Source organism: Oncorhynchus tshawytscha, linkage group LG09 (assembly GCF_018296145.1).
Source record: "Oncorhynchus tshawytscha isolate Ot180627B linkage group LG09, Otsh_v2.0, whole genome shotgun sequence".
NCBI classification, from domain to species: domain Eukaryota; kingdom Metazoa; phylum Chordata; class Actinopteri; order Salmoniformes; family Salmonidae; genus Oncorhynchus; species Oncorhynchus tshawytscha.
Genome location: NC_056437.1, coordinates 70,556,516 through 70,628,604, shown reverse-complemented (window position 1 = coordinate 70,628,604; position 72,089 = coordinate 70,556,516). Strand labels below are relative to the sequence as shown.

General features: G+C 41.7%; 2 protein-coding genes across 3 annotated transcripts; both read right to left on the bottom strand.

The window, feature by feature from the left end:
- Positions 1–12,246: 12,246 nt before the first annotated feature.
- LOC112258554 (ubiquitin-conjugating enzyme E2 Z) lies at positions 12,247–31,025 on the bottom strand. Its single transcript, XM_024432992.2, has 7 exons — positions 30,234–31,025; positions 28,464–28,536; positions 27,715–27,902; positions 23,374–23,485; positions 22,900–23,012; positions 21,122–21,212; positions 12,247–15,934 (listed from the first exon to the last, which is right to left on the bottom strand). Exons 1-7 carry the CDS (start codon positions 30,665–30,667, stop codon positions 15,758–15,760), a joined length of 1,188 nt encoding a protein of 395 aa, XP_024288760.1. The 5' UTR covers positions 30,668–31,025; the 3' UTR covers positions 12,247–15,757.
- Positions 31,026–35,745: 4,720 nt separating this feature from the next.
- On the bottom strand, positions 35,746–42,098 carry LOC112258553 (ATP synthase F(0) complex subunit C3, mitochondrial). 2 transcript variants are annotated; one of them, XM_042327330.1, is made up of 5 exons: positions 41,947–42,098; positions 40,405–40,452; positions 37,402–37,482; positions 36,308–36,486; positions 35,746–36,092 (listed from the first exon to the last, which is right to left on the bottom strand). In XM_042327330.1, exons 2-5 carry the CDS (start codon positions 40,441–40,443, stop codon positions 36,053–36,055), a joined length of 339 nt encoding a protein of 112 aa, XP_042183264.1. In that variant the 5' UTR covers positions 40,444–40,452; positions 41,947–42,098; the 3' UTR covers positions 35,746–36,052. The 2 variants fall into 2 exon arrangements, with proteins under 2 accessions (XP_042183264.1, XP_024288759.1); XM_024432991.2 differs by having other exon boundaries at positions 35,746–36,066; positions 41,947–42,096.
- Positions 42,099–72,089: the final 29,991 nt, after the last annotated feature.

The following is a 72,089-nucleotide window of genomic DNA, read 5'->3' as shown; positions in this document are numbered from 1 at the left end:
GGGTCCGTCATGGTCTGGGGCGGTGTGTCACAGCATCATCGGACTGAGCTTGATGTCATTGCAGGCAATCTCAATGCTGTATGTTACAGGGAAGACATCCTCCTCCCTCATGTGGTACCCTTCCTGCAGGCTCATCCTGACATGACCCTCCAGCATGACAAATCCACCAGCCATACTGCTCGTTCTGTGCGTGATTTCCTGCAAGACAGGAATGTCAGTGTTCTGCCATGGCCAGCGAAGAGCCCGGATCTCAATCCCATTGAGCACGTCTGGGACTTGGATTGGAGGGTGAGGGCTAGGGCCATTCCCACCAGAATCGTCCGGGAACTTGCAGGTGCCTTGGTGGAAGAGTGGGGTAACATCTCACAGCAAGAACTGGCAAATCTGGTGCAGTCCATGAGGAGATGCACTGCAGTACTTAATGCAGCTGGTGGCCACACCAGATACTGACTGTTACTTTTGATTTTGACCCCCCACCTTTGTTCAGGGACACATTATTCCATTTCTGTTAGTCACATGTCTGTGGAACTTGTTCAGTTTCTGTCTCAGTTGTTGAATCTTGTCATGTTCATACAAATATTTAATGTTAAGTTTGCTGAAAATAAATGCAGTTGACTGTGAGGGGACGTGTCTTTTTTTTGCTGAATTAACTTAATGTTAACGGGTTATTCAGTCTGGTATAATGTGGAAGTCTTAGTCACTAGGGAATTGAAGTTGTAACCCAGGAGGTTGCTACATTAGGTCAAATCACAAGATACTTAATATAAATTGCAGAAAAAACCCAGAGGACAACAAAATAAATAACTCAAACTACTTTTAATGGTCTAAATGGAAAGGTTGCAAAGTCATGTTTTTTTGCTTATGTCTTATGCACTCACTAAAACAATAAATGCAGGTATTATGGAGACCCACACACAACTGTGCATGATAGGGAACTGGTATATACAGATGTGGGATATTAATTTGATCAATCTGTTGCAGGAAAATGTTCCTGCAATGCAGGCAATTTAAAATGTGTCGTGTATTTGAGGTTAAAAACGGCTTCTGAAGTCTAATTTCCTCTGAAATTTCAGACTTGATTTTCCCTTAAGAAAAATGTATTAACCTCTATAAAAATGTCCATTGATTATAATCAACATAATAATTCACATTTCCTGTTGCTGCAGTATCATTTTTCTGATGGCTCTAATTAAGATGTATGGGATCACTGGTATGTAAAACACACACTGGTAATGGAATTACATTGAAACCAGCTAAAAAGTTTGATAACTTAATGAAACAAATGAGGTTCTGATAACTTCATCATCAAATCATATTTTATTTTTCACGTGTGCCAACATTACAGTGAAATGCTTACTTACGAGCGCTTTCCCAATGACGCAGAGTTAAAAAGTAATAAAAAAAAGAAAAGTTGCAAACAATAAAATAACAATAACGAGACTATATACAAGGAGTACCGAGTCAATTTGCAAGGGTAGGAGGTAGTTGAGGTAATTGAGGTCATATGTAGGGTAAACATGGGATAACTATCCCCCCCAGGGGGAGATGCCCCCAGCCCTATAATTCTCACAGAAACCACTTTGTTGTCTATTTTTCACTTTCCCTACTGTTGCTTAACTAAAAATATTATCTGTTTCATCCCAAAAATGTAAGCCATTCTAACAAAACGATTCTGAGGAAAATGATGATAATAATTTTTGTTGGGTCTGTTGGAAGTTCGGAGGTAATTTGATCTAATATTCGTCATTTAGAAAAAAAGTTATATCTAAATTATGAATATTATATATACATATCTATACACATCATCTAATCTATACACTTATATATATATATATATATATACATATAACCATATATATATATACATACAATTAGGGAAGCTTAAATATAAATAATCCACTTGTTTTGAGATAAAAATTGTAATTAGCTTTTAATAAACCAGTAATATTTAAGGCAAGTGTGTTGGGGCTAACATTGGATTGCCCCCCCCCCCTTACATAAAAACCTTGTCATAGTGAGGATATTAATAGTGAGATGTGCAATGGCATTTTGTTTCAATGTTTTGATTTCAGACTTTAGCTTTTAAGAGTTAATTACTAAAAATGTCAAAATAAAAAAATAGAGTTAAACACACTAATCTTTGGGGGGGGCAATACCTGTTAATTAAATGGAAAACGTTTAATTAAATAACTACAACATTGTAGCCACTTAATTCCCTCCATAACTTGCTTGCCTTACCATGACCATCATTCACATACCTCATTTTTACCAAACATTGCTTTTTTTTGGGATGCCAAGCAGTTGCCATACCAGGCGGTGATGCAGCCATTCAAGACCCTCTGGATGGTGCAGCCAACATATTGCAAATCAAGATAATTTTATTGGGTGGCGAGGTTAAAGCAGAGGGTCAGCCATAGTACAACACCCCTGGAGTAGTTAAGGGAGTAAGTGCCTTGCTCAAGTGCACAACGGCAGGAGACGGCATCTAGGATACAGGAGTACCAGTGCTTTTGCTGTACAGAATCCCCTCTGTGCTTTTCAACCATCTCTCTGCTGCTATATGAGTGAGGGGGACACTGATGATAACTTTGTTATAGAGGTAACAACAGAGAATGCTGTTTAATCAGTGGTATGCACGGTCAATTACTAACTCTGGCACCCCAATGAAAAGTTTTTCTACATACAAAAACAGTTATGTCAGTTGATGCCTGATGGCACATCATAAGGGCATCCATTGATGGGTGTTCCAAAGCCTCATTCCTCTTCGCTGCTATTTCACTGGTCTACCAGCAACATGACTGTCTGTGTAACAGCAGCAGGTAGCCTAGCAGTTAGAAGGTTGAGCCAGTAACCGAAAGGTAGCTGGTTCGAATACCCAAGCTGCACCTATGTAACAATGAAGCATAAATATTTTGTATATATATATATATATATGGGGTTTAAAGGGTGTTGTGTGGGTTGCTGTTTACATTGTGGGTTAAAAGCTATGCAGATGGGAGAGTTATGGACGTGCTGTGGCAAAACAAAAAACACCCACTTCCTACTTTGACTTTCACCAAATCAGCTCAACTCCCCTTCTTCACTGGTAGTGGTGGTTGTGTGTATGTATGTTTTGGGGGGAGGTGCAAAGAAGGAGGTCAAAAGGTTAGGATAAGCAGAGGTTAAATTGGACGGGAATGCAGAACTAGAAGAATGGTGTCTCACCACTTTTTGCATGATGGGAAAAACCTAGTAAACACTGGTGATGTAATACCAAACTGCATTTATAAATTGAGCCATTAGTTAGGTTGGCTGCTATACCGTCAAAATAACATGGAATGATTAGGTGTACTATCCTAAAAATACCATGGAATGATTAGGTGTACTATCCTAAAAATACCATGGAATGATTAGGTGTACTATCCTAAAAATACCATGGAATGATTAGGTGTACTATCCTAAAAATACTGTGGAATACCCTCAAAATACCATGGAATGATTAGGTGTACTATCCTAAAAATACCATGGAATGATTAGGTGAAATACCCTCAAAATACCATGGAAATCCCTGTGACACAAACTTAATATTGTTGATTTAAAAAAAGGACGAGACTCCCATTTCCAAGTTACACTGCCTAACACACAACATATTTGTAAGGAGTCCTTTGTGGGTGGAAAGAACAGCTTGCAAAACATTGATGGACCAAAGGCGATGAAAGAAAGTTCAACTGTATAGATCTAACATGGTAGCTAGTTTCTTTTGAGTTTGAACTAACTGTATCCTTGTCACTCCACCTGTCTTGCAAAGCGATGTCCTCTCAACCACTTTCTATGGACCCTTTTCTGATTTCTCTGTATTCTCCATTTTATATCTGAGATATACAGACATCTAAGCAGGAAACTAAAACCTAAGCTGCATGAAACATACGCAGTGGGTCAGCAACGAGGAAGGTTGTAATGGAGTTCAGCAATCGTACAAGGTCTTACCAAGTTCCCACTCTTACACTGGTATAATGGCTGCATGGTACATGAGTAAGAATGTTTCTATTCAATTATGTTTCTATTCAATGATTCAATGATGTTGGTGATACTATATTTACCAAGATGTCCTCTCTTTTTCTTGTTACATTTAATGAACATGTAGCTTCATAAGCTACAGCATAAACCTTTGGGCTCACATAACATAACCTCAGTGGTGTAAAGTACTTAAGTAAAAATACTTTAAAGTACTACTTAAGTAGTTTTTTTGGGTATCTGTACTTTACTATTTATATTTTACTTGTACTCGACTACATTCCTGAAGAAAATATGTACTTTATACTCCCATACATATTCCCTGACACCCTAAAGTACTCATTACATTACAAATGCTCTGGCAGGACAGCAATATGGTCCAATTGACACACCTATCAATATAACATGTCATTCCTACTGCCTCTGATCTGGCGGACTTACTAGACATGTCTGAGTGTTGGAATATGTGTCCCTGGCTGTCCGTTAATAGAAAAAAAACAAGAACATTTTACAATCTGGTTGGCTTAACATAAGCATTTACTTTTTACACCTTCTCAAGTATGACTATTGAGTACTTTTTCCACCACTGTACTTAAGTACATTTAAAACCAGATTGTTTATACTTTTACTCAAGTAGGACAATTGAGTACTTTTCCCACCACAGCATAGCCTCTGCATAAAACGGTTCAAAGTAGAGGCATCAAAACACGAGGTGATCTTGGTAGTTAATGAAAATAAATGGAAAGAAGATGTGATGAAGATAGAATAGTTTAGTTAGAAGCAATTCCAGTAAAGTAATAGTAGTAATAATAATATCTGTCATGTATTTCCACAAAAAACAGCTGCAGTTGATGAACCGTCTACGGATCATTGATCAAATTAGTTGAGAAAAAAAACACAGCTCAAGAGAATTTAAATGCAATTTTCTCAAAGAAGATGAGACTGCATGCCAACAAGGACACGAGGCTACACTGCTGCTGCTCTACCTAAGAGGCAGTACCGGACGGCCGCCCAAAACGGTTTGTCAGTTTGTCTTTAGAGTGTGTTCTACACTACACTTGTTTTCGTGGCATAATCGTAACAAGAGATTGATACCTAGAAGAAGAGACATGTCGTAAACACAGTGAAGCGTTATTGTAAATAGCCAAGAGGGACACCATGTTGACATGCAAGACACAATCAAGAGCCGGAAGGGAAGTGACATACTGCAATCATGGTATTACATTTTAGAATGTAAAGTATTGTGTGCGATTTAGGCGGAACACCTGAGGGGAGAACATATTGGTTCAGCATCTATCCAATATTGTCACAGAACACATCATCTTGTATTTATCGTTTCCACCTTTGGAGAAGATACATGAAACATCCAATGAGAATGTGCCATATGTACCATCACAGTGATGGCTCTTTATGATCCCAGTAGAGGTTGACTGACTGGAGATGGTGCTAGCATAGCCTACACAGCCAAAATATCCTAAGATATAAAGAAAACTTAATTCATACCGTCTTACTGGCATTGTGACCCTGGATATTCATATACGCTGTCATCTACAACAGATACATACTACTATAGTATGTAAGGATTCCAAAGGTAGTTTAGACAATGCTTGACTATACACATCAGGTTTATGTCTGTGAATTGGTTCAATCTGCGTAAGGTAATGATGATGTTTATCATTCTCAGTGGGCGTCAGTCTTTGGTTATGTCCCAAATATTCCCACATAATGCACTATTTTTGTCCAGAGCCATATGGGTCCTGGCCAAAAGTAGTGCACTATAAAGGGAATAAGGTGCCATTTGGGATGCATCTGCAGCTATATTACATCATCTGTTTGATTGAGGAACCCCATCCTATTCCAGATTGACTTATCTCAGGGGACAGTAGGACTCGTTAAGAGTCCTAAAGTGTGCTACCTTTTCAGAGGCTTGTATAGGATATCAATGGGTCAGGGTGCTGTTTGTTAAGTGTTGTTTCTTGTTTGTGTTTTCCCTCTGGTTGTCAGTCACTCTTACCTCTGAGGTTGTGTGGTATTACACACTTCCTAATGTGAAGGTTGGCTACATGAATGTAATAAGAATACATGGTAGTTTGCTTTCGGGCAACATTTTTTTGTGCAGTTTAAATTTCCATGGTGACTTACGTTTCTACCCATTTAGAGAATTACAGTGTTAAGTGAGAATGTGGCCAGATTTAGTACATGGCATTTTTTTTTCCCCAAATTGAATGTCAAATCAAACTGGAAGTGAGGATGCTTGTCTAAAAAGTATTAAAACATCAGCTTTAAAGTCTGGAACCAAACTTGTTATGTTACAGAGTAGTTATGGCTAAAAGGGTATTACATTCCTGTTCTTCAATAAGCCTTAAACAGGCGTGGGTGTATAAACATCCTTATTCAAAAGTGTGTCTTACTTTATACAGCATTTGTGGAACTAAAACATAAAAATATATATATTTTGCATGGCACATATTTAGGAAAATAAGTCCAAGAAGTTCACAGTAAATTCAGACAGAAGTTGAACAACAGTAACAACAACAACATTATGAAGGTTATAAAGTTTCATGCTTTAAAAGATTTACAACTAAATATTTGTGAAAACGTTTAATTCAACCTCAATTTCATGACAGGAAAAACAGTTAAAACTCTATAACCATTTCAGTCAATTTGATCCATGTTTATAACAACGATACAGAAAAACAAAGACTTATTTATGATACTTCATAATTCTGTTCATTACAGAAACAAAGACAACTTTGGCAGATGAACAGTTACTAAACACGTTTTTAGTAACATTAAGGGATGTATTTTGTAATTTAATTATACTCAAAAGAATCATGTTAGAGACTTATTACTAATCACCAATTATATTCTTACACAATTTATATATATATATCAAAACATAATTTGAGGTTATTGTATTCCCTATGAGAGATATTAGTCAGTGATCAAAACATTGTTATTTGATATTTTAGGTAGAAGGACAAGGTAGAAATTACTAGGTTTGTTCATATTAAGTCAAAGGCTACGAAACCGAAGTAAATAAAAACGTTAAAAAATGTACTTATTTAAAATCTTAGTAATTCTTACCATTGACTTGTTCGGGACTGTCTCATGTGTTGTTCTCTGATAGTTTCTGTTGTTTCAGTCAATGCTCAAAATGGAGCGAGAGAGAGAGAGAAAGAGGGAGAGCGAGGGAAAGAGAGAGAGAGAGAGAAAGAGGGAGAGCGAGGGAAAGAGAGAGAGAGAGAGAAAGAGGGAGCGCGAGGGAAAGAGAGAGAGAGAGAGAAAGAGGGAGAGCGAGGGAAAGAGAGAGAGAGAGAAAGAGGGAGAGCGAGGGAAAGAGAGAGAGAGAGAGAAAGAGGGAGAGCGAGGGAAAGAGAGAGAGAGAAAAAGAGGGAGAGCGACGGAAAGAGAAAGAGAAAGAGGGAGAGCGAGGGAAAGAGAGAGAGAGAGAGAAAGAGGGAGAGCGAGGGAAAGAGAGAGAGAGAGAGAAAGAGGGAGAGCGACGGAAAGAGAGAGAGAGAGAGAAAGAGGGAGAGCGAGGGAAAGAGAGAGAGAGAGAAAAGAGGGAGAGCGACGGAAAGAGAGAGAGAGAGAAAGAGGGAGAGCGAGGGAAAGAGAGAGAGCGAGGGAAAGAGGGAGAGCGAGGGAAAGAGAGAGAGATAGAAAGAGAGAGAGAAGAGGGCAAAGTTATTTCCGACGAGAAAAGCGCCAACAGGAACAAAAAAAAACACTGAAGAGGATACTGCGTTATTCCCTGAACGAATGTGAAAATAAATAAACGGTGTTCAGTTATTTTTTTTCAATATCCCCAAGTTCGGTAGCCTAATTGCAATAGCCACTTTCAATCAATTATGAACTTGCCTTGCTCAAAACACGAATGGCTTAAATATTTCTTTGAAAATCACAAATAGTTTTGATTTGGAATTTTAGTGCATGTGATTTTGTTTGCTACTTCATTAACCCATAATCTATCGCTTGTTTGTCATATTATCTAGCAATATCAGCAAACCTGCCCGATATTCCAATCATTAATCAATTGCTACAGAAGATTTTTAAGAACATAAACAGTTCTGTGTTCAGAAGAATGATCGATCAAGAGGTGGTCCTAGACGTGTCACCCACCAAGATTGTTCTGCTCGTAGCTACTACCCCCACCAAGTGGACACGCTGAGATAACGCATTGCATGTGCACATAAATGAGCTAAAATGGTTCGAATGTATAATGTTTTTCCTCAACTCAAATCATAACCCACCATGAACATTATTTTTATGTTGTATTATCCTTCATTAAACAGTAATCCGTTAACAGGCCTGTAGGGGAAATTATCAAATCATCATAGAATACTGAACTTTATTTTCAAACGAAGATGTTTTTTTTTTAATACTGAATGCAGGCTACTGCAGCGAAGTAAACATTTTAAATACAATAGCCTAGCAAACAATATCAAATCAAACATATATAATACATGCACATATAGGCTACATTGTTACATATGCTGGCTAAAGCCAAACTATGATTTCTTCAGCATATCGAAGTAGCCTATCTCTTATCAAACATGACAAGAGGCATGCCTGCTGACTGCAATGATGTTAACTTACTTTCACGGGAACATTTCACAACAAATTTAAGAATTAACTGTTGTGAACTATCTGGTTAAATCCCTTTGTATTTGAAATGTATTCAATTTATTAGAAGCTATCACAGAAAATATTTTTTGAGTCATCGTTAATTATTGTGTTATAAAATTGTTAACTTGTGTTTTGGAACGATAGAACAATTCTTCAAATTTCTCATCAACAGTTCTTATTGAAAGCACAAACGAAAAGCTATCGAAAAGGCATATAATTACAAATCAACGCTCACCTTAAAACGAATCAGACCATCACAAGGGAAAACATGACATGAAATAGCTTTCCAGGTGTAAGTGTGAACATGTCATTGAATACACCTTTGTTTTCTTTGATTTTCTATTGTATAAATTGTGTAGTAATTATAATGATAATATAAATAATAGGATACAAATAATATACTACAATAGACATCTGAAATGGTGTCAAGACTGCCTACTAACTTAATTCATGTTTGCAGAGTATATTCCGTTTGAAATTCAACACACGTCATATGAATAATTACAAAACAAAACTCAAGAGACTTGATCAGTTACTACATCGAAAAAACAAGAAACAGTATGGCGCGACCTCGAAGTTCTGCTTTGGAAGCCCATTCGAATCATATTGAATCTTGTACAATTTCGAAATGACAAAAACATACTGGATCCCTGTATCAAAATTGACTCAATTCTTTCAATATACTGTATTTCATACCAATTGTCTGTTGTTGTCGGTTGGGATGCAGCTACCTGTTGAGTTGAAAGAAAGCGCCTCTCGCCCATCTCAATAATAGGCAGTGTGTGAGGGAGGGTCGTTAGAATGAAGGTACTTGGTCCGTCAGATAGAAGGAGCGTTTACTAATCCAACATTATCACGATTGAAGATGAATACTGTATAAAACGTATGTCAAAAAGTCGTTTTAAAAATGTATAAATTAAATAGGCCTATAGAACAATAGCAACATGTTATTCGTGGAGGAGACAACTGGAGAGAATGACTGTCTCACATTAAGCTGTCATCAACTAATGTACTAGTCTATCAATCACAAATGTTTCATCATGAAGTTGTGGCTTTCTATATGGTTTCATCAATAGTCTTTTTTGGGGGTCTGAATTCAATGTTTTAATCCTCCTTTAAACTGTTAATTATAACTACAATGAGAAAAGAAAAACATAATTAGAAATAATCAATAAATTCAATCAATAAAATCTGTGAAACTCTAACAGATGAAAGCCTTACTGCCTGTGCCTGACAAGCACACAACATTGCCCAAAGTCTAAGAAAGAAAAGAATGCATTCATAAAACGTTATTTTACGTAGTCCAAAGCAGGCTACCCTCAGAATAGCCAACATTTCAACATTTCTCCAGTAGTCCCTTATCTCACATGATGGAATGCTCTCATTTTAGTCAAGTCTCACATGTAGCATAGATTAATGTAATTCCTGTGTATTGATATACAGAGTGAAGTTAAAGAGAGGCACAATTTTGGATTTAGAAGTTATTTTACCCAGTCTGATAAACACTCCAAACAGCATACCCGACCGCTTGGAGGTATCTGCATGGTCCTAAAGCACAACGGAGCTCGTTTTGTATCTCATTCCAATCATAAAACTGGGGGAGACAAAATTATTGGCACCCTTAATAAATATTAACAATAAAAGACTGCATAAAATAAATTATACAAATACTGAGCTACTGTATTTTGTATGCCCAAATTTTTCTTTTATACTAATACAATTGCTCAGATAAAGAGATTGTTTAACAAGTAATACTTTTTTCTCTCAAAAAGATAGGATCAAAATGATTGTCACCCATGTTTTCAGTACCTTTCAATACCTCACCTTGCAAGGATAATGGCACCGAACCTTTAAAAAAAATGGATAACACATTGGGACCATTCTTCCATACAGAATCGTTCCAGGTCATTGATATCCGCTTATAGTCCATGTTCAGTTAAAACCACAAGTTTTCAATGGTGTTCAAGTCCGGAGACTAAGATGGCCATTGCACAATTAAGATTTTGTGATCAATTAACAATTTCTTTGTGGATTTTGTTGTGTCCTTGGGGTTATTGTGTTGCTGGAAGATCAAGTGTCAGCCTCCTGGCTGAGGCAACCAGGTTTTTAGCTAAAATGTCCTGGTACTGGGTAAAGTTCATGATGCCGTTGACCAAACAAGGGCCCCAGGACCAGTGGAGAGAAAATAGCCTCAAAACATCAAAGATCCACCACCATATTTTACAGCAGGTATGGGGTTCTTTTCTGCTTATGCATCCTTATTGACGCCAAGCTCACCACTGGTGTGCTGGCAGAGTGTGAACTATACCGTGACATTCAGGGGGGTCTCAATTTTCTTCAAAGTACCTCCTACATTTGCAGGATACCTAGTCAGTTGCACAACTAAATGCATTCAACCGAAATGTGTCTTCCACATTTAACCCAATCCCTCTGAATCAGAGAGATGTGGGAGGGATTCCTTAATTGACATCCACGTCATCGGCGCCTGGGGAGAAATTATTTTTGGGGGTTAACTGCCTTGTCAAGGGCAGAACGGCAGATTCTTCCACCTTGCTGGCACGGGGATTTGAACCAGCACCTTTTAATTTGGAGTGAACACAACCAATCTTACTGTCAAACAAAAAGTGTAATGACATTCAGCAATTGTCATTGGGTCTTCACTCTTGCACCCTGAATTAATTGATTTGTCTTGCTGACAGAAGGACCTTTTTTGTAAAAAGAAAAGTTGGGACACCTGAAGAGGGGCTGAGATACGGGACTGTCCCGGTGCAGCCACATGGGGAAAAAATGGTTTAAACCATGACACAGAGGTGGGTGTGTTCATTTAATTTGGAATAAGCATTTATTTATTATTTACCACTGTCGCAGTACAAGTTACATTTTAATAAATAGGATAATGGTTCAATTAGCATTCATTTATTTAGAGACCTCCCCAAAGTTTGACTTTGTTGCATTTAGGGGGACTCATGTCTCATTCAGGGGGTCGGAGTTAGCTAAATAGCATTGGCACTTGGATTGGAACCGGTCAGATGACAGGAAAAAGAAGCTCTTTGACCACCAACACCAGTGGTGAGTTTGGTGACGAAATGCATAAGCAGAAAATAACCACATACCTACTGTAAAATATGGTGGTGGATCTTTGATGTTATGGGGCTATTTTGCTTTCACTGGTCCTGGGGCCCTTATGGTCAACTGCATCGTGAACCTTACCCAGTACCAGGACATTGTAGCCAAAAACCTGGTTGCCTCTTGACTGACGACTCAAAGTGAATTCTTCCGCTGCTCTATGATCGCGAAACGTTTGTAGGCGTGGCTAGGTGTTTGCCCAGAGCAATGTGGTTGGGTAGCCAGGCAAGGTTGCTGAAACTTGGCCTCAAGTGGATCTTCCAGCAAAGACAATAACCCCAAGCACACAAAATCCACAAAGAAATTGTTAATTGACCACAAAAAGCAACATAATTTCAGAACTGACTACATATGGGGCTTACGGGACTTGTAGTCCTCCTTGGCATTACCAACGCAACAGTGGCTGGGCTGAAGCCCTCAACTGAATGCCTATAAAATTGTCACTATTAATAATATAAACACTTGCACTGAAACAGAATGCCACAGATCAAAATATCCATTTGTATATTTTATTAGTTTTTTTTTTTTTACATATACAATATAATGAAAACAGAAATTAAATCAGATGAAAATAGTCTTGCATAAACGTGGCAGTCAAAGTTTTGGGACTAATGCCTTGGCCTGGAACGTTGAGTCAAGGCCTAAAATGGGTCCCACATCTTGTCAACTCAAAAATGTAAACCATTCACTGAGACAGAATGAATGGCCATTAGAGTGTTGAACGCCCCTGTGGGAATGTACTGTAGAGCAGGATTTCCCAGACTCCGTCCTGGGGGCCACCCCCTGGGTGCACGTTTATTTTTTTGCCATAGCAATACACAGCTGATTCAAATAATCAAAGCTTGATGAGTTGGTTATTTGAATCAGCTGTGTAGTGCTGGGGCAAAAACCAAAATGTGCACCACAAGGGGGTGGGGGGGGGAAACAGAGTTCGGGGAAACCCTGTCGTAGAGCAGCAGCTCTGTGGCAGCTAGGTTTAGCAGCCCTGTACATTGCTGGTAGCCATCTAAGAAGCAATGTGGTCTACTCTACACCATCCCAAGTCCTAAATTCAATCTTGGGGAAAAGGTGCAGTATATTATAGTGTCACACTCATCTCATAAGAAATTCCATAGATTGAAGGTCGGACATACTATGAGACATTAACGCAATGGGACTCAATACAAACGTTACTTATCTCATTGAGATGGCTGACAGATAAGGTATCCCCATTTGTAATTATTATATACTTTTACTATGTCATGGCCAACATTTATTCTAGAAGTTTCTATGCTTTACATAAGTCACTTCCTGAAAACATCTACATGGAAATCCATATCATTATGGATTGAAGATGCCTTAATAAAAGCGATTCAGTTTGAATCTCTGGGTTGGGGGCACAAACCCAAAATAAACCATCAGACAAGGGACACACTAGACGGGTCACATCAGAATGCTACAGGAATATACACACCAAACCATAACAAGGCTTCAAACAGACTGGTCGCTACATTGAGCATCTCACACCTAATCCTTTGCAGTGGAGCTGGCCAGTAGTATCTTTGCTTTAATATTTTCATTTGCAGTAGAGTCATACATTTTAGACATTTTTTCCCCAAACTTTGTAAACAAAGTTAGCAGTACTCTCATACAGTAGATCTATTAAATCCAACATTTTTTCCTGTGAGAGGAAGTCCCAGTCCCTGTCAACTGAGAGAAGTAAGCAGAAATGCACCCAGATGGGAGGGAATAGAAAAACATGTCCATGAGAAGGAAAAGGGTGTGGTCCAGTCCTGTTTGGGTGCCACTCTGCATTGGAGCTGGCCTCCTTAATTAGACAGTAGATTGTGGTCCAGACAGGCAATTACAAAGCAAGAGGTTTTGTTGTATCCTGAGTGGGTATTTCCAAAATGCAATAAAGACTGAAGACAGTATAATTATTTGTTGCATCTTGCTAGACAGGACTACAAACCAAGTGACACGGTAGAGGTGTTTAGCCCCCTATCCGCTGTACAGCCGCTGAGGCCTCACTAGAGGTTATTGGTGAGCTGCCCAGGCTGATATGCAATGTTTTGTGACACTTTGAAGGGGGACAATTCAGAGACTGAAAACAATTGTGGCTCGGGAAGAAGTCTCGATAAGGCTTAACGTCTTTCAAAGCGAGAATAAGAACTTCACATCAATATGAAAGAATAAGATTGACCATTTACAGCAGACAAGACCACTGTTTAGAACAGGTCATACGGTTTCTCATACTTAAAAAAAAAATCCTCGACCACTTGAAGTCCATTTAAAGTTTGTGTTGTCAGTGTTACTGCCAGGTTTATATTGAACTTGTATCTTAAGACTGTTTTAACCTGTGGAACGCACTTCTGACACCATATATGTAAGCCAATGTAGAACATTTACCGCTTAAAAATGGCCAAACCAACATAAAATCATTCTACAAATCAATCTACAGAAACCCATCGCAGGCGAAAACTCTCAATGAATGAAAGTTGTCACGGCATCGAAGCAGGTGTCTGGTATTTATGTTACCATCATAAAACATTTCCCGTGGCTCGTTTGAAAATCCTGGTGGTGGCTTTCAGATGACTGAAAAGGTGACACCGTGGAGATCTAACAAACAGGTCTGTGCCTGTTTGGTACCAGCTGACTCCGCTATATAGAGTTGAAGAGGCACCAGTCCACTGCCTTCAATGAAAAATGCAATGGAAAACGTGGCATTGGTTAAATGGGACAGGTCAAATGACAAATCCATCTTTCTAAACGTTTTGTAGTGACCACAAACCTAATGTATCCATAGACTCCACCATTTAGCTTAAATGGAGATATTAGGATCCCTATTACTCTACCAGCATTTTAGCATCAGAGAAGAAAAACATCTCTTGAAGGTGAAATCCACAACACTACATACAGCTCAATGATAATCATGAACATCAAACATTGAGATTTGTTTTCATGCAGAGAAAATGTTTAAAAAAAATAACTTTCCATGCAGGCTTTAGGGGTCAGTCAATGGAAAATTATTTGAAGAAACTCCCCATAGACCACAATAAACTCTCTCGCTGTGCATATTGGCACCCTCGAACGATTCACTATTTCTTCACAAATAAGTAGAGAAAAAAACTTTACACGTAATTGTATCTGCAAAGGGCCAAGAAATGTTATGAAACTGAAATGGATTTTTTTTAAAGTCAAAATATGGCCTGGACTGCATTATTGAAAATTCAAAACAATTTGGTTAGAGGCAAGTGATTGTGTCATTTATCCTCACTTGTCATAAGTTGCAAGTGCCTACAGGGTAAAAATAGCTATCCAAAGTTTTGAAAATAATAAATATTACAATCTGTTCCACTGTAAAGTGCAAAGGTGCCAATATATGTGGCCGCAAGTGTACATATTTTGTACTAGGCATTACTGGAGGTGTTTTTTATTTTTACTAATGCAATTCATTATGAATTCATAATGTAATTATGACTTGGTTCATAATTTTATTAAGTACTATTCAGATTAAGGAAAGAACATGAGACAATGGGACTTTAGAAGTGGATAGTCTGAGGTGTGTGTACCAATGTATGAATGAATAGAAGTTTGGTGATTTGATTAAGACGACTGATGTGGTTGTACAGACTGACCATTCTCAATATTCACAATCTCAGATTTCACCGCTTCTTCCTAATCCAATCGGGCATGGGAAAACAAAGACAAAAAGGCAGAATCTATGACAAATTGTTTTCAAAGAAACAATGTCCATTTCTACAAGCCAAACTCCCAACACCATCTAAGCGTAGACTGGCATTGTTAACTTACAACAGCTGGGGGAAACAAATTAAAAGGCAGTCATTGGGGGGGAGAAGGAAAAAGAACCAATCAAAACAGACATTAAGCTATCCCCTGCCTTTGTATCACAAGTGCTTCCTGAAATCAGGCCTTTACCCTCAACATCTCACTTGAGCCAAAACCATCTTGCAAAAACAGAAAGGGGGAGACTGAAAAAGAAAGGTAGTGTGGCGCCATCTGGTGACTAAGGCTGGGAGCTGCCCTGGCTATCTGGGTCCGTGCCTGAGGAGCTGGTGTCAGAGTCTGAGTGGTCATCGTTGTCCTCCGGTGGGCACTTCTCCCGAATGCGCCTCTGGGTGGTGCTCAGGCGTGCCAGTAGGCCCTGGTAGTCGAAGCGACCCCTCTTCTCCCCAAAAGGGTCCTGGAGGTGTGTAAGGAGAGAAAGAGTATGTGGGATGTGCATCTCATATTTCAAATCTGAAATGTTCCACTGTTGTGGTGCAGGTTTATAGCACGTGGGAGCAGTGTATACTGTTTTTTATTTATCTAAAAAATAAATGTATACATACATAGAGATAATTTCTTTATACATGTTTGGACAACCTTCTGTAAACGGCGACAAATTATTTTGGCAATGAAGAGTCAGATGAACGTGGACAGTGGCATGTATTCATGGATGCCAAGGGAAGTCAGGCTTCCCAAAACAATCCAAGAAAAAAAATCCAACAGGTGTAGACCTTACAGTTAAATGCTTACTTACAAGCCCTTAACCAACAATGCAGTTAAGAAAAATAGAGTTAAACATATTTACTAACTAAAGTTTAAAAAAACCACTAATGGTACCGAGTCAATGTGTCGAAGTAGTCGAAGTAAATTTGCACATGTAGGTAGGGGTCAAGTGACTACGCAGCAGTGTAGAAACTATTAAGGAGCCTTTTGGATCTAGACTTGGCACTCCGGTACTGCTTGCCGTGCGGTAGCAGAGAGAAGAGTCTATGACTTGGGTGACTGGGGTCTGACAATTTTTTCGGCCTTCCTTTGACACAGCATAGTATATACAGTTGAAGTCGGAAATTTACATACACTTAGGTTGGAGTCATTTAAAAACTTGTTTTTCAACCACTCCAAATTTCTTGTTAACAAACTATAGTTTTGGCAAGTCGGTTAGGTCATCTACTTTGTGCATGACAAAGTCATTTTTCCAACAACTGTTTACAGAGATTATTTCACTATCACAATTCCAGTGGGTCAGAAGTTTACATACACTAGGTTGATTGTGCCTTTAAACAGCTTGGAAAATTCCAGAAAATTAAGTCATGGCTTTAGAAGCTTCCGATAGGCTAATTGACATCATTTGAGTCAATTGGAGGTGTACCTGTGGATGTATTTCAAGGCCTACCTTCAAACTCAGTGCCTCTTTGCTTGACATCATGGGAAAATCAAAAGAAAATCAGCCGAGACCTCAGAAAATAATTTAGACTGCCACAAGTCTGGTTCATCCTTGGGAGCAATTTCAAAACACCTGAAGATAACACGTTCATCTGTACAAACAATAGTACACAAGTATAAACACCATGGGACCACACAGCTGTCATACCGCTCAGGAAGGAGACACGTTCTGTCTCCTAGAGATGAACTTACTTTGGTGCGAAAAGTGCAAATCAATCCCAGAACAACAGCAAAAGATCTTGAAGATGCTGGAGGAAACAGGTACAAAAGTATGTATATCCACAGTAAAACAAGTCCTATATCGACATAACCTGAAAGGCCGCTCAGCAAGGAAGAAGCCACTGCTCCAAAACCGCCATAAAAAAGCCAGACTACGGTTTGCAAATGCACATGGGGACAAAGATTGTACTTTTTGAAGAAATGTCCTCTGGTCTGATGAAACAAAAATAGAACCGTTTGGCCATAATGACCATCGTTATGTTTGGAGGGAAAAGGGGATGCATGCAAGCAGAAGAACACCATCCCAACCGTGAAGCAAGGGGGTGGCAGCATCATGTTGTCGGGGTGCTTTGCTGCAGGAGGGACTGGTGCACTTCAAAATAGATGGCATCATGAGGGTGGAAAATTATGTGGATATATTGAAGCAACATCTCAAGACATCAGTCAGGAAGTTAAAGCTTGGTTGCAAAATGGTCTTCCAAATGGACAATGACCCCAAACATACTTCCGAAGTTGTGGCAAAATGGCTTAAGGACAACAAAGTCAAGGTATTGGAGTGGCCATCACAAACCCCTGACCTCAATCCTATAGAATATTTTTGGGCAGAACTGAAAAAGCTTGTGCGAGCAAGGAGGCCTACAAACCTGACTCAGTTACAACAGCACTGTCAGGAGGAATGGGCCAAAATTCACCCAACTTATTGTGGGAAGCTTGTGGAAGGCTACCTGAAACATTTGACCCAAGTTAAACAATTTGTGGAAGGCAATGCTACCAAATACTACTTGAGTGCATGTAAACTTCTGACCCTCTGGGAATGTGATTAAATAAATACAAGCTGAAATAAACCACTACTATTATTCTGACATTTCACATTCTTAAAATAAAAGTGGTGATCCTAACTAAATTTTTACTAGGATTAAATGTCAGGAATTGTGAAAAAGGGAGTATAAATGTATTTGGCTAAGGTGTATGTAAACTTCCGACTTCAACTGTACCTGGACGTGGATTATAACCTAAATGAGTTGGCAGTTTAAAAAAAATAAAAATGTTGACCTGTAACTTATAGAAGACTGCTTTAGTTTAACTCAGGGTTATAGAACATCCTGGGTGTTCTAGAACATCCTGTAGTTTAAATGTATTTGGCTAAGGTGTATGTACACTTATGACTTCAACTGTAGGTCCTGGATGGCAGGAAGCTTGGCCCCAGTGATGTACTGGGTTGTACACTACCCTCTGTTGCACCTTACGGTCGGAGGCCAAGCAGTTGCCATGCCAGGCAGTGATGCAACAGGTCAGGATGCTCTCGATGGTGCAGCTGAAGAACTTTGAAAATCTGGGGACCGATGCCAAATCTTTTCAGTCTCCTGAGGGTGAAAATGTGTTGTCGTTCCCTCTTCACAACTGTCTTGGTGTGCTTGGACCATGATAGTTTGTTGGTGATGTGGAAAACAAGGAACTTGAAGCTCTCAACTTGCTCCACTACAGCCCCGTTGATGTGAATGGGGTCGTGTTCGGCCCTCCTTATCCTTTAGTCCACGATCATCTCTTTTGTCTTACTCACATTGAGGGAGAGGTTGTTGCCAGGTCTCCGACCTCCTCCCTATAGGCTGTCTCTTCGTTGGTGATCAGGCCTACCCCCGTTATGTTATCAGCAAACTTGGTGTTGGAGTCGTGGGTGAACAGGGAGTACAGGAGGGAACTAAGCGCGCACCCCATCAGGAAGTCTAGGATCCAGTTGCAGAGGGAGGTGTTTAGTCCCAGGGTTCTTAGCTTAATGATGAGCTTCGTGAGCACTATGGTGTTGAATGTGAGCTGTAGCCAACAAATAGCATTCTCACCTAGGTGTTCCTTTTGTCCAGGTAGGAAAGGGCAGTGTGGAGTGCGATTGTGTCATCAAAATTTGCAAGAGACCGAATGTACATCACCGGAGAAAGCATCTGAGATCAAAACATCACCCCTGTCTCCATGTGTAGGTCATCTATCAGATGCCGTCTGATCCAAAATATTATGACATTGTTGCCGCCCATAGCATGGAATGCAAGGGAAGCCAGTGAGCATTTGGCCTCCCTTGATAAAAGAAAGTATAAAATAATAGCCATTCAGCGTTGAGCTAAACTGAGTGCACTCAACTGTGACAGGTCCTGGCACACCAATAATGACAAAAAGTGTCATGGGAAGTTGGCGTCACTTCTATCAAATTGCATGAAAAGCATACATCATAAACAGAAACTTGAATTGTTGCATTTGGTTGTGGTCCTCTGCAGGCTAGCTAAAATTGTGTTTTTCCTAAATTAGTCATGGATGGAGATCTACTTGTGGTTTGACTTCATTCTCCTTACTGGCCAATGATTATGACAGTGATTATGATCCAGCCATACATAGTTTTATTTTACCCATATTTAACTCGGCAAGTCAGTTAAGAACAAATTCTTGTTTTCAATGACGGCCTAGGAACAGCGGGTTAACTGCCTTGTTCAGGGGCAGAACATAATTTGTTGTGCCCCTGGCCTGAGGGTTCAATACCTAGAAGGCTAATGTTAACTAGCTAAAGTTGCTCACAAAAGAAAGTTAGGCTAGCAAGTAAGCATTTTAACCAGGTAGCCTCGGACAAAAAAACACACAAACAACTGTGTACTGTATGACAGAGTTAGACCATTTTCGTCAACATGAATGAGAGGATGGCATTGGCGTTTCTCTACAAGTTGGGTGAGTCAACATGTTTTTTGTCTTTTTTACTTGCACGAACGCTCACACACATACATCAGAACCATGGACAGCCACATTTTTCAACTAATTTGTTTTTGGTAGCTTTTAGTTGTCACTGTATTAGACTAAGCATGGTTGATTTGATGTTGAAATGGTGCTAGAATAGTGGAGGCAGCTCCTGTTTTCTTTGCGACTTCAGTTAACTGTGGTTCTAAATCAGTTGTTTAGCAGTCTGAAAATGGTGGAAACATTAACTTGCATGACCATGCTGTAGGTCATGTAACTGTTTGTTACATGCAATGCCTTGTGGACTCCAGACAGTTTTCTCTCTGGTTTTGTGATGAAACAGACGGCGTGTTTAAATTTATTCTGCCACGGCCTTCTTATTGTCTCAGCCTTAGGCCTATCTATCACTGTCGCAAGGCATATGAACTAACAGGTTATAGAGCAAACAATTATCACAACACATTATAATCTTTCCCCCTCTGGCTTCCCCAGTGATTTTACCCACACAATGCTGCTTGTGGATGTCATTATTATGTTTCTGTGTAAAGTTTGAAGGAAATTGCTAACTAGCGTTAGCACAGTTGCTAACCAGCATTAGCACAATGACTGGGCGTCTATAGTAATAGCTAGCATGCTAGCCGTTACCATAGACATCCAGTCATTGCGAGCTGTTACCACAGACGCCCAGTCATTGAGCCAATGTAGACTACCTCCAACTTCCTTCATAATGAAAGCAGAAACATATAAATGGTATCCACAAGTTCATCTGAGTCCAGGGAAGAAGATACAAGGTTTAACCGCCAAATCCTGAAGTACCCATTTAAACGTTTGGGCATGTACATCCCTCAGTCCTCTAACCCAGGGTTTCACAAGCTCGGTCATCAGGACCCAAATGGGTGCACATTTTGGTTTATGCCCCAACACTACACAGCTGATTAAAATTAAAGCTGGATGAATAGTTGATTATTTGAGTCAGCTGTATAGTGCTAGGGCAAAAACCAAAACGTCTACCCCTTGAGGTCCCGAGAACCCAGTTTAGGAAACCCTGCTAGAACCCCAGGGAAGGTGCAGTGCATTAGTTATCAGGATGTGTGATGCATTATAACCTGTGTGTTCTGCTTCTCCAAGGTGCATAAAGAAACGTATGTGCGCGCGCGCACACACACACACACACACACACACACACACACACAGTGAATGAGAGGGAGAATGAGGTCTCTGGCAATACCTGCATGTTCTGTCCCTGTTGGTGTAGTCTCTCTTTGCAGACCCCCTCGTAGAAGTCATAGTACTCCAGGAATGATTTCTCCATCACACTCCTGCAACACAGGAACAGGTTATTAACTACCCACAAAAACAAATGCTAAACAGCTACAATTGAAATTACTCGCCATTGAGAGATGTGTGTTCGAAATGGATTGTGGGTCAGTGGCTTTGAACATGTCTCTTGCAATCCCTTAAGGTTCAACTATATGCCTCATATACAATAAAGGACATTAGACGTGGCCTGTAGCCTTAATTTGGAGTTCAGGCATATACAGTCCCTTCAGAAAGTATTCACACCCCTTGACCTTTTCCACATTGTGTTGCGTTACAAAAGTGGGGTTAAAATGGATTTACATTTATTTTTGACAATGATCTACACAAAATACTAAATTGTATTATTGATGGAAAATAAAATAATATATTTTGATTAGATAAGTATTCAATCCCCTGAGTCAACACAGTCACATTTGGCAGCAAATACAGCTGTGAGTCTTTCTGGGTAAGTCTAAGAGCTTGGAAAACCTGGATAGTACAATATTTCCCATTATTTGTTTAAATTCTTGAAGCTCTGTCAAGCTGGTTGTTGATCATTGCTAGACAGCCATTTTCAAGTCTTGCCACAGAATTTCAAGACGATTTAAGTCAAAACTGCAACTAGGCCACTCAGGAACATGCAGTATCGTCTTAAGTAACTCCAGTGTACATTTGGCCTGGGATTTTAGGTTATTATAATGCAGAAATTTGCCTCCCAGTGTCTGTTGGAAAGCAGAATTAACCAGGTTTTCCCACTAGGATTTTGCCTGCGTTTAGCTTTAGTCCATTTCTTTTTATCCTAAAAAAAAACTCCAGTCCCTGCAGATGGCAAGCATACCCATAACATGATGCAGTCACCAGCATATGCTTGAAAATATAGTGAGAGGTACTCAATGTGTTGTGTTGGATTTGCCCCAAACATTATAACCTGTGTGTTCTGCTTCTCCAAGGTGCATAAAGAAACGTGTGTGTGTGTACACACACACACACACACACAGTGAATGAGAGGGAGAAGAAATCCTTCGTCAAAGGATTTCTTATAAGCAGAATTTCTTATAAGCGTCCAGGTTAGAGTCCCGCTCCTTGAAAGCAGCAGCTCTACCCTTTAGCTCAGTGAGGATGTTGCCTGTAATCCATGGCTTCTGGTTGGGGTGCATACTTATAGTCACTGTGGGGACGACGACGTCGATGCACTTATTGATGAAGCCAGTGATGTGGTGTACTACTAAATGCCATCGTAAGAATCCCGGAAGAAATTCCAGTCTGTGCTAGCAAAACAGTTCTGTAGCTTAACATCTGCATCATCAATCATGCCAAACAATTATTACACACAGTAAGTCCATTCAACTTATTAAACAAATTACTCCTGAAGTTTAGGCTTGCCATAACAATGGGGTTGAACACTTATTGACTCAAGACATTTCAGCTTTTCATTTGTTTTTAATTTCTAAAAACATAATTCCACTGACATTATGGGGTAGTGTGTGTAGATCAGTGACACAAAATCAAAATGTAATCCATTTTAAACTCAGGCTGTAACAACAAAATGTAGAAAGCTTCAAGGTGTTTGAATACTTTCTGAAGAATTGTAGCTGGACCTAGACAATAGATGCCGTGGGAACATTGACTCATCTCGACATCAGTCCTCTTTTGAGGTTTCAAGTCTCAAACTTTTATTTTGGAGTCAACAATCCAAGATTAACTCACCACAATGCTTCTGGACAGGGCACCTTCCCATCCAGCATGTCACATACAGCCACGCGCATGGTCTCATGGCGGATGCACTCATTGTAGTTCTTGCTGTCCCCCGGGTGTCTCTCCTGGCAAAGGGAGCAGATGTAACGGGGACATTCAAGACACAAAAAGTGACACATCCCACACCGATATGGTCAGTCTGTTGCTTTTCACAAACACGTTTACACAAACGTCTACAAACGGGGAAGAAATAGCAAACAACTAAATAGAAACATAGAACAGCTGAAGTCTTCTGTAAGTCAGACAGTCATATTACATCACAATATCATATGCCAAAAACACAGTAGCTTTGTTGATCAAAATGTCAGCATTTCTTCAGGGAACCAGATTCCCCATAAGGCAGTGGGATTTAACTGCATTCTGGGGATTATGGTTTGGCTTGCCAGCTAAATTAGAGGTCAACTTGCCAGTGTGCTATAGGCTTACCTGTTCAAAGCCTGGCTCATTGTGGTAAGGGTTCTCAGTCATCAGGGACTGGATGGAGATCAGAACGGAGGAGATGCTTTGGGCTGGGCTCCATGCTGGCCCTGTCCAAGTCCTAGACAACAACCCAGAACAAAGAGGTTAAAGCACAAAAAGATTCAGGTCAGGAGCCCGCGCACCAAGCAAAATATAAAGTTTAAGTTGTATATGAGCTACGGCGCTTCACCCAAAAAAGTATTGTAGACTGAATAGTAGATCAACTATGCACTTTCTGTAGGTTCCCGAGACTGACCAACACTACCATAAAGGGAAAGAGAGGAAGTATTTCAAAGCTGTTTCAAGGAGCAATAGGTGCAAAATAGAATTGTCCCTGTTCCCATGAAAGCTAAGGTAACTGAGCTAAACGACTACCGCCCTATAGCACTCACTTCCATCATCATGAAGTGCTTTGAGAGACTAGTCAGGGACAATATCACCTCCACCCTACCCGACACCCTAAACCCACTCAAATTTGCTTACCACCCCAATAGGTCCACAGACGACGCAATCGCAACCACACTGCACACTACCCTAACCCATCTGGACAAGAGGAATACCTATGAGAATGCTGTTTATCGACAACAGCTCAGCATTTAACACCATAGTACCCTCCAAACTCGTCATCAAGCTCGAGTCCCTGGGTCTCGACCCCGACCTGTGCAACTGGGTACTGGACTTCCTGACGGGCCGCCCCCAGGTGGTCAGGGTAGGTGACAACATCCATCTCCACCCCGCTGATCCTCAACACTGGGGCCCCACAAGGGTGAGCCCTCTCCTGTACTCCCTGTTCACCCACGACTGCTTGGCCATGCACGCCTCCAACTCAATCATCAAGACAACACTACAGTGGTAGGCTTGATTACCAACAACGACGAGACGGCCTACATTGAGGTGGTGAGGGCCCTCGGAGTGTGGTGTCAGGAAAATAACCTCACACAACGTCAACAAAACAAAGGAGATGATTGTGGACTTCAGGAAACAGCAGAGGGAGCACCCCCCTATCCACATCGACGGGACAATAGTGGAGAGGGTAGTAAGTTTTAAGTTCCTCGCCGTACACATCACAGACAAACTGAATTGGTCCACCCACACGGACAGTATGGTGAAGAAGGCGCAGCAGCGCCTCTTCAACCTCAGGAGGCTGAAGAAATTCGGCTTGTCACCAAAAGCACTCACAAACTTCTACAGATATACACAATCGAGAGCATCCTGTCGGGCTGTATCACCGCCTGGTACAGCAACTGCTCCGCCCACAACCGTAAGGCTCTCCAGAGAGTAGTGAGGTCTGCACAACCCATCACCGGGGGCAAACTACCTGCCCTCCAGGACACCTACACCACCCGATGTCACAGGAAGGCCATAAAGATCATAAAGGACAACCACACAAGCCACTAACTGTTCACCCCGCTATCATCCAGAAGGCAAGGTCAATACAGGTGCATCAAAAGCAGGGACCGAGAGACTGAAAAACAGCTTCTATCTCAAGGCCATCAGATTGTTAAACAGCCACCACTAACATTGAGTGTCTGCTGCCAAAATACTGACTCAACTCCAGCCACTTTAATAATGGAAATTGATGTAAAAATGTATCACTAGCCATTTTAAACAATGCCACTTAATATAATGTTTACATACCCTACATTACTCATCTCATATGCATACAGTGGGGCAAAAAAGTATTTAGTCAGCCACCAATTGTGCAAGTTCTCCCACTTAAAAAGATGAGGCCTGTAATTTTCATCATAGGTACACTTCAACTATGACAGACAAAATTCGAAAAATATCTAGAAAATCTCGTTGTAGGATTTTTAATGAATTTATTTGCAAATTACGGTTGAAAATAAGTATTTGGTCACCTACAAACAAGCAAGATGTCTGGCTCTCACAGACCTGTAACTTCTTCTTTAAGAGGCTCCTCTGTCCTCCACTCGTTATCTGTATTAATGGCACCTGTTTGAACTTGTTATCAGTATAAAAGACACCTGTCCACAACCTCAAACAGTCACACTCCAAACTCCACTATGGCCAAGACCAAAGAGCTGTCAAAGGACCCCAGAAACAAAATTGTAGACCTGCACCAGGCTGGGAAGACTGAATCTGCAATAGGTAAGCAGCTTGGTTTGAAGAAATCAACTGTGGGAGCAATTATTAGGAAATGGAAGACATACAAGACCACTGATAATCTCCCTCGATCTGGGGTTCCACGCAAGATCTCACCCCGTGGGGTCAAAATGATCACAAGAACGGTGAGCAAAAATCCCAGAACCACACAGGGGGACCGAGTGAATGACCTGCAGAGAGCTGGGACCAAAGTAACAAAGCCTACCATCAGTAACACACTACGCCGCCAGGGACTCAAATCCTGCAGTGCCAGACGTGTCCCCCTGCTTAAGCCAGTACATGTCCAGGCCCTTCTGAAGTTTGCTAGAGAGCATTTGGATGATCCAGAAGAAGATTGGGAGAATGTCATATGGTCAGATGAAACCAAAATATAACTTTTTGGTAAAAACTCAACTTGTCGTGTTTGGAGGACAAAGAATGCTGAGTTGCATCCAAAGAACACCATACCAACTGTGAAGCATGGGGGTGGAAACATGCTTTGGGGCTGTTTTTCTGCAAAGGGAACAGTACGACTGATCCGTGTAAAGGAAAGAATGAATGGGGCCATGTATCATGAGATTGTGAGTGAAAACCTCCTTCCATCAGCAAGGGCATTGAAGATGAAACGTGGCTGGGTCTTTCAGCATGACAATGATCCCAAACACAACGCCCAGGCAACGAAGGAGTGGCTTCGTAAGAAGCATTTCAAGGTCCTGGAGTGGCCTAGCCAGTCTCGAGATGTCAACCCCATAGAAAATCTTTGGAGGGAGTTGAAAGTCCGTGTTGCCCAGCAACAGCCCCAAAACATCACTGCTCTAGAGGAGATCTGCATGGAGGAATGGGCCAAAATACCAGCAACAGCATGTGAAAACCTTGTGAAGACTTACAGAAAACGTTTGACCTCCGTCATTGCCAACAATGGGTATATAACAAAGTATTGAGATAAACTTTTGTTATTGACCAAATACTTATTTTTCCACCATAATTTGCAAATAAATTCATTAATCCTACAATGTGATTTTCTGGATATTTTGTCTGTCATAGTTGAAGTGTACCTATGATAAATTACAGGCATCTCATCTTTTTAAGTGGGAGAACTTGCACAATTGGTGGTTGACTAAATACTTTTTTGCCCCACTGTACTCATTTAAACTGCTGCATCTTGCCATCTTTATGTAATACATGCATCACTAGCCACTTTAAACTATGCCACTTTATGTTTATATACCCTACATTACTCATCTCATATCTACTGCATCTTGCCTATGCCTTTCTGTACCATCACTCATTCATATATCTTTATGTACATGTTCGTTATCCCTTTACACTTGTGTGTATAAGGTAGTAGTTGTGGAATTGTTAGATTACTCGTTAGTTATTACCGCATTGTCGGAACCTGAAGCACAAGCATTTCGCTACACTCGCATCAACATCTGCTAACCACGTGTATGCCACAAATCAAATTGGATTTGAATTACGATACATGGGCACATTATTCCAATATATTTTTTTGTTGTGTACTATTGAAAGCAGGAGAATGATGGCATCGCATCTTCTAGGACAAAGTCACACACATTGACAGTGAGGGGGCGCTCTGGGAGGATGTGCTGAAATGCAAGAAATGATCTGCGTCTCTATATAGAGAACTGCCATAAATAGCGATGTTCTGCCAAAGAATGACCCCTTACAGTTGTGGTCAGACCAGGTAGGCTTGAGTAATACAGAAGCACTTGCAACTATTAGGCAGTACTGTCTGCTGTTTTTCATTCTCTGTGTTTAATTAGGTGGGATCCTGATATTGATTGCAGGTCACATTTTAAATCTATTTAACTAGGCAAGTCAGTTAAGAACAAATTCTTATTTACAATGACAGCCTAGGAACAGTGGGTTAACTGCCTTGTTCAGGGGCAGAAGGACAGATTTTTAACTAGTCAGCTCGGGGATTCAATCTAGCAACCCTTCGATTACTGGCCCAATGCTCTAACCACTAGGCTACCTGCCGCCCCACATCCCACTGTGTCCCATGTATATAGTTTGTAAGAGCTACTATTCTATGTGTCTGGGTTTAAAAGGTCGACTGCTGAATGCCTTTTCCCATTTCGACCCCTAGTCACCCCCTCCCCTAGTTAGAAAGGGAAATGGGCATAGATGTATGGGTTGCTCAGGTGCAGCAGGTTTCCCCTGAGCTGCAGGACCCTGGCTTACCCGAGGATGCTGAGGCATACTTTGCCGTTACGGTAAAAGTTGGGGTTGAAGCGCACAGTGTTTTGGCCGGTGGTGATGAGCTTGACCCGTGGGGGGTGGATGGGGTAGTCCGGGGGGCAGCGGAACAGGAAGAGGAAGAAGCCTCCCTCGTAGGGCGTGTCGAAGGGTCCTGTGATGAGGGCATGGATCTGAGGAGGGAAGACTAGAGTCAGGACTAATATTTAGTGAGGGTGTTGAATTTCTCCATAATCCTCATAATAGTTGTGCAGAACACTAATTCCAAGATGGCTGTTGTTCCTCTTGCCACAGCAAAAGTTTTTCAATGGCTGTATTGTTTGTTTAGTATGTCCAATTTCATGGATATTTTTTGGACTTAGTACAAACATTGAGTCTGTGGGTTATAAAGTAAATTGGGGCCTGACAAAAGAAAATGAACAATTGATTTAAAGAAGGAACCCCCCCACACAACTTGAGCCTGGGATAGGAGTTGCTTTAACTGTAACTCTGCATCAACATTTAAAGGACAGCCCCTGTCTTTCAAGTCCCATATTGGATTGTTTCATACACCAGTCAAACACTTCAGTCTGGCTAGCTAAACGTAGCACAGTAAGGTCTAAGGCTCATATTTCAACATCATAGCCAAATGACAATGGCCATTGATGAAACTCATTGCTGTCTGACTTTGTACAGTCATACCAGAACAGACCCTGTGGACCTAGGGAGTGGTGGTGGAAGTCGGTGAGCTTTACCTTAGTCATGTCGTGAGGGTCAGGAACCACAAACATACCCGGGGGAGGCTCCTTATAGATGGACATTATATCCCTGAGGAGAGAGTAAGAAGGCAAACTTAAGACAAGATGCAAATATACAATGATAGCAGCCTGATCCCAGATCTGTTTGTGCTCTTGCCTACTTGGCATGATTAGCACAAGCAGACTGGCACTAGGGGCAAAACATTTTAAGAGACAAGTGGCACCTTTTATGTCAACAATGTAATGTTGACAATGTTGTGTTTATACTTTTCATAATATAAGGTCAATATATTAATTACAGAGTCACATCATAGTAAGCAAATGGATTGACACGTTATGTCATCAGTAACTCTGACCAATCAATACTAACTATTGGCCTAACTAGTAGCGTAAGTAACCATTTCCTTACAGGATTTACCCCAGTGTTTCACCCAAAAGGCCCAGACTTTTCTGTTTCCATCTATACGGGCCAGTACCAGTGTCTCACGGGGTCATACTCTAATGGACCTGCGCTCACATGGGACCAAAGGCAGGCCTCTGGTACTTTTCAGCTGTAATTTACCAAATTAACATTCTCACAAAAGCAATTGTTTTGTTTTTGTAGAGGTTGTTGATTCTGCTCTTCACAAATCCTCACTGTCAGTCCTAGCGCTTGAAAACTAAGCGGCATTCTGCCTTCTCCCTAGTTTTCAGCCATTAGCTTCGCCCAAAATTACCTCTTTGGAACTACGTTCCTGACGCCGTTTTAAAGTTAAGCGTCGTTAATAATCGCTTACGACAGAGCTTTCGAAACATATCCCTTATCTTTCATCAGCAGGAAAGAAACCTTCAAATAAAAGAAATATACATTTACTGCAGAGGTTTTCTGCAGATCCATACAGCTATGGGTGCCTCCATCCAACGAAACTACACTTCTCGAGTTATGCTTAGACACAAGTCTTCAGAACATGCTAGATAGCTAATTAAACAAGCGCTGTAACATGGAGATATGGCTGTGTGGGAACACTAACCCTATGAACATGTGTATCAATTTAACCTATTGCTTTTAAAAAAATGTATTTCCTCAAATGTTGTATTTTTACCTACATCTTAATAGGCAAGTAGGTTAAGAACCAATTCTCATTTAAAATAACCCTCCCCTAACCCGGACGATGCTGGGCCAATTGTGCCCCGCCCGATCACGGTTGGTTGTGACACAGCCCGGGAACGAACCAGCGTCTGTAGTGACGCCTCTAGCACTGAGATGCAGTGCCTTAGACCGCTGCGCCACTCCAGAGCCCCTGATATGAAAGGTGCCAAAACCGTACTGCAAGCAACACGTTAAAGTTCAGACAGTGTCAGGGCTCTTATCAAAACTCCCCAATACAGTAGACGCCTTCCAATGACTCATGTGTAATGTCATGGAACTGAGTCATGATCATATACTTTTTTTTTTTAAATAAACCAGGCAAGTCAGTTAGGAATGAATTCCTATTTACAATGACGCCTACCGGGGTTACAGTGGGTTAACTGCCTTGTTCAAGGGTAGAACTACAGATTTTTACCTTGTCAGATCAGGTATTCGATCCAGCAACCTTTCAATTACTTACCCAACGCTCTACCACTAGGCTACCTGCCGTATGAAACACTGGTGTTAGCAAAAGTAACATTTATAGTCACAAAAACACTTGTGATGTGGTTCTTTCGTTTTCAGACAGCATGGAACCACATTCCATATGTTGTAACAGGCAAGCCCACCGGTGTATATCTGGATACTCAGATGTTTACCTTTTGATTCGGAGAATGCATTGCTGGGACGTCTTCTCGTTGTCCCAGTCGGTACTTAGTGTTGGGTCCCAGGACGTTGCATGAATTTGGGACAAGAGGCCTGCTCCGGCCACCCCCAAACCGATACCGCCTGGCAGAGCATTGGTGGCGGAGTAGAGGGGTATTGGAATGGCAGAGCCCACTACAGCGCTAAGAACACCTGCACCTCCAAACCCGCTCCCAGTCACCACGGTTGTGGTTGTGGCTCCAGGGGACATGACAGCTAGGCCAGTCTCTGCGGCCGCTGCAGGAGGTGGTGAGGCCAGGTTAGCTCCACTCGTCGAGTGGCCCGGCAGAGAATTACCCAAACTAGGTAACAACGGAGCTCCATTTCCCTGACTACCAACACCTAACCCAGTTTCACCATTAGCAACCTCTTCTACGCTATCCGCCATTGTAAATTAACACTTGTTCAGGTTACAGCTAGCTAGCTTGCTAGCTACAGTTATTGACAGTTGTCGATACAGCAGTTTCTTGTTTGAGTCCGTCCTCACGCAGTCGGTAAATGAGGAAGACGAGCAAGGAGAGGCGAAGATGAGAAAAAGCGCTCCCACGGCATTGTATGCCTTTCTTCTCGCCTCCAAAAGTGGCTAATCGTGTTTAGCTATGTCATATAAAACTACAAACAGTCAGTCGAAAAGTTAACGCTATAATATATTACCCGTCACAAATTCTCAGTTTGCCAGTCATCAACGCAGTTTGCGGATTCAGCCTGTTTATCGGTTAGCTTTTTCTTCTGTTTTCCATAACCACTTCCTCCCCACAGCACAGAATACCTTTACTGCCACCTGGCGGCGATCATCGGAATTGTAGTTGGACTCTACGTCCATGTTATGAGGCTGTCAGGGATAGTAGCAACATACAGCAGTAGACCTACACAAGTGGAGGCTGTTGAGGGGAGAACAGCTCATAATAATGGCTCGAATGGAGTCAATGGAATGGTAACAAACACAAAGAAAGTACATCTTTGATGTGTTTGATGCCATTTCATGGACTCCATTCCAGCCCTTGCTATGAGCCGTCCTCCCCTCAGCAGCCTCCACTGGCCTACAGTCAGTATTTTACAGTTTCTTTACAACACCATACAATTGAAGTCTGAAGTTTACATACACTTAGGTTGGAGTAATTCAAACTTTTTTCAACCACTCCACAAATTTCTTGTTAACAAACTATAGTTTTGGCAAGTCGGTTAGGACATCTACTTTGGGCATGATAAGTAATTTTTCCAACAATTATTTACAGACAGATTATTTTCCATAATTCACTGTATCACAATTACAGTGGGTCAGAAGTTTACATACGCTAAGTTTACTGTGCCTTTAAACAGCTTGGAAAATAGCAGAAAATTATGTCATGGCTTTTGAAGCGTATGATAGTCTAATTGACATCATTTGAGTCAATTGGAGGTGTACCTGTGGATGTATTTCAAGGCCTACCTTCAAACTCAGTGCCTCTTTGCTTGACATCATGGGGAAATCAAAAGAAATCAGTCAAGACCTCAGAAAACAAAATTGACCTCCACAAGTCTGGTTCATACTTAGGAGCAATTTCCAAACGCCTGAAGGTTCCACATTCATCTATACAAACAATAGTACGCAAGAATAAACACCATGGGACCACGCAGTCGTCATACCGCTCATCTCCTAGAGATGAACGTACTTTGGTGCGAAAAGTGCAAATCAATCCCAGAACAACAGCAAAGGACCCTGTGAAGATGCTGGAGGAAACAGGTACAAAAGTATCTATATCCACAGTAAAACAAGTCCTATATCGACATAACCTGAATGGCCTCTCAGCAAGGAAGAGGCCACTGCTCCAAAACCACCATGAAGAAGCCAGACTACAGTTTGCAACTGCACATGGGGACAAAGATCATACTTTTTGGAGAAATGACTTCTGGTCTGATGAAACAAATACATAACAGTTTAGCCATAATGACCATTCTTATGTTTGGAGGAAAAGGGGGATGCTTGCAAGCCGAAGAACACCATCCCAAACGTGAAGCACGGAGGTGGCAGCATCATGTTGTGGGGGTGCTTTGCTGCAGGAGGAACTGGTGCAATTCACAAAATAGATGGCATCATGAGGATGGAAAATTATGTGGATATATTTAAGCAACATCTCAAGACATCAGAAGTTAAAGGTCGGTCGCAATTGGGTCTTCCAAATGGAAAATGACCCCAAGCATACTTCCGAAGTTGTGGCAAAATGGCTTAAGGACAACAAAGTCAAGGTATTGGAGTGGCCATCACAAAGCCCTGACCTCAATCCTATAGAATTGGGCAGAACTGAAAAAGCGTGTGCGAGCAAGGAGGCTTACAAACCTGACTCCGTTACACCAGCTCTGTCAGGAGGAATGGGCCAAAATTCACCTAACTTATAGTGGGAAGCTTGTGGAAGGCTATGTGAAACGTTTGAACCAAGTTAAACAATTTAAAAGCAATGCTACCAAATACTAATTTAGTGTATGTAAACTTCTGACCCACTGGGAATGTGATGAAAGAAATCAAAGCTCAAAGAAATAATTCTCTAACATTATTCTGACATTTCTCATTCTTAAAATAAAGTGGTGATCCTAACGGACCTAAAACAGGGAATTTTTACTAGGATTAAATGTCAGGAATTGTGAAAAATGAGTTTAAATGCATTTGGCTAAGGTGCATGTAAACTTCCGACTTCAATTGTACCTTGACGTGGATTATAACGTAAATGAGTTGGCAGTTAAAAAATTGTTTTTTTTAAATGTTGACTTGTAAATTTATAGAAGATTGCTTTAGTTTAACTCAGGGTTATTGGGTGACCTCTTAACTGTCTCCTACCAGAAAATATTTAATAGTTAAATTCTTCCATTCAGACAGTCACTTTTTCCATTAGTGATTGAAGTTGTACATTCTCACCAGTATAGTGAATTAACATAGCATTTAGACTTGGGAGCACTAGTGCAGGTCAGATAGTACATTAAATGGCACATGGTTACACATGTATCGTTGTTTCAAGTCCAGTGTGCTCAGACTGTTACATTTGTATTTGAGGGGCGGACACCACGAGCAAAGTCATTTGTATCATTTTAATCGGCAAGTCTGATCAGGTTGTCAGAGAAATATTTCTTAATATATGACTGGGCTAAGCTATAGAACAGCATCTGTCATAGAAACAAATGGCGCATTGCTTGTGTCGGTGGTTGTGCCTTTAAAATACTGAAAACCGCTTCTCTGTAGCCCAAACCTAAAGACCTACTTTACCGGAGCTAAAAAATGTAATTAATCTGGTCCAGATTGGCAGAATACACTTAAAGGGCTACACACAAATCAACCAAAATGAGTAAGGAGCTATGAAAATATTCATAATATACCCTATTTAATATATAAAAACATTTGTCACAGAAAATGGATAATTTGCAGTATCGATCAGATTAAATGGTCATTACCACTAAATACATTTATAGGGACTTTAAGTGTCACAGAATTATATTTGTTAAAGTTGGGAACTACTACCCTAGAGAATAAAACTCACTCATATTTATATACAGTGAAGCTACAACTTTTAACTTGGCCCTATACTCCAGCATTCTGGATTTGAGCTCAAATGTTTTATATTAAGCAACAGTACAGAGCATCACCTTTCATTTGAGGGTGTTCATGCATATGTTCAACCATTTAGAAATAAAAGCACTGTATGCATCTAGTTCCCCCATTTGAAGGTGACAAATACCCTTAAAAAGGTGACATTCAGGATTGTTGCGGCATATAAAACATGTAATCTCAAATCCAAAATATAGAGCCAAATGAAACATTTCAGCTTCACCGTCTAAATTAATGAAGAGTGTACAGTATAGGCAATTTAAAAATGTACTTAATTTCAAGCACTCAAAGATGTGGTTCCTCTTGTAACACTGGCTCACCCACCCAAAAAGGTCAAATTGTCCAGAAACACCTAGGCACTCATGTCTGTGCAGAAGTCATATTCTCCCCCCCAAAGTGTGCACATAGGCTCCCCCTCTTGCATTCAAAAGCAATGGACAGGGCAGGTGTAGAAAACACCTATACCCGGTGGCTACGCCAAGGGTGAATCTCACAAGTCAAATTACTTGCTTCCCCTCATTCTATACTCTTCCAACTCAAAATGTCTGAGGAAAGCATGGTTTACTGCTAGACTACGCCAAGTTACTCTATTTAGGAAATTGATCACTTCCAAATTCAGCTTTTGAATCAAGTCAAAAGTAAATTGCGGCAAGCAAGCCTGTATAGCAACATTTTGTGCAGACTAAAAATGGTATTACATATACACCAAAAGTACAACGCATGCTCTTTCTTTGACAGACTGACCAGATGGCTATAATCCCTTGATGTCCTGTTAAATCCACTTCAGTGTAGACAAAGGGGAGACAGGTTAAATAAAGATTTAAGTCTCAAGACATTGTATGTGCCATTGAGGGTGAATGAACAGGACAAAATATTTAAGTACCTTTGAACGGGGTATGGAAGGTGCCAGGCGCACCGGTTTGAGTATGTATGCAAAGCTACTGGGTTTTTCCACTCAGTTTCCTGTGTGTATCAAGAACGGTCCACCACCCAAAGCTCATCCAGCCAACTGTGGGAAGCATTGGAGTCAACATGGGCCAGCATCGCTGTGGAACGCATGACACCTAGTCGATGCACTGACAAATTGAGGCCGTTCGAGGCCAAACTCAATATTAGGAAGGTGTTCCTAATGTTTTCTACACTGTATAAACTAGTAGAGGGATGGAATCTTTAATTGGGGTAGGGGGCAACAAAAATAAATTGGATTCGCAGTGGCTCTGCGTACCCACATCCATGCGAGCAAAACATTTGATCAGCCCTGCTCGTGACAGTGAAGACCCAAAAATATTGTTTAAAAGTTTCCTGAAATTCTACACATTGCCATAGGGGAGGCAAATGCTTGCAGTTTTTAATATAACTGATGATCAAAACGCCCCCCCCCCCCAGTTGGTAATTCGACCTCAATTCCTACAAGTTCACATAGCTGGTTGTGAGACTAATTACCCAATCTAAAGATGCTTTGCGAGACATGGGCTACTTGAGTGACTGCTGATGCACAACTACATTTTACTGAAATTGCACCTTGTGCATTCTATTATTCCAAATGCAACAGGAAGTTGAGACCTCATCCCTGTACTAATTTTGCCTTTATTTTACTAGGCAAGTCAGTTAAGAACAAATTCTTATTTTCAATGACGGCCTAGGAACAGTGGATTAACTGCCTGTTCAGGGGCAGAACGACAGATTTGTACTTAACCAGCTCGGGGATTCAAACTTGCAACCTTTCGGTTACTAGTCCAACGCTCTAACCACTAGGCTACCCTGCCGCCCCTAGTACATTTAGCTTATATTGTATTCAATGTGACAATTTAACTAGTACTTTTGGTTACTCTTTTATATGTCTTCAAGTCCAGCACCCAAACACCACTGAAAAAAAAGGACTGACAAGTTTATAGTTATCCCAACCATTTATTCAGACAGACAGTCTAAATCAAAGCGAGCTCTTACGTAAAACTTCTGAAAAAAAGGGGAACATAAAAAGGCAGGATTTGTAATCGTAGATTTTGATTGGAATGGCGGTGCTACGGCCTCATGAGCGTCGCATCAAGAGTTCCAATTCCCTGGGAGAAGGGAGGTGACAGGGATGGGAGAGACTAAATTACATAGCGAACAGGATGAGGAACGCCACCATGAGACAGAAGAGCCCCATTGCCTCAGACAGGGCAAAGCCCAGGATGGCGTAGGAGAAGAGCTGCTGCTTCAGGGAAGGGTTCCTGTCAGAGGGACAAAGAGGAGAGGACTGGAAGTTATGATTTAGGCTGGCCGACAGCACCAGTAGCAATTTGTTCATTAATGATATGAACCCAAATTAATAGGATCCGGCTCACTCTCCAATAATCTTTTGCTAAAATGTTAGCATTTCCCTGCCACCCACAATCAATGATCTGCATCCAATTTTGCTTCTATATCTGCCCACTTCCACAAACGATTGAATCCTTTTCGTTCATCAGTTACCTGGCATAGCCGATGATCAAGCTACCGAACACAGTTCCAATTCCAGCCCCTGATCCCGCCACACCCACTGTGGCGGCTCCAGCACCGATGAACTTGGCAGCAGTGTCGATGTCCCTGGAGATAGCGCTGGTCTGGAACCCCCGGGTTAGAAGAGAAGCCTCACTGACAGGCAACAGGGCCTGGGGAAGATGCAGGGTGCAGCACAGTCAAAAATCAGAACATAGAGGAGCTAGACTGAAATGGACCTGAGGCCACCTGACAGGTGTTGATAGTATAATAGCCCACCACTCCAAAACAATGGAAGCTTAGCTCCCTATTGCTTTCACCTTAACCCTTCTGGTAGTCTGAACTGATATGTAATAACAGATAAGGGCTAGGGACACATCTAGAACTGGGGTTTGTTTAGGAGTGGAATGTTATGGAACAGAAGGAACTGTAAGGCGTAATACATTTCAGTACTATTACGGTGTATGAGTAGTACATTGACCCCACTGAATAAAAGGCCCAGAACAGAACCTATCAAGAAGAACAGACTAGTGCAGAGGTTTAAAGTGCTGCTCAAGAGACCAGTCAAAGGCAACAAGTGCAGAGTGCTCCAGTGCCTTTTTTTAAATTCATCTTATTTTTACAAGGAACATGTGTGTAGGCACAAAGACATTTTTGGAGCACTATGAAAAATATTTCATGTAATAAAGCTAAAATCCTTAATTTCTCTAGACACACTGGTGTTCCTACATTTAAATTCCGGGTAGGACAGAAAAACATTAAGGCGGATATTCGAGTAAAATGGTCGCACAGAGTCCTGAAGGGATCCTTGGAAATGGTCACAAGGACAGCATGGATACCAGTCTTACTTAAGCACTGGCCATGTTAGTATTTCCCCATACAGGGATTTAAAGTAGTCTGGTGTAATGGATAAATACAACTGAAGAGGCAATAAGGGTTACTGAGGAGTTAAAAATAAACTTTATGAACATAAAAATGGCCTAATAAATAATTCAGGTTAACACAAAAAAGGGGCATTTGGAAAAGGTTTACACAAACCTAAGCACCGAACTGTCAACGCGTTGGTCACGGGGTTTAAAGAGGCTTACCTGCTGCTCACTTCTGGCTTCAGGTCTGTTGAAGACTGAGACCGAGACTGGCCGGGCAAGGACTCTGGACCCCCCACGTAGCTGCAAGACACAACTACACATCAGACTCCTAGACACTTAAAAGCGTGTAACACGCTCTACTTAATCATTACTAACAGACTACCAAACGTAGATTACACCGAGGTGAGTTCTGGAGCACACCAAAATTATGACCCTAGAGGTGAATCTAATAGTCTAAAGTCTAGGAGGATTAGAGGCATGAAGACCGGTAGAACGGCAATGTCAAACCAAATTTTATTTGTCACATGAGCCAAATACAACAGGTCTTACCTTACATTGAAATGCTTACTTAGAAGCCCTTAACCAATAATGCAGTTCAGAAAATACGTAAAAAGTAAGAGCTAAGAATAAATGATTAAAGTGTAGCAGTAAATAACAATAGTGGGGCTATATACAAGGGGTACTGGAACAGAGTCAGGTGCACCGGTGTCATGACCAATCCAAATCTTGTCCTTAGTAAAAACTGAGTACTATAGGGTTAGATTAGCCTACAAGGTGATGTTGTCCCAATATATCCCTAGCTGACCACTGGTCATGCATACAGGTAACACTGCCATAGACTATTCTTTCAATCAACCTTTTTTTTTTTTTTAAAGTGCTTTCTCATCTCATGTGCTGGTCATAGTTCACAGCATTATCCCAGAAACTCTAGACCTAAACCAATTTGCATACCACCCTAACAGATCCACAGACGATGCAATCTCTATTGCACGCCACTGCCCTTTCCCACCTGGACAAAAGGAACACCTACGTGAGAATGCCATTCACTGACTACAGCTCAGCAGTCAACACCATTATGCTCTCAAAGCGCATCACTAAGCTAAGGACCCTGGGACTAAACTCCTCCCTCTGCAACTGGATCCTGGAATTCCTGATGGGCCGCCCCCAGGTGGTAAAGGTAGGTAACAACACATCTAACATGCTGATCCTCAATACGGGTGCCCCTCAGTGGTGTGCTCAGTCCTCCTGTACTCCCTATTCACCCATGACTGCAACACCATCATTAAGTTTGCAGACGATGCAACAATGGTAGGCCTGATCCACGACAATGATGACACAGCCTATAGGGAGGAGGTCAGAGACCTGGAAGTGTGGTGCCAGGATAACAACCTCTCCCTCAACATGATCAAGACAAAGGAGATGATTGTGGACTACAGGAAAAGGAGGACTGAACACACCCCCATTCTCAGTGATGGGGCTGTAATGGAGCAGGTTGAGAGCGGCAAGTTCCTTGGTGTCCACATAACCAGCAAAAGATCACCAGGGACACAAGCTGGTGAGGGCCCAGAAAGGAAACACTTTTTTGCACTGAAACATGCAAAAAATATATAATCCCTGCTAGGGGGAAATGCAGTTTAAATAATGGAACAAATATGATCTACAGGATCAGTCTATGTAAAATAAAGTGGTTAATGTGAACCTAACTCACAGCTAAAAACAAATGTAAAGAAAAAATCCAATGTTTGCCTGGACTTCACTGCAAATGACACAGAAAAAAAACACACTAATATTGCAGTTAGCCATGAGCCTAGAACACTTGTGACCACACCTAAATATTGCACTTGGTGGGATTTTTTTTAATCTTAAAGTAGAAATAGAATGGAAGAAATAGAATGCCTACTTTTGCTCTATTATAGTGGCCACTATAGTACACGATCAAGTGCACAATGCAACATGTGCAAAAATAACATTCACTGAGTTATTTTTTTTAAATAATCCTGCCTCACACAGGTTACTGTCAAGTTAAACGCAACAATAGCAATATCTTTAGGCTACATTGTAGAACAGAGGTCCACAGGCAAAGTGTACAATGTGCCAGCAGCGCATGATACCCTTTGTTGGCATAATTGATCTCTTTCAGGCAGCGAGTGGACCTGGCATACCCCTTTCTATCCACTGTATTAAAAAGTGGTGTTCCTTTCACCTCTATAGTGGCATCCAGCTTAAGCCAGGCCCTGCTACACTTGATCCCTGAATCTCCTTGTTTAACAAGCAACACCTCATTGCCACCAAATTATCCCATTCTGAAAATTAACCGTTTTCCCTCTACAGTATGTGGTTAACAGATAGTGGTTAGTTTGTTAGCATTTTAAAAACAGATTACCAGGAAGCAACGTTAACACATAACGTGAGGAACGGCAAGGAGTAGTAAACCAGTTAATACTATAGCGAATTGGTTAGGTTACCAACATTAGCCATCTGACTTTATTAGCAAGCTAATTTTCACACCATGAACTCAAACTTTCTCCCTCACCTCAAACTTTCCAAATGGCAGTTGTATTTCAGTTACAGCTCATGAAGTACGCTTCATCACAGTCTCCATGGTCAGACTTCTCACCTACCTCTTTGTTATCGTTTAGGAGACGTGCTGTTGAAAGGCAGCTTGCCAGTTACCATTCTCTGCTGTCTTTCCAGAGAGTGTGCTGATGATGTAACTAGCAAATTGGTTGTCTCTTCTTGCTTCAGTCACGTGCTGCATTCTGTTGTGTGAACGACTGGTTGAGCCTTGGATACATCCAACGTTAATGCTTCAAACGCACGTCACTAGTTCACTTACAGACAGTAGTGAGCCAAAGCCCCCCACATCGGACCAACACGAATCACGTAGGTCACCAAAACGGCAAATTTAGCCGAAATATGACTAGTTTGCATCCCTGTATCATGGTCCAAAACACCAAGACAGTCATGAAGAGGGCACGACAAAACCTATTCCCCCTCAGGAGACTGAAAAGATTTGGCATGGGTCCTCAAAGTTCTGCAACTGCACAATCGAGAGCACCCTGACACCTGTTGTATTCGTCGCATGTGACATATAAAATGTGATATTCCTTACCAAGGACACTCATTTGCTGCGCATCTTATAGCTAAACAGGATTGTATAAGTGCTAGATCTAGAATGATAAAGGATCAAACAGTGACATTGTAGTGTCAAAGAATACATACCACAGCAGGTGAGGTGACAAACTTAGCGCAGGCGTACATGGCTGGTGCCTGTGGAGAGATGAGATATTACATTTTTTTGAACTACTAATTAGCACCACCATTAAATGTACTATCAATTCAACAGGCATCTTTAGGCACGGTCGTTTGGAACCCCCAAAAAAAGTTAACAGTTGTGCATGACTTTCATTAACTACAGCCCTGCTAAAGGTACAGTAATGGTGACCTGAGCTGTAGGTGTAACCAGTCAAGCATTTGACCATATGCATCACGGAAGAGGATGCGCAAAAGGCAGACTAAGGTTCTGTTGTAAAGTCTGAATGTAGAATCACAAGGTTAAAACTCAGCACAAAAAGAATCAAGTTACAATCTTTACACCCATGTCATAAGATTAGTTAAGTGAAAATGCATAAAAATAGCAAGGCTTGATTGAATGTGGCAAGAGCCCAAAGCAAATGACAGTGAAGCATTAAACAAGATCCTTTCAAAACACTAAGTGGGGAGTTAAACGATGATCAACTTCGACTCCAGAGATGTCTAATGCTAATTAATCCAATTGTGTAGGTAGCACCAGTGCACATATGACCAAGACAGGCAAGCCAGCCTTTAGCTATGCTTGAATGAGTTATTTAAAAAAAAAAAAAAAAAAAAAAAAAAAAAAAAGCTAAATTCATGGTAAAAAAACACACCACACGCTTTAGTACAGTACACCCCCCTCCTTCCCTGTCGCCATTCCGCCCATGGGCAGGTAGTTAGCACGAATGACAACGGAAGGAATCACCATGGGGGAAACTTAAACTAGATTGTCCATGCTTGAATGTGGCTTATTAGACCCATTTCACATGCAATGATTTGCAAAAAGATTTGCAAAAAGATGAAAGCATGAAACGTTAGTTGGAGAACCCGGGTAGCTTGTTAGCCATAGCTAGCTAAATTGAATATACTTCAGACGGCCACTGCTAACGTTATTAGATAGGTGGGAGGATTTGGCTAGCCAGCTCGAGACGTGAAGGTCAAAAATGACCCTCAGACACCAATACAGGATTTAAATACAAGGACGCTGCATTTGGTACAGGACTAGATATTGATACAAATTGTTAAACGTCCTTCTCAATCCTCAGGGACATGAATCCATAATGACCGAAAACATGCACTGGATCACTAGGCCCAGATATGGACGAGCAAGTCAGACATTTTGCAGAAGCTTCACCGCAGCTTAGAATCGGTTGTACCCCAAAATGCATGGTTTCGCATATTAATATTTGCATGTTTATTTCCCCAACAGTATTCGCGGCTGACCATGTAGACAATTCTCCGGTAAGAATTCTACAGTACGAATATATTCACTGTAAAATGTCATTTTTGGAAGAAATCATTGAATGGCCGTCAACTTCACCTACATTGCATGGCTAGCTAGCATGCTAACAATTTATATTCGCCCCCGCAATGCTGACAGAACATTTCAAAATGTTCACAATGCGATTATAACCATACCGAAATTACAAAATAATGCGTCACACTTGAAACCCTAAATTATTAACTCACCTTAATGTTACAGTACACACGGGGTCCTAGATTACTAATTCTCGCTCACAGCAGCAGTCAATGTGCACTCTGACAGCTGTCACCTTGTCATTTATAATCTTAGTTACTACGTCCTAAACGTCCATTGGACAAAAGGAAACCTCCTTCGACTGTGATTTCCTGTTTAGCTTGTCACTACTTTTAGCCTAGCCTATAGTGGAGCTTTCAATGAACTACAATGCTTGTAATTGGTTGACAGTATTTAGGGCGGCTGGGTGACTCAAACGCTGACGTATGGTAAGAATGGACTCGAATCCTATTTCCTTTCCCCATTGGACCATATTCCCGTTAACCTTTCAAACTACATCCAGTGTCCTTGATTTCTATTGGACAGTGTATAGGACGTCCTGCCTACTTCCAACATTTTAGGAGTAAAGGAATTGGTACGCTTTAAATGACGTGCAGCTTATACAAATCATCTATAACCGTATGTCATGCTTTATAAAGGGTTCATAAATGTGGCATTAATGTGTGACATAACCACCAATGTCAAATGTGACATAACCCACTATGTCAAATATGACACAAACATCATTTAATAATGGCCTAATAATAATCATTCAATTGAGGCTTCACAAAATATGCATCTTGGTAGAGCATTGCAATGCCAGAATATTGGATTCAATTCCCGATACCAACCATCATTGAAACATTATTCATGCATGACTAAAAGTTGCTTTGGATAAAAGTGTTTGCTAAACTTGATATATTATATTTCAGTAAAACATTTCTAGGATGGCGGAACCTCTTTCCCTCTTGGGTGTGTAGTCAATATTGGACCGAACCTCAACTTCCCCAAAAGTGCTATGCTGCAGGATAACACACACTTTATGGTGCAGTCATGCAAAGCCAAAAACATTGGTCGGGCCTTCTAAAATCCATAGAAATGTTTTACCTACTTATGTTTTCTCCTAAATCCTGTTTTCCTGGTTTTGTTTTTCCAGGTTTCAGATTTCCCTATTTTTTTCTGATTCCCCCCAGTTTTCACACTTTTTTAAATAGAAAAACAAAACATTTAGATTTTCTGTGTTCACAACAATGCTTAAACTACATCAGGGGGTGACTTTTGACATCTGAGAAAAACTGAAGAAACTTTGATTTTTGAGTGTAGTTGCCCTTTAATTCAGTGAGCATGTTTGGTTTTCTTTAGTGCAGTAAGCGCACATGTAATGTGATTTGGCTGTCAACGGAATGGGTGGAGTAAAAAGGCCAGCAACACTCCACATTATTCAGAGCCCTAAATGACACCATATACAGTGCCTTAAGAAAGTATTCAGACCCCTTGACTTTCTCCAGATTTTCTTATGTTACAGCCTTATTCTAAAATTGATTAAATAAAAACAATTCCTCAGCAATCTACACAATACCCCATAATGAAAAGCGGAAACAGGGTTTAAGAAATTTGTGCAAATTTTTATAAAAAAATAAATAAATGAAATACCTCATTTACATAAGCATTCAGACCCGAAATTGAGCTCATGTGCATCCTGTTTCCATTGATTATCATTGATGTTTCTACAACTTGAGTCCACCTGTGGTAAATTCAATTGATTTGACATGATTTGGAAGGCACACACCTAAAAGGTCCCACAGTTGACAGTGCATGTCAGAGCAAAAACCAAGCCATGAGGTCAAAAATAATTGTCCGTAGCACGCCGAGACAGGATTGTGTCGAGGCACAGATTTGGGGAAGGGGACCAAAAAATGTCAGCAGCATTGAAGATCCCCAAGAACACAGTGGAATCCATCATTCTTAAACGGAAGAAGTTTAGAACCACTAAGACTCTTCCTAGAGCTGGCCAAACTGAGCAATCGGGGGAGAAGGGCCTTGGTCAGGGAGGTGACCAAGAACCCGATGGTCAGTCTGACAGATCTCTAGAGTTCCTCTGTAGAGATGGCAGAACAACCATCTCTGGACAACCATCTTTGCAGCACTCCACCAATCAGGCCTTCCTTTATGGAGTGGCCAGACGAAAGCCACCCTGACAGCCTGCTTGCAGTTTGCCAAAAGGCACCTAAAGACTCTGAGCATGAGAAAGAAGATTCTCTGGTCTGATGAAACCAAGATTGAACTACTTGGCCTGTATGCCAAGTTTCACATCTGGAGGAAACCTGTCACCATCCCTACTGTGAAGCATGGTGGTGGCAGCATCATGCTGTGGGGATGTTTTTCAGTAGCAGGGACTTGGAGACTAGTCAGGATCTAGGCAAAGATGAACAGAGCAAAGTACATTGATCCTTCATGAAAGCTTGCTCCAAAGCACTCAGGACCTCAGACTGGGGTCAAGGTTCACCTTCCAACAGGACAACGACCCTAAGCACACAGCCAAGACAACACAGGAGAGGCTTTGCCAAAAAAATCTAAAAACCTATTTTCACTTTGTCATTATGAAGTGCTGTGTATAGTTTGATGAGGAAAATGATTTAAGACATTTTAGAATAAGGCTGTAACATAACATAATGTATAAAAAGGGAAAGGGTCTGAATACTTTCTGAATCTGCTGTATGTGCCTGGGATATCAAATTCAATTTTATTGGTCACATACACATGGTTAGCAGATGTTAATGCGAAATGCTTGTGCTTCTAGATCCGACTATGCAGTAATATTTAACAAGTAATCGAACAAATTCACAACAACTACCTTAGGTACACTTCAACTATGATGGACAAAATGAGAAAAAGAAATCCAGAAAATCACATTGTAGGATTTTTTATAAATTTATTTGCAAATTATGGTGGAAAATAAGTATTTATTATATTTGCCCCCGGTGATGCGTTGTGCAGACCGCACTACCCTCTGGAGAGCCTTGCCGTGCTCCCTCTACTCTTTCCTGAAGTCCACGATCATCACCTTTGCTTTTCTGACATTAAGTGAGATGTTATTTTTCTGACACTACACTCCGAGGGTCCTCACCTCCTCCTTGTAGGCTGTCTCGTCATTGTTGGTAATCAGGCCTACCACTGTAGTGTCGCCTGCAAACTTGATGATTGAGTTGGAAACGTGCATTGTCACGCAGTAATGGGTGAACAGGGAGTACAGGAGAGGGCTGAGAAGGCACCCTTGTGCGGCCCCAGTGCTGAGGATGAGCGGGGCGGAGATGTTGTTTCCTACCTTCACCACCTGGGGGCGGCCCATCAGAAAGTCCAGGACCCAGTTGCACAGGGTGGGTCGAGACCCAAGGTTTTGAGCTGAATGACGAGTTTGGAGGGTACTATGGTGTTAAATTCTGAGCTGTAGGTCCAGCATTCTTACATAGGTATTCCTCTTGTTCAGATGGGATAGGGCAGTGTGCAGTGTGATGGCGATTGCATTGTCAGTGGACCTATTGGGGCAGTAAGCAAATTAGAGTGGGTCTAGGGTACCAGGTAGGGTGGAGGTGATATGATCCTTGACTAGTCTCTCAAAGCACTTCATGATGACAGAAGTGAGTGCAATGGGGTGATACTCATTTAGTTCAGTTACCTTAGCTTTCTTGGGAACAGTAACAATGGTGGCCACCTTGAAGCATGTGGCGACTGGGGACCCTTGTTGCGGGCCCGGACTGGGGACCCTCGCCGGAGGCCCCGCACTGGGGACCCTCGCTGCCGGCCCAGGACTGGGGACCCTCGCCACAGGCCCCGGACTGGGGACCCTTGCGGCAGGCCCCGGACTGGCCCGTGTAGCAGGCACAGGACTCACCAGGCTGGGGAGACCTACTGGAGGCCTGGTCCTTGGAGGATGCACAGGATTTGCCAGGCTGGGGAGACCTACTGGAGGCCTGGTCCTTGCAGAAGGCACAGGATGAACCAGGCTGGGGAGACCTACTGGAGGCCTGGTCCTTGGAGGCACAGGATGAACCAGGCTGGGGAGACCTACTGGAGGCCTGGTCCTTGCAGGAGGCACAGGATGAACCAGGCTGGGGAGACCTACTGGAGGCCTGGTCCTTGGAGGAGGCACAGGATGAACCCAGCTGGGGAGACTTACTGGAGGCCTGGTCCTTGGAGGCACAGGATGAACCAGGCTGGGGAGACCTACTGGATGCCTGGTCCTTGGAGGAGGCACAGGACGAACCAAGCTGGGGAGACCTACTGGAGGCCTGGTCCTTGGAGGCACAGGATGAATCAGGCTGGGGAGACCTACTGGAGGCCTGGTCCTTGGAGGAGGCACAGGATGAATCAGGCTGGGGAGACCTACTGGAGGCCTGGTCCTTGGAGGAGGCACAGGATGAACCGGGCTGTGGGGGAGCACTGGAGATCTGGTGTGTATCCTTGGCACCACTCCTCCAGGCTGAATGCCCACTCTAGCCCGGCACCTCCAGAGCGCAGGTACAGGTCGAACCGGGCTGTCACAGCGCACCGGAGATACAGTGCGCAGAGCCGGCACAGGACTCACCATGCTGTGGAGGTGCACTGGAGGTCTGGAGCGTAGAGCTGGCACAAGACATGCAGGGCTGGGGAGGCCAGGAGGCCTGGTGCGTGGGGCTGGCACAGTCTTCACCAGACGGCTAGCACGCACCTCAGGACGAGTATGGAGAACTGACTCAGGTGACATCAAACTGAGGACACGCTCCGTAGGGCAAATGTCATGCCTCATGCACCAACACAACCGCTCTCTCCTAACTCTCTCCTCCGATCTCCCCATCAACGGTCTCTGCTTCACTCCCCTCCAAGTTCACCTTCTTCTCCCAGACTGGCTCTGGTTCCAACCTCGGCTCTGCCGACCGTCCCATGTGCCCCCCAAATATTTTTTTTGGGGGGGGCTGCCTCTCCTGGCCACCCTGCTTGGGCCTTTGGTGGTGGGAAGTTCTGTCACAGCCGTCATCGTGGAAATGACCGGACCGAGGTGCAGCGTGGTGAGCGTACATTACTTTATTTCTATAAATGGCACCAACAAAACAAGAAACAAAGAAATGACCGTGAAGCTTATGAGGGCTATAGTGCCACTAACAAAGATAACTTCCCACAAATAACAAAAGGGAAAAAGGCTGCCTAAGTATGATTGCCAATCAGAGACAACCATAGACAGCTGTCCCTGATTGAGAACCATACCCGGCCAACACCTAGAAACAGAAAAACATAGAAATAAAGAAACTAGAATGCCCACCCTAGTCACACCCTGGCCTAACCAAAATAGAGAATAAAAGCCTCTCTATGGCCAGGGCATGACATGTCTGAGGCTATCCGGAACATATTCCATTCCACGTGATCGAAGAAATCTTGAAGCTTGGAATCTGATTGGCCAGACCAGTGTTGTATTGACCTGAGCATGGGCATTTCCTGTTTTAGTTTCTGTCTATAAGCTGGGAGCAACAAAATTGATTCATGGTCAGATTTGCCGAAGGCAGGGCGGGGGTGGGCTTTGTATGCATCGCAGAAGATTGAGTAGCAATGATCCAGAAAACTACCATGTCATGATCGTCATAAGGAGTGGACCAAAATGCAGCGTGGTATGTTTCCATCCTTTATTATGTAATAGATAGCCAACATAGAAATATAATTCACCTAGATAACCCACCTTTAAATCAAACCCCGACCTAACCAACATAGAGAATAAAAGCTCTCTACGGTCAGGGCGTGACATACAAGCTCTTGTCGCGCATTCAATATGCTGATAGAATTTAGGATGTATGGTTCTTTAGGTTAGCTTTGTTAAAATCCCCAGCTACAATAAATGCATCCTCAGGATGTATGGTTTCCAGTTTTCATAGAGTCCAGTGAAGTTCTTTCAGGGCCAACGAGGGATCTGTTTGGGGGGGATCAAATCAAATCAAAGTTTATTTATCACATGCGCTGAATACAACAGGTGTAGACCTTACAGTGAAATGCTTAATTACAGGCTCTAACCGATGGTGCAAAAAAGGTATGTGTGTGTGTGTGTGTGTGTGTGTAGGTAAGTAAAGAAATAAAACAGTAAAAAGACATTTGAAAAAAGAGTAGCAAGGCTACATACAGACACCTGTTAGTCAAGCTTATTGAGGTAGTATGTACATGTAGGTATCGTTAAAGTGACTATGCATATCTGATGAACAGAGAGTAGCAGAAGGATAAAAAGAGGGGTTGGCGGGTGGTGGGACACAATGCAGATAGCCCGGTTAGCCAATGTGCGGGAGCACTGGTTGGTCGGGCCAATTTAGGTAGTATGTACATGAATGTATAGTTAAAGTGACTATGCATATAAGAGAAACAGAGAGTAGCAGCAGCCTAAAAGAGGGGTTGGGGGGGCACACAATGCAAATAGTCCGGGTAACCATTTGGTTACCTGTTCAGGAGTCTTATGGCTTGGGGGTAAAAACTGTTGAGAAGCCTTTTTGTCCTAGACTTGGCACTCCGGTACCGCTTGCCATGCGGTAGTAGAGAGAACAGTCTATGACTGGGGTGGCTGGGGTCTTTGACAATTTGTAGGGCCTTCCTCTGACACCGCCTGGTGTAGAGGTCCTGGATGGCAGGCAGCTTTGCCCCAGTGATGTACTGGGCCGTATGCACTACCCTCTGAAGTGCCTTGCGGTCGGAGGCCGAGCAATTGCCGTACCAGGCAGTGATGCAACCGGTCAGGATGCTCTCGATGTTGCAGCTGTAGAACCTTTTGAGGAACTCAGGACCCATGCCAAATCTTTTTAGTTTCCTGAGGGGGAATAAGCTTTGTCATGCCCTCTTCACGACTGTCTTGGTGTGTTTGGACCAATCTAGTTTGTTGTTGATGTGGACACCAAAGAATTTGAAGCTCTCAACCTGCTCCACTACAGCACCGTCGATGAGAATGGGGACGTGCTCGGTGCTCCTTTTCCTGTTGTCCACAATCATCTCCTTAGTCTTGGTTACGTTGAGGGATAGGTTGTTATTCTGGCACCACCCGGTCAGGTCTCTGACCTCCTCCCTATAGGCTGTTTCATCGTTGTCAGTGATCAGGCACTGTTGTGTCGTCAGCAGACTTAATGATGGTGTTGGAATCGTGCCTGGCCATGCAGTCGTGGGTGAACAGGGAGTATAGGAGGGGACTGAGCACGCACCCCTGGGGAGCTCCAGTGTTGAGAATCAGCGTGACAGATGTGTTGCTACCCACCCTCACCACCTGGGGGCGGCCTGTCAGGAAGTCAAGGATACAGTTGCAGAGGGAGGTGTTTAGTCCCAGGTTCCTGAGCTTTGAGGGTACTATGGTGTTGAACGCTAAGCTGTAATCAATGAACAGCATTCTCATATAGGTGTTCCTTTTGTCCAGGTGGGAAAGGGCAGTGTGGAGTGCAATAGAGATTGCATCATCTGTGGATCTGTTTGGGCGGTATGCAAATTGGAGTGGGTCTAGGGTTTCTGGAATAATGGTGTTGATGTGAACCATTACCAGCCTTTCAAGGCACTTCTACGGATGTGAGTGCTACGGGTTTGTAGTCATTTAGGCAGGTTGCCTTTGTGCTCTTGGGCACAGGGACTATGGTGGTCTGCTTCTATGTTGGTATTACAGACTCAATCAGGAAATGTCTTTGCTGTGACTATAATCAAAGAGAATTCTCTTGGAAGATAATGCGGTTGATTGTAAGGAATTCTAGGTCGGGTGAACAAAAGGACTTGAGTTCCTGTATGTTGTTGTGATTACACCATGAGTTGTTAATCATTAGGCATACACCCCCACCTTTCTTCTTACTAAAGAGATGTTTGTTTTTGTCAGTCCGATGCCTGAAGAAACCGGGTGGCTGTACCGACTGACAACATATCCCGACTCTGACAACATATCCCGACTCTGACAACATATCCCGAGTGAGCCATGTTTCCGAGAAAGAGAATATTACAATCTCTGATGTCTTTCTGGAAGGCAACTCGTGCCCTAATTTCATCCACCTTGTTATCTAGAGATTGGACATCAGCAAGTAATATGCTCGGAAGCAGTGGATGGTGTGCTGGCCTTCTGAGTCTGACCAGTAGAGCACTCCGTCTGCCTCTCCTGCGGCGACCGCATTGTTTTGGGTCGGCCTCTGGGATAAGATCACATGTCCAGGGTGGAGGTCCGAACAAAGTATCCGCTTCGGGAAAGACGAATTCCTGGTTGTAATGATGGTAAGTTGATCGTTTTTATATCCAATAGTTCTTCCCGGCTGTATGTAATAATACTTGAGATTTTCTGGGATAACATTGTAGGATATAATACATTTAAAAAAAATAACTGCAGAGTTTACTAAGGACCTGAAGCGAGGCGACCATCTCTGTCGGTGCCATTTTATAAGCCAGCCATTCAAAGTTGGTCTTAGTGGAAGTGACAATAGAATTCTATAGGATTGACCTTACTGAGGTAAGTATTTCTCAACATCACTATTTAACACAGTAGAGAGAGAATAAAGTAGACTGCACACGTCAAACGTATGATTTATGACCCTATGTCAGGATCACGTGCTCTAGGGACTGCCCATATTTGGGCATCCGGTCAGGACATCCTGTTCCTGTTCTCACGCCTTAGAGGGTGTGTGAAATTATGTATATATTGTATCTATTCCTTTAAAGTAGTCATGATGATTGATGTGTAGGGACCGGGTTGAACTGGGAGGGTCTGTGTTTGAACATTTCAAAGAGTATGGACCCCACACCCCCTATTTTATTGCCCTTAGGGTTGTTATCTGTGTGGCAGGAATGTCTGGGAGGGTGATTGTGTGTGTGTGTGTGTGTGTGTGTGTGTGTGTGTGTGTGTGTGTGTGTGTGTATGTGTTAGAAACAAGGTCCCTTCGCATTGTGTACATTTCAAGCTTTCAACAACAATAAAACATTAATCTAAATCATGTTTCTCGGCCTAACACACTGTTGAGTTTCCTATTTAGTTCTCTTTATATGTACATGCACCGAGCTTCCAGGTGGCTCCAGCCTATGGATGTTCGGTGCATGTACACTGGGGAGATTAGAACCCCAAAGTAATAGGGGGTAAGAAAGATCCTAAAGGTAATTTCAGTTTCAGGTTTTGGGTGTAATAACTTTAGGGAAACCGCATTTCACACTATGTACAGACATAGAGAACCAACACATAAAGGTGTAACAGGGATGAATGGATATTCAATGTACAACAGTAGTCTTCTGTAACAAGCAATACATGTTAAATATGTGCCACAGTCAATCATGACAGCCTCTTTATGAAAGCCCTTTACTTATGACTTAAACAGTTTCATTTTCTACCCATCTTATTCATTAATGCTGGGTGATAAATCAGGTGTTTCTTGGTGGGCTTAAAACAAATCTACAGTGAAACAAAAGTGTACACTTTACACACGTTTATTGACTTTTAAAAAGACCACATTAACATGACCGATATAGTGGAGATGCTACAAAAATCTGCTAGTGGATATTCAATGTACAACAGTAGTCTTCTGTAACAAGCAATACGTGTTAAATATGTGTCACAGTCAATCATGACAGCCTCTTTATGAAAGGCCTTTACTTACGACTTAAACAGATTAATTTTCTACCCATCTTATTCATTAATGCTGTGTGATAAATCAGGTGTTTCTTGTTGGGCATACCCAGGACCTACATGCCGGACGGATTATCTACCCATGGAGGGAAAATTTACGGAGCTTTGATGGAGCGTGCAAGAATGTCATGGCGTAGGGGGAATCGGAAACGGCAGGATGTCAACACCTTTATCTGAAAGAAAGGAATAGTAAAAATGTGTCATTAATTATGACATGCTTTAAACTGTATGTACTAAATATTTTGAATGTAATCAAATGGTATCTCACCCCTTAATGAATGGGAAGCTCTCGTTTTAGCTCTCACCCCGGACTGTCGCAAAGAAAAAGACTTATGGAAAAGCCATGTTCGTGCGCGGGTGTGCGTGTGCCGTGTCAGGAGGAGTGTGTGTTCCAAAAACAAGAGGGGTGTGGGGTGTGTGTTCAACAATGCCCAGGCATCTGCACTCAGGGCCCTTTCTCTCTCTGTAGGGGATCGTTTCAAACCAAGGTTTGCACTATCATGCCTACAGTATGTCCAGATATCTGCCTACCCCCCATCCAAAAGTGTGACGGCGTCTCTTAAAATGGGCACTTTCGATTCATTAACACACAGGTCTTTCAAATCTGAATTTCTCTCACCCCAGAGGATGTGGGTGGAGTAAAATGTCAAACACCCCAGAAAGAATACAGTATGTCTAGACCGACCCCCGGGGTTAAACATTGATATTTCTAATCAGCGCCCGGTGCCCCCACCCAGGTCTATAAATTTACATCGGACACCCCCCAAGCTGCTAACCCGGAGGATGTATGAAATCAAAAAGGCAATACATGCATACAAAATGTCTCGACATCCCCTCCTGTTGTTTGAATTCACTGCCTTTGTTCTCTAAACCAAATATACAGGGTGTTGCATACAGGATATAGCCCGAAAAAAACATCACCACAATTCCCCATAAACTAATTCTGTACTTTATCTCCTTTTGAGCCATGACCGCGAACGAGTCTATGAAGCATATACTTTCCCACCCTGTTAGCACCGCTTTAGCGCAGCTACAAGCTAACAGGCCAGGACAGATAAAAAGGTAGTCTGTGAATCCATCCTAATGGAGCTTTCTGAAGGTGAGTTCGTGAAAAAAATATATTTTAAGATTTGGACTCGGGGAATTGTTTGAATATTATGGATATTATTGTAATATTAAACAGGAGTTATATGTGTTTTAAACCGAAGACAGCGATTTTTAAAATGTAAAATGGCCATATTCTTGTAATTTAAAAAATGTGCATACGTATATTGTATAACATGTTAATATTATCTAATGCTGCATATATCCTGAGGCTGCATTCATTGTAGCTGGGGATTTTAACAAGGCTAATCTGAAAACAAGACTCCCTAAATTGTATCAGCATATCGATTGCGCAACCAGGGCTGGAAAAACCTTGGATCATTGTTACTCTACCTTCCGCGACGCATATAAGGCCCTGCCCCGCTCTCCTTTCGGAAAAGCTGACTGCTTCCATCACGTGGACTGGGATATGTTTCGTATTGCATCAAACAACAACATTGACGAATACGCTGATTCGGTGAGCAAGTTCATTAGAACGTGCATTGAAGATGGCGTTCCCATAGCAACGATTAAAACATTCCCAAACCAGAAACCGTGGATTGATGGCAGCATTCGGGTGAAACTGAAAGCGTGAACCACTGCTTTTAAATCAGGGCAAGGTGACCGGAAACATGACCGAATACAAACAGTGTAGCTATTCCCTCCGCAAAGTAGAATCTCAATTCAACGGCTCAGACACAAGAGGTATGTGGCAGGGTCTACAGTCAATCACGGATTACAAAAAGAAAACCAGCCCCATCACGGACCAGGATGTCTTGCTCCCAGGCAGACAAAATAACTTTTTTGCCCGCTTTGAGGACAATACAGTGCCACTGACACGGCCCGCAACCAAAATATGCGGACTCTCCTTCACTGCAGCTGCGCAGACCAGCTGGCTGGTGTGTTTACAGACATATTCAATCAATCCCTATCCCAGTCTGTTGTTCCCACATGCTTCAAGAGGGCCACCATTGTTCCTGTTCCCAAGAAAGCTAAGGTAACTGAGCTAAACGACTACCGCCCCGTAGCACTCACTTCCGTCATCATGAAGTGCTTTGAGAGACTAGACAAGGACCATATCACCTCCACCCTACCTGACACCCTAGACCCACTCCAATTTGCTTACCGCCCAAATAGGTCCACAGACGATGCAATCTCAACACACTGCACACTGCCCTAACCCATCTGGACAAGAGGAATACCTATGTGAGAATGCTGTTCATCGACTACAGCTCGGCATTTAACACCATAGTGCCCTCCAAGCTCGTCATCAAGCTCGAGACCCTGGGTCTCGACCCCGCCCTGTGCAACTGGGTACTGGACTTCCTGACAGGCCGCCCCCAGGTGGTGAGGGTAGGCAACAACATCTCCACCCCGCTGATCCTCAACACTGGGGCCCCACAAGGGTGCGTTCTGAGCCCTCTCCTGTACTCCCTGTTCACCCACGACTGCGTGGCCACGCACGCTCCAACTCAATCATCAAGTTTGCAGGACGACACAACAGTGGTAGGCTTGATTACCAACAACGACGAGACGGCCTACAGGGAGGAGGTGAGGGCCCTCGGAGTGTGGTGTCAGGAAAATAACCTCACACTCAACGTCAACAAAACAAAAAGGAGATGATTGTGGACTTCAGGAAACAGCAGAGGGAACACCCCCTATCCACATCAATGGAACAGTAGTGGAGAGGGTAGTAAGTTTTAAGTTCCTCGGCGTACACATCACAGACAAACTGAATTGGTCCACCCACACAGACAGCATTGTGAAGAAGGCGCAGCAGCACCTCTTCAACCTCAGGAAGCTGAAGAAATGTGGCTTGTCACCAAAAGCACTCACAAACTTCTACAGATGCACAATCGAGAGCATCCTGTCGGGCTGTATCACCGCCTGGTACGGCAACTGCTCCGCCCATAACCGTAAGGCTTTCCAGAGGGTAGTGAGGTCTGCACAACGCATCACCAGGGGCAAACTACCTGCCCTCCAGGACACCTACACCACCCGATGTCACAGGAAGGCCATAAAGATCATCAAGGACAACAACCACCCGAGCCACTGCCTGTTCACCCCGCTATCATCCAGAAGGCGAGTTCAGTACAGGTGCATCAAAGCTGGGACCGAGAGACTGAAAAACAGCTTCTATCTCAAGGCCATCAGACTGTTAAACAGCCACCACTAACATTAAGTGGCTGCTGCCAACACACTGACTCAACTCCAGCCACTTTAATAATGAGAATTGATGGGAAATTATGTAAAATATATCACTAGCCACTTTAAACAATGCTACCTAATATAATGTTTACATACTCTACATTATTCATCTCATATGTATATGTATATACTGTACTCTATATCATCTACTGCATCTTTATGTAATACATGTATCACTAGCCACTTTAACTATGCCACTTTGTTTACATACTCATCTCATATGTATATACTGTACACAATACCATCTACTGTATCTTGCCTATGCCTCTGTACCATCACTCATTCATATATCTTTATGTACATATTCTTTATCCCCTTACACTTGTGTCTATAAGGTAGTAGTTTTGGAATTGTTAGCTAGATTACTTGTTGGTTATTACTGCATTGTCGGAACTAGAAGCACAAGCATTTCGCTACACTCGCATTAACATCTGCTAACCATGTGTATGTGACAAATAAAATTTGATTTGATTTGATTTGATAACGTTTGCAGGATATCCAGAGGCTTCCGGACATAATTGATTGGGAAGCGACAGTTAGACAGGGATTCTCAGAAGCAAACTGCGCCCTGTCCTTTACGTAGCCCTTCACCATCACACTATTTTCGGCGTAAGTCCCAAAAAATTAAATCCATAATGATATTTATACATTAAAAACAAAAAGTGTGCACCCTATTTTAAAAGGTATTTTTGTGTTTACAGCAGACAGCCAACAAACAGGGATACATGCAGCATTAGGGACTCTGAACGACTTCGGAAGAGCAGATGAAACAGATGCTATTCTACGTTTTTGTACTAACGGCCTTACCCTAACTCCAAACATCAGGCAGCAGTCCCAGGACGGATAAAACGATAATCGGGGAATCCTTCCTTCCTCATGGAACTTTTTGAAGGGGAGTTGAATATTCAGGGTGATGTTTGTATATAGATATATATTATTTAAGAATGATAGGTATTAATTCTAGGCATTTACATGTATGTTTTTAAAAATGAAGGCTATTTATACAATGAAACGTAGTCTTTATTCATACTGTTTGTAAACAATAGCTTCTGCCCTCTTAGGGTCTACTTGACCCGCTTATTGATTAGAAAGTATGATTAGAAACCAAGGCCAACTATATTGAATCTGTGATTAGAAACGATAATTAGAAGCTATGACAAAACTATGATAATAAACCATGAACAACTATGAAGACAGGGCTGTGTGTGCATGAATGATGACCTATTATTTAAGTGTGGAATATATTCTCTCTCTCTCTCTCTCTCTCTCTCTCTCTCAGGCTATGAAAAAGACAAAAGATAGGACATTGACTCCTGAGTGTTGAACTTATGCCCACTCTACAGCAACCCTGGTTGTTATTTGACCCTGAGGATCATCTACGAACGTTGGAACATCTACAACTATTGAAGATGCAAAAAGGGGTTTTCAGAAATACATTTGGTTTGCAGATATGTATTATTATAAAATAATATAACATTATCATAATCTTTAGTATTATTATGTTACATGAGACATGATAAATAATACAATTTAAGTAAAGTATCAAATGAACAGTATTATCCTAAATTGAGAGATGAATTAAAAATCACATTGACTTGTAACTTGTAAGTTGTCTACGTTGACATTTCTGGTTATGTCTTGCATGTAACATAATAATACTAAAGATTATGATAATAATGTTAGATTATTTTTTATAATAATACATATCTGCAAATAATTAAATAATAGGTCATCATTCATGCACACACAGCCCTGTCTTCATAGTTGTTCATGGTTTATTATCATAGTTTTGTCATAGCTTCTAATTATCGTTTCTAATCACAGATTCAATATAGTTGGCCTTGGTTTCTAATCATACTTTCTAATCAATAAGCGGGTCAAGTAGACCCTAAGAGGGCAGAAGCTATTGTTTACAAACAGTATGAATAAAGACAATGTTTCATTGTATAAATAGCCTTCATTTTTAAAAACATACATGTAAATGACTTGAATTAATACCTATCATTCTTAAATAATATATATCTACATACAAACATCACCTTGAATATTCAACTCCCCTTCAAAAAAGTTCCATGAGGAAGGAAGGATTCCCCGATTATCGTTTTATCCGTCCTGGGACTGCTGCCTGATGTTTGGAGTTAGGGTAAGGCCGTTAGTACAAAAACGTAGAATAGCATCTGTTTCATCTGCTCTTCCGAAGTCGTTCAGAGTCCCTAATGCTGCATGTATCCCTGTTTGTTGGCTGTCCGCTGTAAACATCAAATCAAATTTATTTATATAGCCCTTCGTACATCAGCTGATATCTCAAAGTGCTGTACAGAAACCCAGCCTAAAACCCCAAACAGCAAGCAATGCAGGTGTAGAAGCACGGTGGCTAGGAAAAACTCCCTAGAAAGGCCAAAACCTAGGAAGAAACCTAGGGAGGAACCAGGCTATGTGGGGTGGCCAGTCCTCTTCTGGCTGTGCCGGGTGGAGATTATAACAGAACATGGCCAAGATGTTCAAATGTTCATAAATGACCAGCATGGTCGTATAATAATAAGGAAGAACAGTTGAAACTGGAGCAGCAGCACGGTCAGATGGACTGGGGACAGCAAGGAGTCAGCATGTCAGGTAGTCCTGGGGCATGGTCCTAGGGCTCAGGTCCTCCGAGAGAGAGAGAAAAAAAGAGAGAATTAGAGAGAGCATATGTGGGGTGGCCAGTCCTCTTCTGGCTGTGCCGGGTGGAGATTATAACAGAACATGGCCAAGATGTTCAAATGTTCATAAATGATCAGCATGTTCGAATAATAAGAAGGCAGAACAGTTGAAACTGGAGCAGCAGCACGGCCAGGTGGACTGGGGACAGCAAGGAGTCATCATGTCAGGTAATCCTGGGGCATGGTCCTAGCGTACGTGTAGGTATGTACGGCAGGACCAAATCAGAGAGATAGGTAGGAGCAAGACCATGTAATGCTTTGTAGGTTAGCAGTAAAACCTTGAAATCAGCCCTTGCTTTGACAGGAAGCCAGTGTAGAGAGGCTAGCACTGGAGTAATATGATCAAATTTTTTGGTTCTAGTCAGGATTCTAGCAGCCGTATTTAGCACCAACTGAAGTTTATTTAGTGCTTTATCCGGGTAGCCGGAAAGTAGAGCATTGCAGTAGTCTAACCTAGAAGTGACAAAAGCATGGATTAATTTTTCTGCATCATTTTTGGACAGAAAGTTTCTGATTTTTGCAATGTTACGTAGATGGAAAAAAGCTGTCCTTGAAATGGTCTTGATATGTTCTTCAAAAGAGAGATCAGGGTCCAGAGTAATGCCGAGGTCCTTCACAGTTTTATTTGAGACGACTGTACAACCATTAAGATTAATTGTCAGATTCAACAGAATATCTCTTTGTTTCTTGGGACCTAGAACAAGCATCTCTGTTTTGTCCGAGTTTAAAAGTAGAAAGTTTGCAGCCATCCACTTCCTTATGTCTGAAACACATGCTTCTAGCAAGGGCAATTTAAACACAAAAATACCTTTTAAAATAGGGTGCACACTTTTTGTTTTTAATGTATAAATATCATTATGGATTTTATTTTTGGGACTTACGCCGAAAATAGTGTGATGGTGAAGGGCTACGTAAAGGACAGGGCGCAGTTTGCTTCTGAGAATCCCCGTCTAACTGTTGCTTCCCAATCAATTATGTCCGGTAGCCTCTGGGAACGTTAGATAATATTAGATAATTATAATAATATAATAATAGTATAATATTAACATGTTATACGATATATACACATTTTTAAAATTACAAGAATATGGCCATTTTACATTTTTAAAAATAGCTGTCATCGGTTTAAAACACATATAACTCCTGTTTAATATTACAATAATATCCATAATATTCAAACAATTCCCCGAGTCCAAATCTTAAAATATATTTTTTCAGAAACTCACCTTCAGAAAGCTCCATTAGGATGGATTCACAGACTACCTTTTTATCTGTCCTGGCCTGTTGGCTTGTAGCTGCGCTAAAGCGGTGCTAACAGGGTGGGAAAGTATATGCTTCATAGACTCGTTCGCGGTCATGGCTCAAAAGGAGATAAAGTACAGAATTAGTTTATGGGGAATTGTGGTGATGTTTTTTTTCCGGGCTATATCCTGTATGCAACACCCTGTATATTTGGTTTAGAGAACAAAGGCAGTGAATTCAAACAACAGGAGGGGATGTCGAGACATTTTGTATGCATGTATTGCCTTTTTGATTTCATACATCCTCCGGGTTAGCAGCTTGGGGGTGTCCGATGTAAATTTATAGACCTGGGTGGGGGCACCAGGCGCTGATTAGAAATATCAATGTTTAACCCCGGGGGTCGGTCTAGACATACTGTATTCTTTCTGGGGTGTTTGACATTTTACTCCACCCACATCCTCTGGGGTGAGAGAAATTCAGATTTGAAAGACCTGTGTGTTAATGAATCGAAAGTGCCCATTTTAAGAGACGCCGTCACACTTTTGGATGGGGGGTAGGCAGATATCTGGACATACTGTATGCATGATAGTGCAAACCTTGCACACGCACACCCGCGCACGAACATGGCTTTTTCTTTGCGACAGTCCGGGGTGAGAGCTAAAACGAGATCTTCCCATTCATTAAGGGGTGAGATACCATTTGATTTCATTCAAAATATTTAGTACATACAGTTTAAAGCATGTCAAAATTAATGACACATTTTTACTATTCCTTTCTTTCAGATAAAGGTCCTGGTTATAGGTGTTGACATCCTGCCGTTTCCGATTCCCCCTACGCCATGACATTCTTGCACGCTCCATCAAAGCTCCGTAAATTTTCCCTCCATGGGTAGATAATCCATCCGGCATGTAGGTCCTGGGTATGCCCAACAAGAAACACCTGATTTATCACACAGCATTAATGAATAAGATGGGTAGAAAATGAATCTGTTTAAGTCGTAAGTAAAGGCCTTTCATAAAGAGGCTGACATGATTGACTGTGACATATATTTAACACGTATTGCTTGTTACCGAAGACAACTGTTGTACATTGAATATCCACTAGCAGATTTTTGTAGCATCTCCACTATATCGGTCATGTTACTGTGGTCTTTTTAAAAGTCAATAAACATGTCTGTAAAGTGTACACGTTTATTTCACTGTAGATTTGTTTAAGCCCACCTAGAAACACCTGCTTTATCCCACAGCATTAATTAATAAGATGACTGATGACTGTGACACATATTTAACACGTATTGCTTGTTACAGAAGACAACTGTTGTACATTGAAGATGCATTCATCCCTGTTACACCTTTATGTGTTGGTTCTCTATGTCTGTACATAGTGTGAAATGCGGTTTCCCTAAAGTTATTACACCCTAAACCTGAAATGACCTTTAGGATCTTTCTTACCCCCTATTACTTTGGGGTTCTAATCTCCCCAGTGTACATGCACCGAACATCCATAGGCTGGAGCCACCTGGAAGCTCGGTGCATGTACATATAAAGAGAACTAAATAGGAAACTCAACAGTGTGTTAGGCAGAGAAACATGATTTAGATGGCTGTTTTATTGTTGTTGAAAGCTTGAAATGTACACAATGCGAAGGGACCTTGTTTCTAACACACACACACACACACACACACTCACACACACACACACACACACACACACAATCACCCTCCCAGACATTCCTGCTTCATAGATAACAACCCTAAGGGCAATAAAATAGGGGGTGTGGGGGCCATACTCTTTGAAATGTTCAAACACAGACCACCCCAGTTCAACCAGGTCCCTACACATCAATCATCATGACTACTTCAAAGGAATAGATACAATATATACATCATTTCACACACCCTCTAAGGCGTTAGAACAGGAACAGGATGTCCTGACCGGATGTCCAAATATGGGCGTGCACACATCATCCTGACATAGGGTCATAAATCATATTTTTGACGTGTGCCGTCTACTTTATTCTCTCTCAGAGTCAAAAAGTCAATTATTGCACAACCCTGCCTATTAACACAATTTAACTAATTACATTTTAATTTGATACCTAACCCTAACTAATGAAGGCCAAGTTTGATGCATTGGTCCACCAGACATTTTGTGCCTTTGGGCAGAAGTGTTTGGGAATGAGATCAAGTGTAATGTGACTAACATGACATCACTTTAGAACATATGCCATCCTTCAGTAGAATTTGACATAGTTGGTTATGTCACATTTGACATTGGTGATTATGTCACATAGTTATGCCACATTTTTGAACCCTTTATAAAACATGACATACTGTTATAGATGCTATGTAACCCATTTATGTAGTGCTTATGAAGGCTTTATGAAGGCTTTTTGAAGCCTTTATAAGCTGAACGTCCTTTTAAAGCGGGACCTAAAATTCGACAGCAAATTCTGTTGCACACAAATATAAAAATACATAACCCTTATGAAATATATCAAAGAATACATTATTATTTAGTTAATTTCAGCAGACCAAATATGGATGGTATATAGCCAACAGAATAGCCTACATCTCAGCAATATCAGATATTTCTCACCTCATCATGGGATGATAAGGGGGTCTCTGGATCCCATGGAAACTTTTGTCAAATAAACTGTGAATGGTATTGTTATTTCTCATTCTGTAAAATATGGGATGTGCAATTGTTATTTTCTTCTATGAATATCACACTTACATAAATGACCAATTAAAGACTACTCAACTGAAATGCAAGTTTTGTTATTGAAGAAAAGTAGATTGAATGAATAGCTAAATAGTTATACAAAAGCCAAATCAATATCTGTGGTGGGGATACACTGGACATGAACAACCACAAATTAAAAAAAGGTTCCTTTTTATTTTACTAGGCAAGTCAGTTAAGAACAAACTCTTATTTTCAATGATGTCATTGAACAGTGGGTTAACTGCCTGTTCAGGGGCAGAATGACAGATTTGTACCTTGTCAGCTTGGGGATTTGAATTTGCAACCTTTTGGTTACTAGTCCAACACTCTAACCACTAGGCTACCCTGCCACCCCTATGGTGTGACATCTGGAGTGTGTAGCCTGAAACCTGTGGTCAGCCTCCAGACTTCCTTGCAGCACCTTACACAAAGTAGTGAGCTCCTCGCTGCGGAACCTAGGAGGTCTCACCACCCAACGATCCCCTCAACGATCTCGTCCGACATGATGTCAACCGTCTCCGACCCGCCAATATCTCCTTCTCCTCCTCTGCTACCATTGTCGAACATGCATCAAGCAGCTGAAATGCAGACATGAAAAAATCTACTTATAAAAGTACAACCTGCAATATTAATTCAATGTAATTAAAATTTTATAAAGCCCTTTTTATTTCAGCAGTTGTCACATAAGTGCTTTTACAGTAACCCGGCCTAGATCATAAGAACAAGCAAAAGCAGAAATACAGTGGCCAGGAAAATCTCCCTGGAAGAAGAAAGTAAGAAACCTAGGGGAGGCCCATCCATTTTTGTCAGTAGAGGATGGAGGTTAAATCCAAATAAATGTGAAGTTTGATGAAAGTTTGATTATATTGTACTGAACAAAAATATGAATGCAACATGTAAAGTGTTGGTCCCATGTTTCATGAGCTGAAATAAAAGATCTATGAAATTTTCCATATGAACAAAATGCTTATTTCTCCCATATTTTGCGCACAAATTTGTGTACATCCCTTTTAGTGAGCATTTCTCATTTACCAAGATAATCCTGACAGGTGTGGCATACCAAGAAGCTGATTAAACAGCATGATCGTTACACAGGTGCACCTTGTGCTGGGGACAATAAAAGGCCACTCTAAAATGTGCAGTTTTGTCGCACAACACAATGCCACAGAGGTTTTCACTCAAAATCTCACGATACATGGCCCCATTCATTCTTTCCTTTACACGGATCAGTCGTTGTTACTGTAATTTAATTATGCCAATGTGCTTTCATCAATTGAAAGCCCTTAATCTATTTTATGAGAATTTGTAAGATTTCTTGTTTGCATAAAATAGACGCAGACCAGTCTTTCAATAATAGGTCATAGAATTTATTCTCGGAGCGCGCTCCCACTTAATCACGTGCAGCAGTTTATATACAGATCATGACGTCATTTCACTGCTTTAACAGAATCCCCTCCTCTCGACCGGGACAAAGTAAGGTGAAAAGTTCATTCTAACTTACTAACACACTCCCAGATAACTTTTGACCCCTCAACATTATCGATCACCACTGAACTGACAGTTTTAATTAAACAGAAAACCTAGGAATGCACTCACTGCCTTATCTAAAAACCCCAGACCTAAGTTTCAGTAGGGTCAGCCATAGGCTAACGACCTTATGTGTTTACACAGTCCACAACCCATTTGTTTCTGCCTAGTTGGAATGGTGTTCATTAACTTTTTATTACTCCTTGTCCGTGTCACACAATCCCATCTTATGAACTCAAATTGTTAATCACTTATAAAACAGCGTATAAGTTTACTTAGTTACAATTCTATTTAAAAGGGGATATTGTTTATTAATTTATCCATAATAACTTCAACAGTCGTCCTGGTCCCTTTGCAGAAAAACAGCCCCAAAGCATGATGTTTCCACCCCCATGCTTCACAGTAGGTATGGTGTTCTTTGGATGCAGCTCAGCATTCTTTGTCTTCCAAACACGACGAGTTGAGTTTTTATCAAAAAGTTATAATTTGGTTTCATCTGACCATATGACATCTTCTTCTGGATCATCCAAATGCTCTCTAGCAAACTTCAGACGGACCTGGAAATGTACTGGCTTAAGAAGGGGGACACGTCTGGCACTGTAGGATTTGAGTCCCTGGCGGCGTAGTGTGTTACTGATAGTAGGCTTTGTTACTTTGGTCCCAGCTCTCTGCAGGTCATTCACTAGGTCCCCCCGTGTGGTTCTGGGATTTTTGCTCACCGTTCTTGTGATCATTTTGACCCCACGGGGTGAGATCTTGCTGTGGCTGTGCCCCAGATCGAGGGAGATTATCAGTGGTCTTGTATGTCTTGCATTTCCTAATAATTGCTCCCACAGTTGATTTATTCAAACCAAGCTGCTTACCTATTGCAGATTCAGTCTTCCCAGCCTGGTGCAGGTCTACAATTTTGTTTCTGGTGTCCTTTGACAGCTCTTTGGTCTTGGCCATAGTGGAGTTTGGAGTGTGACTGTTTGAGGTTGTGGACAGGTGTCTTTTATACTGATAACAAGTTCAAACAAGTGCCATTAATACAGGTAACGAGTGGAGGACAGAGGAGCCTCTTAAAGAAGAAGTTCCAGGTCTGTGAGAGCCAGAAATCTTGCTTGTTTGTTGGTGACCAAATATTTATTTTCCACCAAAATTTGCAAATAAATTCATTAAAAATCCTACAATGTGATTTTCTGGATTTTTTTCTCATTTTGTCTGTCATAGTTGAAGTGTACCTATGATGAAAATTACAGGCCTCGCTCATCTTTTTAAGTGGTAGAACTTGCACAATTGGTGGCTGACTAAATACTTTTTTTCCCCCACTGTAAATGCATATAAAGCAGTCACTAATATTCATATTGTAACAACATTTGGTGCACATGTTACGAACACTGTGAATACCTTTGCCAAGCGTGGTAAACAGTATAGAAGTAGCTCATGCTAAGGCAATGTGTCCAATTTGTCCTGATGGTGGCACAGTGAGCACATAGCTGATCCCCAGCAACAGTTGCAGCTTTAATTTTGTCTTGCTCTTGTTAATGCTAATATGGCTGAAATTCGCTAGGTAGCTAACCAACAACTGTATGTAACAATGTACAGTGGGGAGAACAAGTATTTGATACACTGCCGATTTTGCAGGGTTTCCTACTTACAAAGCATGTAGAGGTCTGCAATTTTTCTCATAGGTACACTTCAACTGTGAGAGACGGAATCTAAAACAAAAATCCAGAAAATCACATTGTATGATTTTTAAGTAATTAAATGGCATTTTATTGCATGACATAAGTATTTGATCACCTACCAACAAGTAAGAATTCCGGCTCTCACAGACCTGTTAGTTTTTCTTTAAGAAACCCCCCTGTTCTCACTCATTAGCTGTATTAGCTGCACCTGTTTGAACTCGTTACCAGTATAAAAGACACCTGTCCACACACTCAAACAGACTCCAACCTCTCCACAATGGCCAAGACCAGAGAGCTGTGTAAGGACATCAGGAATAAAATTGTAGACCTGCACAAGGCTGGGATGGGCTACAGGACAATAAGCAAGCAGCTTGGTGAGAAGGCAACAACTGTTGGCGCAATTATTAGAAAATGGAAGAAGTTCAAGATGATGGTCAATCACCCTCGGTCTGGGGCTCCATGCAAGATCTCACCTTGTGGGGCATCAATGATCATGAGGAAAGTGAGGGATCAGCCCAGAACTACACGGCAGGACCATGTCAATGACCTGAAGAGAGCTGGGACCACAGTCTCAAAGAAAACCATTAGTAACACACTACGCCATCATGGATTAAAATCCTGCAGCGCACGCAAGGTCCCCCTGCTCAAGCCAGCGCATGTCCAGGCCCATCTGAAGTTTGCCAATGACCATCTGGATGATCCAGAGGAGGAATGGGAGAAGGTCATGTGGTCTGATGAGACAAAAATAGAGCTTTTTGGTCTAAACTCCACTCGCCGTGTTTGGAGGAAGAAGAAGGATGAGTACAACCCCAAGAACACCATCCTCACCGTGAAGCATGGAGGTGGAAACATCATTCTTTGGGGATGCTTTTCTGCAAAGGGGACAGGACGACTGCACTGTATTGAGGGGAGGATGGATGGGGCTATGTATCGCGAGATCTTGGCCAACAACCTCCTTCCCTCAGTAAGAGCATTGAAGATGGGTCGTGGCGGGGTCTTCCAGCATGACAACGACTCGAAACACACAGCCAGGGCAACTAAGGAGTGGCTCCGTAAGAAGCATCTCAAGGTCCTGGAGTGGCCTAGCCAGTCTCCAGACCTGAACCTAATAGAAAATATTTGGAGGGAGCTGACAGTCCATATTGGCCAGCGACAGCCCCGAAACCTGAAGGATCTGGAGAAGGTCTGTATGGAGAAGTGGGCCAAAATCCCTGCTGCAGTGTGTGCAAACCTGGTCAAGAACTACAGGAAACGTATCCTCTCTGTAATTGCAAACAAAGGTTTCTGTACCAAATATTAGTTTCTGCTTTTCTGATGTATCAAATACTTATGTCATGCAATAAACTGCAAATTAATTACTTAAAAATCATACAATGTGATTTTCTGGATTTTTGTTTTAGATTCCGTCTATCACAGTTGAAGTGTACCTATGATAAAAGTTACAGACCTCTACATGCTTTGTAAGTAGCAAAACCTGCAAAATCGGCAGTGTATCAAATACTTGTTCTCCCCACTGTATGTGATAGTGCCCATTGTGCAAATGTATTTGTTTTCAATAAACATTTGGAGATAAAATACTGTATATATTGAACAAGGTATCTATAGGGCTCCCGAGTAGTGCAGTGGTCTACGGAACTGCATCTCAGTGCTAGAGGTGTCACTACAGACCCTGGATCGATCCTGGGCTGTATCACAACAGGCCGTGATTTGGAGTCCCATATGGCAGCGCACAATTGTCTCAGCGTCGTCCGGGTTAGGGTTTGGTCAGGGTAGACCATCATTGTAAATAAGAATTTGTTCTCAACTGACTTGTCTAGTTCAATAAAGGTTCAATAAAAAATAAGTACAAATATAAATGCAACATGTAAAAATGTCAAAAAGGTTTTACTGAGTAAAAAAGGAAATCAGTCAATTTAAATAAATTCATTAGGCCCTAATTTATGTATTTCACATGACTGAGAATACAGATATGCATCTGTTGATCACAGATACCTTAAAAAAGTAGGGCCATGGATCAGAATACCAGTGAGTATCTGATGTGACCATTTGCCTCATGCAGTGCGAGACATCTCCTTTGCATAGAGTTGATCTGGCTGTTGATTGTGGCCTGTAGAATGTTGTCCCTCTCCTCTTCAATGGCTGTGCGAAGTTGCTGGATATTGGCGGGAACTGGAACACGCTGTTGTAGACGTCAATCCAGAGCATCCCAAACATGCTCAATGGGTGAGTATGTTGCCATGGAAGAACTGTGACATTTTCAGCTTCCAGGAATTGTGTACAGATCCTTGTAACATGCTTTTAAAATGTATTTAACCTTTATTTAACTTGGCAAGTCAGTTAAGAACAAATTCTTATTCATCATTATCATGCTGAAACATGAGGTGATGGCAGAGGATCAATGGCACGACAATGTGCCTCAGGATCTCATCACGGTATCTCTGTGCATTCAAATTGCCATCGATAAAATGCAATTGTGTTCAAGCTTATGCCTGCCCATACTACAACCCCACCGCCACCATGGGGCACTCTGTACACAACAGCAAACCGGTTGCCCACACGGCACCATACAACGCCACGTGGTCTGCAGTTGTGAGGCTGGTTGGACGTACTACCAAATTCTCTAAAAGGACGTTGGAGGCAGCTTATGGTAGAGAAATTAATATTAAATTATCTGGCAACAGCTCTGGTGGACATTCCTGCAGTTAGCATGCCTATTGCATGCTCCTTCAGAACTTGAGACATCTGCACATTTTAGATGACATTTTATTGTCCCCAGCACAAGGTACACCTGTGTGATGATCATGCTGTTTTAATCAGCTTCTTGATATGCCACACCTGTCAGGTGTATGGATTATCTTGGCAAAATAGAAATACTCACTAAGAAGGATGTAAACAAATTTGTGCGCAATGTTTTAGGGAAATATGATTTTTGTGTATATGGAACATTTTGGGGATCTTTTATTTCAGCTCATGAAACACAGGACTAACACTTTACATATTGCATTTAGATTTTTGTTCAGTGTATTTTACATGTTGTCAACAATCTATGGCAATAATGTCTGTTTTGCCCACAGTTGCATGCACTTTGGTTTTGTTGCTGAACAACCAACCCATCTGGTAATAAAACAAGAAAAAATATTAAAAAATATGAATAATAATAAGATAAATATTTACATTAAAATAACTTGAAAATGTTCAGAGATAAATGTTTAAGAGATAAAGAAATATTATGTGCACTGCTCATTGTCAAAGTCAGACGGGAAAGGGAGGAGAATTTTGGGGGTGGGGTGCGCAATTATGTACTGGCCAATTAAATAGCTCCAATCTATTTCTCCAGCTGTAATTAAAGCACAGGAAAAAATGTATTTTTCACAGTAGGCTATGTTAGACAGGCTGACATCATAAACCAATATCCTCCACCGACATGTTTGGTGGTGTGCCACCTTACTCTTGGAGGCCTACTTGTTTGAGCAGCCTCTTCTGCAAGAGAAAGAGAGAACATTCATTTGCAGTGCACACCAAGAGAGACCATATCAAAGCAACTTTTGACCAGAGCCTATAGGTGCACTCTTAGAAACAAAAGTGCCATCTAAAACCTAAAAAGGTTCTTCGGCTGTCCCCATAGGAGAACCCTTTGAACAACCCTTGTTGGTTCCAGGTAGCAGAACCCTTTTGGTTCTAAGTAGAACCGTTTGGGTTCCATGCAGAACCGTTTCCACAGAGGGTTCTACATGAAACCCAATAGGTTCTACCTGGAACCAAAAAGGATTTTAACTGAAACCAAAAAGGGTTCTCCTATGGGGACAGCCGAAGATCCCTTTTAGAAGCCTTTTTTTCTACGAGTGTAGGGAATAGGGTGCCATTTGGGATGCAGTAAAGTTGTCTAAAGTGTTCTTTATTTTCGGTGTCAACTGTAAACTTAAACCTGCTGTGGGCCATTCTCCTTTTCCCAGAGTAGCTGGACTGATTTATATGTGGCCACTGTATTGACCGTACTGCTGTCGTAGGGACCTCTTAGGAACAGGCATTATGCTTATGGCCTGTGCTTGATCATGTGGCCAGTGTTGGGGAGTAGTGAACTAGGCCTGCATGTACACTGCCAGTCAAAAGTTTTAGAACACCTACTCATTCAAGGGTTTCTTTATTTTTACTATTTTCTACATTCTAGAATAACAGTGATGAAATAACACATATGGAATCATGTAGTAACCAAAAAAGTGTTAAACAAATCAAAATATATTTTAGATTTTAGATTCTTCAAATAGCCACCCTTTGCCTTGGTGACAGCTTTGCACACACTTGGCATTCTCTCAACCAGCTTCACCTGGAATGCTTTTGCAACAATCTTGAAGGAGTTCCCACATATGCTGAGCACTTGTTGGCTGCTTTTCCTTCACTCTGCAGTCCGACTCATCCCAAACCATCTCAATTTGACTGACTTTATTATCCCCATGGGGAGATTTTGATGCAGTGTCATGTACATGTCTAAAGTGGTGTTTAAATAACAAAACAAATTGACAATACAACTTTCATAACAGTTACATACCAATAAAAGGAGACTAGCCTACTGGCCTTACTGGGTCGATAGGAACATTAGCCCAAGCTATTTAGGAGGGATATCACACCTGGCAAAAATGATTCTCTTGTTCTGTTTCTCCTGCCGAGGGGTGCCCTATACCTGCGCCCAGAGGGGAGTAGTTCAAAGTCCGGGTACGAGGGGAGGGGGCTTGGGTCTAAAATTATTTTGTGAGCCTTGCGGAGGACCCTGACCCTAAAGATATCATCCAGGATATCACCCTGTTTGACTCCAAGTACCGTGCTTGATGTGGTGATAATCCTTCTCAGCATATTTCCCTGTCTGACAGTGGAATTGCCAAACCAACAAACAAAACAGAGTCAGTATAGTACAATTAACATTAAAAGATCCCAGCTTTTTGAGAAAGTACAGTCTCTGTTGACTCTTTTTGTAGATCAAGTCTGTACATTTACTCCACTGAAGCTTATTGTCCAAGAGGACACACAGATATTAGTATTCCTCTACAATCTCTATGTTCTGACCTCTGATAGATGTTGCAGAGGTAGGTGTTGTACGCTTCCTGAAGTCTAAGCACATCTCTTTGGTCTTATTGGTATTGAGGACCAAGTGTGATTCCTCACACCACTCTACAAAGTCATCTAGGACCGGGCCATGGTGTTCCTCGTCATTATGCAACAGGCTGATCAAGGCAGTGTCATCAGCGAACACAATGAGGTGTCTGTCAGGATGGGAACTAGTACAACTATTAGTGTAAAAAATGTACAGGAGTTGGGACAAAACACATTCCTGAGGAGAGCCTGTGTTGGTGTTGCGTATGTCATCAACTCCTTTCTGGGCTGATAGACAACCTGAAATGGGTCGAGGAGCTTCTGAGTGATGCTGACAATGTGACTTTTCACAATTTTCTCAAGGCATTTCATTACTAAGGATGTCAAGGCAACAGGGCAGTAATCATACAGCACAGAGGGATTAGATGCTATAGAAATTGCCATAATTATTGAGTTTTTCCACAATACTGGTACGTGTTGCTGGTCAAGCGAGGATTGGAAAATGTCTGTAAAAACACCAGCCAATTGTTCAGCACAGTGCTTTAACACATGTCCACTTATTTTGTCTGGCCTTGGGCTTTTATGTGTGTTACATCCCTGAACAACTTCAAAACACCAGGCTGTTTAACAACAACCCTCTCAAACATTTGTAATGATGCTTCCATTTGTTTTACCTCTGACACAACGTTGTCTGATTCAAATCTTGAGAAGAAAACATTCAGTTCGTTAGCCATGTCCTAGCCTTCATGTTCACAAGGTCAGCACTGGTTTTTCCCCTGCCTATGTGGGGGGCACATGGATTTAATCCCTTGCCAGGCCACCCTTGAGTTTCCTGAGGAGAGGGTCCTCTCCACCCTTTGCTTGTATGCCTCCTTGTGCACCAGTATCTGTGTTTTGATCTCACATTGGACATCTCTTAACACTTCTTTGGGATAGGGGGCAGTATTTATCACGTCCGGATGAAAAGCGTGCCCAGAGTAAACTGCCTGGATATGCATATATGCATATTATTAGTAGATTTGGATATAAAACATTCTGAAGTTTCTAAAACTGTTTGAATGATGTCTGTGAGTATAACAGAACTCATATGGCAGGCAAAAACCTGAGAAAAATCCAAACAGGAAGTGGGAAATCTGAGGTGATTGCCTACCCAGTGTAAATGGGGTCAAATTGCACTTCCTAATGCTTCCACTAGATGTCAACAGTCTTTAGAATGTTGTTTCAGGCTTCTATTGTGAAAGGGGAGAGAATAAGACCAGTCACAGTAGACTGAAGGTCAGATGAGCTATGAGTTGTTTATCGCGCGCGGACGTGACCACGAGCTCCGTTCCCTTTCCTTTCCTTTCCTTTCTAATGACAAAAGAATTGTCAGGTTGAAACATTATTGAAGATTTATGATAAAAACATCCTAAAGATTGATTATATACACATTGTTTGACATGTTTCTATGAACTGTAATGGAACTTTTTGACTTTTTGTCTGGACTTAGTGCCCGCGCCTTGTGAATTTGGATTAGTGAAGTAACGCGCAAACAAAAAGGAGGTATTTGGACATAAAGATGGACTTTATTGAACAAAACAAACATTTATTGTGAAACTGGGATTCCTAGGAGTGCATTCCGATGAAGATCAAAGGTAAGTTAATATTTATAATGCTATTTCCGACTTTTGTTGACTCCACAACATGATGGGTATCTGTATGGCTTGTTTTGGTGGCTGAGTGCTGTACTCAGATAATCGCATGGTGTGCTTTTGCCGTAAAGCTTTTGAAATCTGAAATCTGCAACAGCAGTTGCATTAAGGAGAAGTTTCTTTAATTCTATGTAAAACACTTGTATCTTTCATCAATGTTTATGATGAGTATTTCAGTAAATTGATGTGGCTCTCTGCAAAATCACTGGATGTTTTGGAGGCAAAACATTACTGAACATAACGAGCCAATGTAAACTAAGATTTTTGGATATAAATATTAACTTGATCAAACACAACATACATGTATTGTGTAACATGAAGTCCTATGAGTGCCATCTGATGAAGATCATCAAAGGTTAGTGATTAATTTTCTCTATTTCTGCTTTTTGTGACTCCTCTCTTTGGCTGGAAAATGGCTGTATGTTTTTTGTGACTAGGCGCTGTCCTCAGATAATCGTAATGTATGCTTTCGCCGTAAAGCCTTTTTGAAATCGGACACTGTGGTTGGATTAACAAGAAGTGTATCTTTAAAATGGTGTATAATACTTGTATGTTTGAGGAATTTGAAATATGATATTTCTGTTGTTTGAATTTGGCGCAATGCACTTTCACTGGATGTTGGTCAGGTGGGACGGTAGCAGGTGGGACAGTCAAAACACCCCTGGAGACAAGTTTTACTGTTGTCCTTTCAGATCTGGACAGTTTTAACTGTGGGTTTCTCCCTCTCCAAGGGGCGACAGTAGGTTGGCCTAAG

Excerpts from the sequence above, each read along its gene's own strand:
- LOC112258554 (XM_024432992.2), bottom strand. The coding sequence starts at position 30,667 with ATGGCGGATAGCGTAGAAGAGGTTGCTAATGGTGAAACTGGGTTAGGT. Across the intron at positions 23,013-23,373 it reads ATGAGCCAGGCTTTGAACAG|GAGAGACACCCGGGGGACAG; the intron begins GTAAGCCTATAG and ends TCCCTTTGCCAG. Across the intron at positions 15,935-21,121 it reads AACAGGGACAGAACATGCAG|GACCCTTTTGGGGAGAAGAG; the intron begins GTATTGCCAGAG and ends ACACACCTCCAG.
- LOC112258553 (XM_024432991.2), bottom strand. The coding sequence starts at position 40,443 with ATGTACGCCTGCGCTAAGTTTGTCACCTCACCTGCTGTG. Across the intron at positions 36,487-37,401 it reads AAGCCAGAAGTGAGCAGCAG|GCCCTGTTGCCTGTCAGTGA; the intron begins GTAAGCCTCTTT and ends CATCTTCCCCAG. Across the intron at positions 36,067-36,307 it reads TTGATCATCGGCTATGCCAG|GAACCCTTCCCTGAAGCAGC; the intron begins GTAACTGATGAA and ends TCCCTCTGACAG.